We start from the raw sequence: 72,089 nt of genomic DNA, 5'->3' as shown, positions 1-72,089 counted from the left end.
TGCTGAGATGAATGTTTGGTCCGTACAGCTGTTAAAAGGACTTAAGAGTGAATTTTTGTATTATTTCGGGTTTTTGTCACAGTACAACACTGAAACAGGCTCTTTCGGCCATCTGGTTTGTGCTGAACTATTTAATCTGCCCACTCCCATACCGCTACCATCCAGGCACCTACACAAACCTCTTAAATATTGAAATTGAGCTTGCATGCACCACTCGTAATGGCTGCTCATTCCACAGCCAGATGACTGTCTGTGTGAAGAAGTTTCCCCTCATGTTCCCCTTAATTTTTCACCTTTCACCCTTAATCCATGGCTTCTGCTTGCAGTCACGCACCATCTCAGTGGAGAAATCCAGCTTGCAGTTACATCCATCACAATCAAGTCTCCCCTAAATCTCTAATTTTCCAAGGAATAAAGTCCTGACCTGTTCAATCTCTACTTATAACCCAAGTCCTCTAGACCTGGCAACATCTTTGTGAATTTTCTCTGAACTCTTTCAACCTCTTTTACATTTTTCCTGCAGCTTGGTGACCGAAACTGCACACAATACTCCAAATTTGGCCTCACCAATGTCTGCTGCAAGTCAACATAACATCCACTTATTGTTGTCAGTACTTTCGTTCCTGAAGCCCATTGGGCTGAAATCTTGCTTTCCATCACAATTTAACTGTGACACCACTTTCAGTGAAATAACGACTTGTATTCCCAGGTCCCTTTCTTTTACAACACTCCTCCATGCCCGACCAGTCACTCTGAAAGACCTCCCTTGGTAGGTCATACCAAAGTGCAACACCTCATACTTGTCTGCATTAAATTCCATTTTCCATTTCTCAAACCATTTTCCCAGCTGGTCCTGATCACACCGCAAGCCATGATAGTCTTCCTCACTGTCCACTACACCACCGGTCTTGTTGTCATCCACAAATTTGCTGATCCAGTTAACCACACTATCATCCAGATTACTGATATAGATGACAAACAACAACAGATCCAGCACTGATCCCTGTGGCAACCACTAGACACAGGCCTCCGGTCAGAGAGGCAATCATCTGCTACCACACTGTGGCTTCTCACAGACACCGTGTCTCATCCACTTTACTGTCTCATCTTGAATGTTGAATGACTGAACCTTCTTGACCAGCCTCCCAATGAGACTTTGTCAAGTGCATTCCTCGTCGATGTAAACAACATCCACTGCCTTGTCTTCGTCCACTTTCCTGATAACTTCCTCAAGTAGCTCCATGAGATTGGTTAGACATGACCAACCATGCATAAAGCCATGCTGTCTATCCTTAATCAGTCCACATCTATCCAAATACTTATATATCCGGTTCCTGCACACATGTCCCAATGACTTTCTCACTACTGTTGTGAAATTCAACAACATATCACTTCCTAGCTTAATTTTAGAGCTTTTCTTGAACAGTGGAACAACATTGTCTGTCCTCCACTCCTCCAGCACCTCACCTGTCACTAAGGATGATTTAAATATCTGTGCTTGGACCCCGACAATTTCTGCACTTGTCTTCCACAGGGTGCTAGGGATCTACATTTCAAGCCCTGGGAATTTATCCACACTAATTTGCCTTGAGACAGCAAAAACCTCCACCTCTGTAATCTGTCCATGGTCTCTGAAGTTGATGCTGCTTTGCCTCACCTCTATCGACTCTGTGTCCATCTCCTGAGTCAATACGGATGCAAAACTACTATTTAAAACCACCCCCATCTATTTTGTCTCCCGTATAAATTACCATTCTGATCGTCCAGAGTGGGCATGTTTCTGTTCCGACCTTCTCCATGTTTCTATGACAGAGAAGCTGGCCAAACCTGACTGGAAGGGGAATCTGGTAGGAGTGACGACGGACCAGCAATGGCTGGAGTTCCTGGGAGCAACTCGGGAGCTCAGTGATAGACACATCCCAAAGAAGTGGAAGCATTGGAAAGGCAGGAGGACACAACTGTGGCTGAAATGAGAAGCCAAAGCAACATAAAAGCCAAAGAGATGGCAAACAAAAGAGCAGAAACTATTGGAAAGCTTTTAAAAACCAAGAGAAGACAACTGGAAAAACTGTCGGATGAGCTCATGGTGTGGAATTATGATATTGCAGTCATTAATGAGTCTTGGTAGCACCCAACAGTCTGAGGTATTTTGAGGAACAAAATATCTGGGGCCTCAATATCTCTTGAAAACCAAGGTTCCCTGCACCAGTTACCTTTCAACTTTTAGTTTTGCAGGCACGTACAAACTCTACACCTGCAAAATTTCACTTCTGAAGAACTCCCACTCACCAAGTACACATTTGCCAGAAAACAGCCTGTCCCAATCCACACTTGTCAGATCCTTTCTGACGCCATCAAAATTGACCTCTCTCCAATTTAGAATCTCAACCAGACCTCCCTTTTCCATATTTACAGAATCTCATGGCATTATGAACACTATTCTGTGTCACCAGCCCTAGATCATTTCCTAACAGCCTATTGCACACTTACACATTGGGAATTCTAAATCCCGATTATGGGCACATTTGACAAACTCTACCCCAACTAATCCTTTCACGGTATAGGAGTCTCAGTCAATATATGGAAAAATAAAATCACTTAATATATCAAGCTTTGTTTCTTGGCATAGTCTGCGATCACTAGAGAAAAATTTGTCGCTCTAAATTCCTCAGACTGTTGGCTGAAGCCAAGTTCCAGTAATGGCTACAATATCATTATATATGCTCCATACACACTGGTTGTCTGGTGACAAATACACAACAGTGCTCTTTCACTTCAGAGCATTGAAAAGTTTGAATTAGGGAGCTAAATCCTAAGAACTTTCAACAGGGTTACAATTGAGAGGATTGTAACTGGCTGTGTCACTGCCTGGTATGGGGACTGTACTTCCCTCAATCACAGGACTCTGCAGAGAGTGGTGCAGACATCCCAAAGCCAGGACCAGCAAGCTCTGGGACAGCTTCTTCCACTGAGCCATCAGACTGACTAATTCATCCTGATTCATCCTGTATCTCTATGTTATGTTGACTGCCTGTTGTACACACTATTTATTATGACTATAAATTGCACATTGCACATTTAGTCAGAGACGTATTGTAAATGTTTCTTCTCCTCATGTATATGAAGGATATAAGTAATAAAGCCAATTCAATTCAATTAACCCCCTCCATTATCTGTTCTGTCATTCTGGCTCCCTCCCTGCCTGCAACTTTAGTTTAACTCCCCCACTAGCACTTGCAAGCCTTACCACTAGGACGTTAATCCTCTTCTAGTTATGTTCCCCTAACTATCGAATCCCCTATCACACGTTTGACTTAGCTCTGCCAGATAATTCCTCCTACAACAGTTTCTAAAGTGTCCCACCTGTTATTGTGGAAAAGCCAGGTGTTACAAATTTCAAAGCCTTATAAATACCGACTCCACAAACCTTGGCCCAACAATCAGCAGCCATGGGCTCCGCTATGTCCCTGCCTAGCACTCTCAAAATTAAAATACATAATGCCCACAAAGCAAGAGAAGACAGCAAAGAGTTTTCAGCTAGCCATTTCCTTAGTTCGTAATGTACTTAAGAAACGTCAGTTAACAGGAATGGTGGAGGTCATTTTGAGGTCTAGAAGACCAAGAAATCCTTCCGAGAAAACTGCTTGTAGGATTGCTAGAAAGGAAAATCAAAACACCCGTTTGACTGCAAAAGACCTTCAGGAATATTTAGCAGACTCTGGAGTGGTGGTGCACTGTTCTACCGTGCAGCGATACCTGCATAAATATGACCTTCATGGAAGAGTCATCCGAAGAAAAATTTCCTGCATCCTCACCACAAAACTCAGCATCAAAAGTTTGCAAAGGAACATCTAAACAAGCCTTATGCATTTTGGAAACAAATCCTGTGGACTGATGAAGTTACAAAAGAACTTATTGGCCACGATGAGCAATGGTATGTTTGGAGAAAAAAAGGGTGCAGAATTTCATGAACAGAACACCTCTTCAACTGTTAAGCAAGGGGGTGGATTGATCATGCTTTGGGCTTGTGTTACAGCCAGTTGCATGGGAATATTTCACTGGTATAGGGAAATTGAATTCAATTAAATACCAGCATATTCTGGAAGCAAACATCACACCGTCTGTAAAAAAAGCTGAAGATGAAAAGAGGATGGCTTCTACAACAGGATAATGATCCTAAACACACCTCAAAATCCACAATGGACTACCTCAGGAGGTTTTGCCATGGCCCTCACAGGCCCCTGACCTAAACATCATCGAAAATCTGTGGACAGACCTCAAAAGAGCAGTGCAGGCAAGACGGCCCAAGAATCTCACAGAACTAGAAGCCTTTTGCAAGGAAGAATGGGCAAAAATCCCCAAACAAGAATTGAAAGACTCTTGGCTGGCGACAGAAAGTATTTAGAAGCTGTGATACTTGCCAATGGGGTTGTTACTAAGCACTGACTATGGAGGGTGTCCAAACTCAGGCCCTTTTCCTTTTTTATTATTTTGAAACTGTAAATGATGGATGCAAAAGAGTAATCTTACTTAAAATATTAAACAATGTGTCATCTTTAACTTTATGCCTTTTGGAAATCAGGTCATTGTTTTACTCGCTTAGCTGTTCTCAGGAACAGAAATTTTGAGCAGGGGTGCCCAGACTTTTGTATGTCACTGTGTGCAATTTTCTTGCTAAATGATGCTTTAAAAAGTCAACTTCCAAATATCACTCCCCTTCTTCCCACTTGCAAATTCTCCAGCAAATTTTGCATCACCAAAATGCAAACAGGTACAACCAGTTTCTGTGTTTTACATAAATATTTCCGCTGAACCCTCCCTCAAGTGACGGACGGTGATGAACTCGGTTATGGCAATGCCAATGAATATGAAGGGAAGGGCAGTAGTTTGACTCACTAGAGTCTGGCATATTTGTGATTTGAAGGCTACTTGTTGTCCAGGACAAAGGTGTTTGATATCATTATGTACCAAGACAGAACGGGTCAAAACATGTCCTCACGTGTAGAAAAGTCCAGAACAAGAGGAGGTAGAACAAGCAACACACACAACATGCTGGAGGAACTCAGCAGGCCGGGCAGCATCTATGGAAAAGAGTACTAATGCTGTTCCAGCTTCTGCAGATTTTCACTTGCTGCAGTTGGAGATAGAACAAAAGTGATTTTCTCAACAGCTGATAGAAAGATTTTGTTCTCTTTTTCCGAGTTCCTAATCCTTGCATTCAGATAGCTGGAGCTCAGCTCCGTCTGTGAGATCTATCTGCTCCCGTTCCCTGATTAGCCGGAAGCTCCCCGGGGCCCGTGTACGGATCGTGGGGCTGAGAGAGAAGAAAAAATCTGGCCTGTGCTGAGTTTGCGGGCCACAGTCTCCGGTTCTCACAGCAATTGTCACCCAATTAGAGTCAGAAAAACCCTTACCTTTCCGATCCTCCCGACATTTTGTATACTGCGCGCATGCGTATTTATCGGAGACGGCTGCGATCCTGACGGCTGCGCATTTGATCGGTGCTTCAAACGACAGCGAAATTTTAAACGCGGTGATTTATGGGTAATTATGGTGCCATTAAACGATTCTGCAGGGACCGGTTCCACGTCCATACCTCAGTTTTTTATTCTGTGTAGAAAACTCAGCAGCTTTCTTAACGCAGAAAGCGGCTCCCATAAACGATACAACAGGTATCATTTATTTTGTGTGTGTGCATCTTTGTATTTCCAGCAAATGCAGAATCTCTTTTGTTTCAGATCTGTTTCAGAACACGAAATGCTGAAGAGGCTCTGCAGTTCAGGCAGAAACTAAGCAGAGGAGTACACAGTCTAGACATGCTGAAGGGGATCGGCTTAAATGCTGCCCATTTATTCCTCTCCACATTTGCTGCCTGATCTGCTGATAATCTGCAATGTTTTGTAGAAATTAACCATTTTGTTTTTCGATTAACCAGTTTCCAAATGTTTCTCATCTTTCCTTCATAGCCACAACCCGCTGGTCTGGTTCCTTTTCCTCCTCCTGCTCGGAACCTCCAGCCCCCATCTCTTTCCAGAGCCCCAAAGCCCTGATTGGTGCTGGTAATTCTTTGTTTTCTGACTCTGCTCCACCGAAGATTCACTCGCCAGTCCGCTGTCAGGGTTTAGAGGTGCATTGCAACAACCCAGCTGTCTGAGGCACAGTCTTTTGAAATTGGTGAAAATGATACAAAATTTGAAAAGAGCAGGGAAAAAAGGAATTTACCCACCTTAGTCCAGCGCCCTGAGGAAGGTCAAATACTCAGCGAGCTCATCGTGTTAATTAGTCTGGGGAAAATCATGCAGGAAATTCATGCAGGTGTGTAAGATGATGAGAGGCATTGATCGTGTGAAAAGTCAGAGGATTTTTCCCCAGGGCCGAGATGGCGAACACGTCGGGGGGCATAGTTTAAGGTGCTTGGAAGTAGTTCAAGGGAGGTGTCAGAGTTATATATTTTTATACAGATAGTGGTGGGTGTGTGGACTGCACTGCCAGCGACGGTGGTATAGACGGGTACAATAGAGTCTTTTAAGATAATCTTAGACAGGTACATGGAGCTTAGGAAAATAGAGGGTTCTGTGGTAGGGTAATTCTAGGCAGTTTCTAGAGTAGGGTACACAGTCGGAACAACATTGTGGGCCGAAGGGCCTGTAATTTGCTGCAGATTTCTCTGATTCTAAGAAATCCAAGGGAAATCACTTCTCCCACAGAGTGGTGACACCTTGCAACAGCGAGAGTGAGAGGTAAATTTGAAAATACTGATATGGAACAGAAACCTGGGCAGGGACCAGATGGATCGAGTGGACGCGCTAGTGTAAATTGTGAGTTTGGCAGTGACAGTAGGTACCTGCGACATGGGATTTGATACAGAATTGATTTATCTTTCACAGATCCACAATATTAAACACCAGTCTAGTTTAAGGCTAACATCAGCAGAACAGACTCCTCCAATGCTCAGTGACCAGGGTTCAGTCCTGGGTGCGATGAGCAGCCGCAAGAACTGCAGAATCTGACAGTAACAGTCCCTCATGGACCTGCAGCTGCCTTCAGTCGCCATGATGGTTAAACATTTAACACGGAGCTGATTTGAACTTCCTCCCTGATGTGAAGTTGCTGGTGTTGCAGCAGCTGGGATGATTGAGTAAAGCTCTTGGCTCACTCCGGACAGAAATGTGGCCTCTATTTATTGTAAACACACCGGAGCGTCACAAGGTGGGTTAACTGAATGAGTCTCTTCACACACACGGAGCAGGTGAACGGCCGCTTCCCAGAGCGAAGCTGTTGGTGTATCTGCGATGGCCGACAGAATCCCTTCCAAAATGAGAGCCAGTGCTGCTATAACGTCATGGCGATGTATCCAATCAGACACGGGCATGGACACATGTTTGGGCTCTCCTTGCAGCAAGAGGGAGCGTTGTCTTCTCCAGCATCTCCGCCTCCACATTCAAGGATCGGCGGCATTCAAGCGCTGGTGAACTGACAGATACAGCGGAACTATCGTGCTGTTGTGTTTGTGATTCCCATTCACAAATCCTTTGTCTTTTCTAAACTGTTAAAAGTGTACAAACCACGTCAGTGGGTGAGGGACAACATTTCCACTCAGATTATTTAGTTTCCATGGTGCCTTCTGAGAAAAACACTGTCACAACTGAAAACAATTTGGGGGGACAAGACTTCATCTTCTAACTGGCCACAGTTCCGGAATCAGCCACAACATCAAACTCTCTGCTTCCCTGTCTGTATCAAAATGGATCATTCCTCCCCTTCATCAGTCTGTGACTTGGCTCAGTTTATCTGTCTCCTTCGCATTCTGAGCATGCGCCACACACCTACTGAGATCACATTTTATTTACACGGCTGTGACTAGAGACTTTCTGATTATTATGTCCCTCCCGGCATTTGACGGTGGTAAACTCAGAGTCAGCAATGGCATTGAACATCGGGAGTAGGTGATTAGGCTTTTTCGTTGGAGGTCGATAAACTGCCGGTAGTGTGTGGCTGGATGAGTGGGTCGTTTTCAGACTGGAAGGAGGTAGCGTTTGGAGTACCCCAGAGATCAGTCCCTGACCACAGTTGTTCACAGTTTAATGTCCTGGAGGAGGCAGCGAGATGTGAGATGTCCCAGTCTGCTGGTGACGCAGAAAGAGTGGAGTTAGGGGAGGGGAGGCTATTCACATGCAATTTCGTAGCTTTGCAATCAGTACATAGAGCACTGTGGGGCTGCAGTGGCGGGTCCCAATCTGCTAATTAAATTTGCTGACGGCACTACATTGATCGGCCGAATCCCAAATAATAACGAGGCAGCCGACAAAGAAGAAGTCATCACCCCGACACGGTGGGGTCAAGAAAACAACCTCTCCCTCATTGTAACGTTCTCCTTCGCGTGTCACGAACGCCGAATTTAACGTCGAGATAAACCAGTTAATAAGAACCAGATCGCAGTAAGATTAACCATTTACTGTTTACTCTTCACATTAACATATGGTGAAAACTGTTGATAAAACAATACAAGATTGATACAGTATTTGTTCCTTCCTTAATATCACATTTCAAGTGTAAATACTTGCAAAGGTGACTATAACTACATTACACTAAGGTGCAGTATACAGGGAGAGTTTACCTGCTCCATTGACTACTTTAAATACACTTCCATGCAAACTATCCGCGACTCTTTAACTAACGAAAGCATAAACATTATCTACCGTCGTTACTTCTAACAGGATCGGCATTAACATCTTAGTTCAATATATCGATTATCTATTAACTTACAGCGTTGCTCTCACTGTGATTTCTCATGCCTGCAAAACAACTTCTACTCAGGTGAGCCTCGTGGTGAGCCCCCACCCTCGCGTTAATTTCAAACCGGTATTTTCCCACAAGACGCGGCGAAACCGGATGTGACGTCATCGCATGCCGATATATTTTACATGCAATGAATATACTTTAAACACTTCTAATTCTAACTAGAAAATACTATTGAATGAATTACTAAGCGAAAATATTATAAACTAAATAACTGTCGTAAAGACAGCACACTCATTGTGACAAAAACAAAGGAGCTGGTTGTGCTTTACAGGAGGAATGCAGACAGGGAGCACATTCAACATTTCCAAGTCTGTTATTGACACAAAATGCACATTTTAATAGTGATCATGACACAATGTATTTTATATATTGTTGATGACATAAAACATATTTATAGATTGTTACTGACAGAGCATCGTATAACTTGTGCTCCGTGTGTTATCTGAATGTACTTGCCTGTGATGCTGCCACAAGTCAGTGTTTCTCAGTCCCTGTACCTTCCCCTACTTGTGCACTTGGCAATAAATTCAACAGGACCTGAGAAATCTCAGTGAGATTTGATTAGTGATGATCATCTTGGCAGCTCGGTAGGTCGAATGTATGCGACAGTACCCTGTTAAATGCAAAACCCTGAACAGTATTGATGATCAGGGGGATCTTAGACTCCAAGTTCATTGCTCCCTGAGGGAGACTGCACAGATTGATCGTGTGGTTAAGAAGGCAAATGACATGGTTGTCTTTATTAGTTGAAGCTTGAGTTCAAAAGTCGGGAAGTTGTGTTGCTGCTGTTACGAGCCTGCGGTCGTACTGTGACTGTTTCTTTAAGAGCGCCGGCGTGAGGAGGCGGGACTATGACGTCAGTCACAGGCTGACAGCGCTGACTGTGGACTGAACCATCAGAGAGAGAGAGAGAGCGATCTGCAGACAGGCAGTCGGCCAGTCTAGAGAGAGAGAGAGAGAGAGAGAGAGAGAGAGAGAGAGAGAGAGAGAGAGAGAGAGAGAGAGAGAGAGAGAGAGAGAGAGAGAGAGAGAGAGACTGGAAAAGCTGATAGCTTCAGTTAGTCGCAGCTGAGGCTTGGAACTTTCCTATGCCCACAAGAGTGGGTTGATCATCGGTACACGGAACCACAACGAATGTGTGTGGTTGTCACTTCGTATAATCCATAGGAGTGGGTTTTGGAATATCTTGTGTTAATCCTTGCCTGGGTATGTTGTATGGTAACCCCTGGAAGACGGTATTCCTGTGACAGGTCACTTTCGCTGATAACTCGTCTGTGGACGGATTCAACGGATAAGAACTTCGTCGGCGGTTATTTTGAAGTAACCGCCTTTTCTCTACATTTCACTCTGGATCACAAATGTCTCTCTCCCATCATTTATTCCGTGGATTTCTGAACTTTCCTTCTTTACCATCTCAAGAGTCTGAGCTTTGTTTCCTCAGGCTCGATAGTCTGGGGAATTATATTTACACATATATCCAATTAACACTGTTAACTTTCGTTAAGTTACTATGTTATAAGTAGAGACCAATAAAGAGAGTGCTTTTAACATCAAAACCAGACTCCAGTGTGAACTCTATTGCTGCTGGTTCGTTTCTAAAACGTTACAGTTCGTAACACAGTTTTATAAAACTAGTTAGACCACATCTGGAGTGTTTCATACAGTTCTGGTCGCCCCCATTCTCGGAAGGATGTCGGGGCTTTGGAGAGGGCGGGGAAGAGGTTTACCAGGATCTTGCCTGGATGAGAGAGCGAGAGCTATAATGAGAGGTTGGACGAACACAAAGTACGCTGCTGATGCTGTGGTCAAATCAACACGTACACACACGCTGGAGGAACTCAGGATTGACGAAAGGTCTCGGCCCGAAACGTTGACGGCTCGTTTCGACGGATGTTGCCCGACCTGGTTGGACAAACTTGTGTTGATTTCTCCGGAGTGGCGCAGGCTGGGGTGCGACTGGATGGACGTTTATAAGATTACGAGAGGAATAGATAGAGTGGATGTCAGAAACACACTGAGTCTCAGCAATTTGCAGAACGGTAAACTTTATTTTTCGAGTCTGCAGAGTCGGACCCAACCAGCTCCTGCTAGATTGAGTGCCGAATTACACTTTGCACAGTTTTTTATACCCTACTTGTTTACGACTTTGTGAGTTGCACCCATGTGAGGTGCAGACATTCTTCCTTAATCTCATTACAAAATTACAAATGTGATTACCCTTTGGCCCACTTATCAGCCTCAGCGCATTAACACCGTTATTGTTCAACCATTAAGCATGTCTTCCCGTTACCCGTATCGCTTCTTTAATCAGCAAGCTATTGTTTCATCCTGATTTTGCAAATTGGTTTATACGTTGCCCTGCAAGTTGCTTTGCACGTTCTTTCTGTGTCAGCACATTCTAAATGGACTCCTTAAGAACCGTCTTTAATTTAATCATTTCTCTCAATCCACCCTTTTTCTTTTTAGAATGTGCTATCAGTTGGGCTTTTGCCACGGGTTTACATAGGCTTCTTCCTCTAGCTCTATTTCCCTTTGTAGGAGTACCTGAACAGGATCAGCTGGGGCCCCTGGTTGCATGACTTGTCTTGCCACCCGAGCTACTAGCTCCCGCAAGCAGGGGATTAGACATGGTAGCAGAAGGAGGACCATCAATCCCCCTCCTATAACCCCTAAAGCGGTTCGCCACCAGCCTCCTTTTTGTTGTAGTCATAACATTTCTCGTTTACATGCGAGTGTGATACAAAGGACCCTGGAAAAACCGTCATGCCCACCCTTACCGTCGTCCTGCACTTATCACATCCCCCTTCAGCGCTTCTCAACAATAGCAGTATATACATTACAGTCCCAAAGTTCATTCTGTCCGTCTTTTGAGCTTTAGCACCATCGGGTCTTCTCCCTGGACGCAAGTCCATTCTGCACCTTCTTCGGGCTTTACGGGTCCCTTGCTTCTCGCGGCGTGGGTCCACCCTTTTTCTTTTGTCCTTACTGCGGCTTCGGTGGTCAGTAGCACCTGGAATGGGCCTTCCCACTGCGGCTGTAACTTCTCTGGCTTCCAAGTCTTAATCAGGACCCAGTCACCGGGCTGAGTTCGGTGGAGTGCGAAGTCCAGAGGTGGGGTTTGTGCGAGTAACCCCTTCCTGCGCAATTCTGCAAAAGAACGAGACAGTGCCTGTAAATAGTCCCTTACAAAGACATCTCCCCCTTGCAGGGAAGGATAGCCCTCCACCTTGTTCCAATATGGAAGGCCAAACAACATTTCATAAGGGGATACTCCTATATCTTTTCGAGGAGCCGTGCGGATTCTTAGTAGGGCCAGGGGTAGACACATGGTCCAGGGTAGCTTGGTTTCCATCATCAGTTTTGTCAATTGCGTTCTCAAAGTGCTGTTCATCCTCTCGACTCTTCCTGAGCTCTGAGGGTGCCAGGGGGTGTGCAGCTTCCACTGGATTCCTAAGGCGTCACAGATTAGCTGGTGTGTTTTTGAGGCAAAGTGTGTTCCCCTATCTGAATCAATAGACCCCATTATTCCATATCTCTGGACTATATTTTCTAATAGGATCCGTGCCACTGTAGGGGCGTCTGCTTTAGTGGTTGGGAATGCTTCCACCCACCGAGTGAAGTGATCCACAATTACTAACTGGTACTTCCATCTCTGAACTTGTGGTAGTTCCGTAAAGTCTATTTGGATCCGATGGAGCGGTCGGACGGCTAGTGTTTGTCCCCCCTTATGGGTGGCACACATCATTTTCTTTTGGCAGGTGTAACAACCCCACACCTCCTGTTGAGCTAGTGTGAATATCCCTTTACAAACATAGTCCCTTAGGATAGTGTCGCACATAGCTTGCACTCCCCAATGGCTTTGTTGGTGTAGTTGTTGCAGTATATGACGAGTTACTTCCTTATTCAGTACTTGCCGTCCGTCGGGGGTCTTCCACTCGCCTTCTGATGTTTGTCGGGCTCCCAGCTGGCTCATAGCGTCTATTTCTACTTGGGTGAAGACTGGTAGTTTGTTAAGCCCTTCCCTTATTGGTATCAGGGTTAGAAGTCGGACCGTTTTTTCCATTGCTGCCCGTTTGGCTTCTTCATCTGCGAGCCGGTTTCCTATTGCTTCCGGGGGTGTTCCTCGTTGATGTCCTGGAACGTGAACCACTGCAATTTCTTGAGGTAATGTTAGAGCTTCCAGAGTCATGCTTATCATTTGTTCGTGAGCTAATTCCCTTCCCCTGGCTGTTATCAACCCCCGTTCTTTCCAAATCTTTCCGAAGGTGTGTACCACTCCATAGGCATACTTAGAATCGGTGTATATAGTGCCTATTTTGTTTCTTAACAGTTGCAGTCCCCTCTGCAAGGCATATAGTTCACAAGACTGGGCTGACCAATTACCCGGGAGCCGGCCGGACTCCACCGTCTCCCTAGTCCTCCCGTTTATAATAGCATATCCACTGTGTCGTACCCCATTGATGCATCTGGAGGAGTCGTCGATATATAGTTCCTCGCCTTCAATTAGGGGAACTTCTTGTAGATCTTCCCTACTTTTTGTCTGAAGGTCTGTTAGCTCCACGCAGTTATGCTCGGTTTCCTTCCCTGTTGATTCCCCGTATAAGAACTGTGCCGGGTTACAACTATTGTTCTTTTCAAAGCTTAAATCATCCCCGACCATCAGAATGGTTTCATATTTCAGTATGCGAGAGTCCGTCAACCACCGCTGAGCTTTTTGGGCTAAGAGGGTGCTAACGGAGTGTGGGGTATACACCGTCATTCTTCCCCCAAAGGTTAATTTCCGTGCTTCTTCTACTAGTACGGCTGCTGCCGCTACGGCTTGTATGCACGTCGGCCATCCCCGGGATACCGGGTCTAACATTTTTGATAAAAAGGCCACAGGTTGCCGCTTTCCTCCTTTTTCTTGGGTTAGTACTCCTAACGCAGTTCCTTCATTGTTTGTTGCATACAGCTGAAAGGGCTTTTCCAGTGCTGGCAGTGTTAATACCGGGGCCCGAATTAGTTGCCCTTTTATTTTCCTGAACTTCTGTTGTTCTTCTTCGGTCCAGCTGATTATTCCCCGGTCTTCCTTTGCCAATTTGTCGTACATAAACTTCACCAGGGAGGTATAATTCTCTATCCAAATCCGGCAATAGCCCACTAAGCCCAGAAATTGTCTTATTTCCTTCTTTGTCCTGGGAAGCGGTATTTTAGTTATTCCCGCTATTCTTTCTGGGGTTATTTGGCGGTGCCCTTTACTGACTCTGTGTCCGAGATATGTTATTTCCTTCTCGACAAATTGCAGTTTCTTCTTGGACACCCGCAATCCTTTTTCTCCTAGGTAATTCAGGAGTCTTATAGTATCGTCTCGCACTACCTCCTCTGCTGGTCCCGATAGTAGTAGGTCATCGACATACTGTAATAGTTGGTTCTTTTCGGTACAATGGAATCCAGCCAATACTTGCTCCAGTACCTGTTCGAATAGGTTTGGGGACTCCGTGAACCCTTAGGGCAAGATGGTCCACCGGAGTTGCTTCTTCCGCCCAGTGAAGGGATTTTCCCATTCAAATGCGAACATATCTCGGCTACCTTCCTCCAACGGGCAACTCCAAAAGGCATCTTTTAGATCTATCACACTGAACCATTCATGTTCAGGAGGTATTTTGCTCATTAATGTATAGGGGTTAGGCACTACCGGGTATCGTGTTTGGACTACCGCATTTAAGCCTCTCAGATCTTGAACCATTCGATACGTGCCGTCGGGCTTTCGGACCGGTAGGATGGGGGTATTAAAGGGTGACATACATTCTTCCAGGAGTCCATCTGATACTAATGTCTCAATTACAGGTTGTAATCCCCTCCTCCCTTCCATGGCAATGGGATATTGCCGTCTTCTCTCTTCTGCTTGTTTGTCCCACTGTGGGTCGTTTACTGGAAATTTCCGGTCCCCCGGTAACTCATTCGGCTGTTCCCTTCCCCAAATTGATATTGCAGCTTGTCGTATCATTTGCCTCTCTTGTGCAGAAAATAGCGTTCCCATAATCGCATGCATTTCTTCCCAAGTTTTCATATCTTTCTTAAATACTCGTACTTCGGTACTTGTCAGAGGGACGTTTACAAATCCTGTTCCTGCCCGTTCTCCTCCCATTGGAACCTCTCGAAGGGGACACAGCTGTACCTCTTCCTTTTTTAATTCGTCTTTCTTTTTCTTATCTGCTCCTGTCACACTCCTTGTTTCGATCCTTGCCTTTGCTTTTTCCCTAACATCCCTCTCTTCCCTCTCCGGGTCTATTTCTTCTGTTTTTTCACTTTCTTCACGTCCTCCCTCTGTTCCCGCAAGGGGCGCAGAAGGCTGGACATAGGGAGGGGGTAAATGATCGAGTGGGTCCCACTTCCGCTCCCCTTTAATGCCCAATTTAAAACTCTTTGTTGTTACTCCTGGCCAGGGCGCCCAACAAAAAGCATAAGCAATTTCTTCCGGTTTTACATTTGGTTTTGAATTAACGTAAATGTTTAAGGCTTGTCGTACCCAATCCTCCTCAGACCCAAGCCGCCGCCACCAGACCGCAGGTTTTTCTATCGGCTGTTTCGACCAAATTAAACAGTACTGTATCATTTTTTTCTTTTGTTTCCCTTTTAGTCTTCCACATCCCCAATTCTCAAACATTCTACCGAGGGGGCTATCAGGAGGAACCCCCGGGTATGGTCCCGGTCTTTCCGTTTCCTCTTTCTTTTTAGAGCCACCCCCTCCCATCTTATTCCGCTCTTACTTAATCCCGCACCCTTCTACTGCAACAGTAGGCACTTTACCCGGTGCGTCCCAAGGACTTTTATCAGGAGGACCCCCGGGTAGCGATCCCGGTCTTCTCCGTCCTTACTTATTCCCGCACCCTTCTACTATAATAGTAGGCACTTACCCGGTGCGTCCTGGGGACTTCCAGTACCAGGTACTGTCCCCTTCTCCCCGTTTACCGCTCTGCGCTGTCCGGATATCACTCGCTCAAGCCGCGCTGGAGCGACGAGCAAGGAGTCAGGGACCGCCAAACTCGGCGGGGTGCACCGTCTCCGATGTCCTTCCTCGTGTCCACCGCGGCCGGAGTGTGGATCCCGGACGAGCCCCCACGTTGTCAGAAACACACTGAGTCTCAGCAATTTGCAGAACGGTAAACTTTATTTTTCGAGTCTGCAGAGTCGGACCCAACCAGCTCCTGCTAGATTGAGTGCCGAATTACACTTTGCACAGTTTTTTATACCCTACTTGTTTACGACTTTGTGAGTTGCACCCATGTGAGGTGCAGACATTCTTCCTTAATCTCATTACAAAATTACAAATGTGATTACCCTTTGGCCCACTTATCAGCCTCAGCGCATTAACACCGTTATTGTTCAACCGTTAAGCATGTCTTCCCGTTACCCGTATCGCTTCTTTAATCAGCAAGCTATTGTTTCATCCTGATTTTGCAAATTGGTTTATACGTTGCCCTGCAAGTTGCTTTGCACGTTCTTTCTGTGTCAGCACATTCTAAATGGACTCCTTAAGAACCGTCTTTAATTTAATCATTTCTCTCAGTGGACAGACGATATATTTTTCCTGGGGGTTGAAATGTCTAACACATTTAAGGTGAGAGTAGATGTGAGCGGCAAGTTTGCTTCTTTCCACAGAGTAGTGGGTAACTAGATCTCTGTCTGGGGTGGGAGACCAAAACCGGTCACGTGATGCAGTTTACCCCCCCCCCATTAAACCGTAGGAGGGCAACATCGCGCAGCCGTTTCTGAGGCCCCATCCTCCTGATGACGTACCACACCGCGCATGCTCACTGTCTCCGGGTGTTTTCCTTAACGCTCGGTGCTGAAGTCTGTGGGATCGAGAAAGGCTTCTCATCTCGTATATCGGAGAGCCGGGGATCTGGATTACTGTGTCCGGGCTGAAGATATCACTTTCCTATTGGTGAGTATTGAGACCGATCCCGAGCACGGAGGTCCGATGTTGGCCGTGAGCCCCGAACTGACGGCCAATTACTCATTTATTTTCCAGTTATCTGGGCTCGGCAAAAATATGTCGACTTCACTTAATCTGCTTTGAACGATTCAAACCAGGAGCCCAGGCTGTCTATTTCCGCAGAATTGAAATGGAAGTCCCGCCGACAGGTCACGTGAGGCTGCGTGCCGCAGATCCGCCCCGCCCCGCCCTCCGCTTTGTGACGGAGGATCAAGTGGAGTGTTGATAACAAGGTTGACATGAATAATATCAGGAACGATCGGCTTCATGTATGAGGAGCATTTGATGGTTCCGGACCTGTGCTCGATGGAGTTCAGAGGGACGGTGGGGGTGGTGGAGGCGATGTATGATTAAGTAAGCATTCCGAATGCTAAAAAGCCTGGATACAGTGTACATGGAGAGGATGTTTCCATTAGACGGAGAGTCTGTAATCTGACAGCACCGTCTCAGAATAAAAATGCCTCCTGTTAAAATTCAGCTGAGAAAAATCTTTTGGCCAAAAGGTGTCTGAAGTGTGGAATTTGTTGCCGCAGAGTTTGGTAGAGGCTGCCGTTTGGGTAAATTTATGAGGGAGATTAATACATTAAAGATTGTTAAGTAGCTACAGGGTTACAGGAGGAAGGCAGGAATATGGTGTTGGAATAAAAATCAACCATGGTTGAATGATGGGTCAGATCAGATGGATTGAATCATCTGAATCTGTTCCTTCTACCTGACCATGACTGAATGATGGCTCTTTCTGATCCCATATCGTTTTGTGACGTGTGTAGGACAATAAAAGATTGCTCACTGAGATCATTACTGTACACTTGCCTTCAATATTTAAATTTCAGTGAGTTTTGTTCTTAATAACATGAATCGGAAATTTTTGGTTCTCTTTTTTGTTGTTAATATGCTTCATTATCTTTCAATTTAAAGTTAGACCTGCAGTGAGTGATTTATTGGAAGAAAAACCCCAACTGGAGGAAAACCACGACTGATGACGAGGGAGCAGCAACAAGTGAACCAACCCGAGGACTGAGAGCATCAACTGGAGAGAACCCAACTGACTCGGAGATTCCAGTGATTCAGTCAGGAGAAATTTTGGTGAGTCTTACTTCCTGTTCTTTAGACATTTCATACCTGTACAGTGGAAGGTAGCAAATAGCTGGAGTGAGACTGAACATGTCCAGAAGTAACAGTTATGCCTCCGTCAGACCCAGTTGCAATCACTCCAGGTCTGGTAATGTGCATCCAGCAACCCTTTGAAACCACTCCCATTATGTGGAAGTCGAATCTGGATAAAGTCACTGAGAGACTGTATAAGTACAAACTCTTTATTCCAAGCATCGGGCTTACTCAGTTAGTCGCTCAAACAGGAACAGTTGATGACTGTTCCCGCCCAATCCACTAACTGACTAACAATTCCCCTTACACCACTGATATATCCGTCCAGATACCCTCCACACAGGACATGCTGGAGCCAAAGTTATTTACTACATGACAAGCTGGAGCCCCTAAAGACAGAGTACAAAACAGTCATAATGGCTTACACACACACAGAACAGACTGAAGTTGTACTATCTCTAGATGTGAATGTGCAAGGAGATAAGCATCCTGAAACCCTAGCTAGCTACCCTCAAGAAGAAATATGGCTCAGCATGGCTTAGCACATCTGTTGATTATCAGCAGTTTCTTTCAGAAAAACAGGCTGCTATTTTTTAACAAAGTGTTAACCCTTTTATGGATTTTATCATTCCCTCCTTTTGATCATTACATGATCAACAAAGCAGTAATTTTTTGCAGGGAAAGCAAATGAGTACAACATTGACTTATCAGTGGGGAAAAAAAACAGTGTACAACAGTATTTATAACAATGATATGGACAACTATTAGGTCATAATGCAATATCCTGTTACATGTATTACTGAACATACCTTCAAAGACCACCACTTCGATCCTTCAGTGAACCGATGTAAATCATGCCCTGCTTTCTATCTAGTAGCTATCAATCACCTTGGCAGTGTGCTTGGAGAGGGATGTAATGTTAGTAGATTCATCAGGGATATAGGTGCAGCATTCTGTGTCAATAATAGCACAGGTGCCCCCTTTCTCAGCTGGGATAAAGTCTACAATTTTGTAGGACTGTTTGCCAGATTGCAATCATTTCGGTGGATATTTCTGTTACTTGGGCCTGTGTTTCTGTCAGGGTCCCTGCAGTGTTGTGGCCAGCTCCTCAAGTGCTGTAGGTAAATTGATTGTCTCTCGTGAATTCCTGGCTACTCCATAGGCGAGAAAAGCGATCATCCAAAAGCACTCAATCTGTTATTCCTCTCTGCTGCTGGGCACCTGCAACTAAGACCAGGATTCATGTTTCCCAGTGTAGGAAATTCCATTTGATGGGAACTTGAAATACCATCCCTCAAAACACTGACAGCCACTGTCATCTCTGACTGGACCGCAGTTCCTCACCTCACTTCCCCACCTCACTTCCCCGGGTGTTATTTGAGAAATCCCAGGCTTAGAGTTCCTCACTCTGGTTGAGCGGAATTACTGACATTGGAAACATAGTTTTACCATGCTGTGAAATTGCAGCACAAACGCAGCAGGCCCCTAGTTCTGCCTGTATGGCATAGGGGTGACAGAGAGACAGAAAGGTGTTAACATGGGGGCCCACGGATATTGTTTGAGCAATAAGGCAAAACACAAAGACCACTATCAACGAATACATTTTCCTTAAGTCCGAGAGAGCCCTTCTCCTCAGTTCCTTCTGTAACACATTTTCAGTATGTTCAATGTATCCATCGAGATTGCCCCTTCGGTTTCACAGCCGTGGGAGTGGTCAGTAACACCTGATATGGTCCTGTCCACTGAGGTCAGAGTTTTCCACAATCACAGTTCTTGATTAGGACAAAATTCCCAGGTTCTATGGTGGGATAGTCACTCCTCTCTGTGGGGTAGTTCTCTTCCTTGTAAGCCTGTCATACCTGTGAATGTAATGCTTGGAAAATTTTGGTTAGTTGGCATACATATTTCCCAATCTCTTCCCTTCAGATATGCATATCCAATTTTGCTGGTAGACTTTCTGGGAGCAATGGTACACAAGGCCTTAGTTCCCAGGGTGTCTTCATGGGCCATCTGGAAATGATTTCAGCTGGTGACAACCCTGTTTTCCCCTGTGGGGTAACCCTCATGTGGAATCAGGCTAATGGTAGGACCTTCAACCAAGTGAGTCCAGTCTCCGCTGTTAGTCTGGCCAGTTTACTCTTCAGAGTGCCATTGGCTCTTTCCACTCTGCCAGCGGCCCGTGGGTGGTGTACACCGTGGAATTGTTGCTTGATAGCTAGTTCGTTTGGTACCCCTTCGTATACTTTCACCACAAAGTGTGGGCCATTGTGAGAGCTCAGCATCTCTGGCAGGCCATACTTGGGAATTATTTCCCATAATAATAACTTCACAACAGACATAGTAGTATTATTGGTAGTTGGAATAGCTTCAATGCATCTACTAAACACATCTATAATATCTAAGCAGTATCTATAGCAATGTACTCTAGGCAATTCAATAAAATCAACTTGCAGACACCTGGCAAGGGACTCGTACCCAGTGTGCAGGGTACAGGTTACCAACCATTCCCCCCTTTCCCGGGTGTGTCAAATCATGTATATGATCGACCAATATTGGTAAAAACTGTGTAGGAACACAAACCTGTCCCGCTGGAGTAATACAAATAGCTAGGTTGGGTTCTTTCTAGCACCCCATCTGGGACCACAATTTGCGCTGCTGCTCAGAGATGTCCCCATGAAAAGTATGTACCTCCCACATGTCTGGCAAACCTGTTCTGCTTATGACACAGAGAGTTGCCTGATGGGAACCCGAGGAGAGTACAACTACTAGGATTGTGCCACACTTTTCGCTGTCTCATCCGCTAAAGCATTGCATTTAGTGACTCAGTCAACATGTGGGTGTGGGCCGCTCATTAAATAACAGCCAAAGCTCGAGGTAGCTGTAGAGCGGTGAGTAAGTTGTTTACAAAGGTGACATTACTAATGGGGTGGCCAGAGGAAGACAGGAATCCCCATGTTCCCAGAGAGCCCCGTAGTCATGTACAATTCCAAATGCATAACGGGAGTCTGTGTAAACGTTCCCACTTTAGTCTGTTGCTGGGATACAGGCACGAGTCAGAGCAAACAGCTCAGCGTTCTGGGCGGAGACAGCTGCTTCAAAAGAGGCCTTCTCAATTACTTCACTGTCCGTCACTATTGTATAGTCAGAATATCGTTTTCCTGCTGGATCCACAAAAGAGCTTCCATCCTCAAGGAACGTTACCTCGGGCTAGAGGGGGTTTTGAGGAAGGGATGGGAGAGTCTGTCCTTCTTTCACGGTGATCCAGACAGGGGGCAGTTGGTGCAGTCAAATTCATTGCCTGAAATTGAGCAGAGATTGTGTGCAATGTCTTGGGTTCAGTCAATTTTAAAAGAGAGTCTTACCAGATGTCCCGTCTTCACCTCAATGTCCTTCCAGTATCGGAGTTGGCCCACGGCCAAGTCTTGCCAGTCTCCCTTGGTGCTGGAGGCTTGTTTCCTCAGGGTGAAGGCAATGAACTCTAGGCTCTTTGACTTGAACCCAGGGCAAACCCTAACGATGATATGGGGAGCCACCAGTCCTGTCTGTCACCAAAGGAAATCCGGAACTTCGGCCAGTAATGTGCTGCCCTCTTTTCCTTAATCCTGTCCAATCACCATGACTGGGAACTTCCCTCGCTCGAGGGGTGCATAATATTGGCTTTCCTCAATGAGCACCCCATAGTGTCATAGCACAGAATCACATGAGGGCCGGCCGCTGACGGAAGGGGTTCAAACGCGGTGGAGTCCAGATTAAGTGCCCACTACTGGGGATTCGGAAACTGGAGAAGCTGTCGGTTGTTCACTAGTCCCAGGGTGATGCCCTTATCTGTGTCTCCACTCCTCCTGTCCTCCACAATCAGCTCCTTTGTTTTTGTGATAATGAGGGAGAGTTTGTTTTCTTGATACCAGTCAGATATTGTTCAGACCTCAGACAGAGTCAGCAATCAAATGGTTGAGTATGGTGCGATGAATGTGCTGAGCTGTGTATATCACAATGCAAGAAGCATTGTAGGAAAGCCAGATGAGCTCAGGACAGGGAATTATGATATTGTGGCTATTATTGGGGCTTGGTTGCACCCAACAGTCTGAGGGATTTAGAGGAACAAATTTGCAGAGCGGTCACAGACCATGCCAAGAAACAAAGGTTGAGATTGTAAGCGATTTTAACTTTCCATATATTGACTGGGACTCCCATACTGTAAAAGGACTAGATGGGGTAAAGTTTGTCAAATGTGCCCTTAATTGGTACGTAAAATGCCCGATGTAGAAGTGTGCAATAAGCTGTTAGGCAATGACCAGGGCTGGTGACAGAAATTAGTGTTCATAATGCCATGAAATTCAAAATAAAGATGAAAAAAGAGAGGTCTGGACCATGGGTTGAGATTCTAAATTGGGGAAAGGTCAATTTTGATGGTATCAGAAAGGATCTGACAAGTGTGGATTGGGACATGCTGTTTTCTGACAAAGGAGTACTTTGTAAGTGGGAGGCCTTCAGGAGTGAAATTTTGAGGGTGTAGAGACTTTATGTGCCTAACAATGTAACAGTTGAAACGTAACTGGTGCAGGGAATCTTGGCTTTCTGGCTATATTGAAGCCCCGGATATTTCGTTCCTTTAAATGCCTCAGACTTTTGGGTGCTACCAAGACTCATTAATCATCATCCATGCCCTGAGCTCATCTGAACATTTTCGTTGTCTTCTGTTGGTTTCTCGCTTCCCAATAGATTTTGCTCTTTTGTTTGCCCGCTCTTTGGCTTTTATGTTGGCTTTAGCTTCTCAATTCAACTATGGTTATGTCCTCCTGGTTTCCAATGTTTTCACTTCCTTGGGATATGTCGATCACTCAGCTCCTGAATTGCTCCCAGAAATTCCAGCCATTGCTGCTCCGTTGTCACTCCAACCTTTTCCCTTCCAAACAAGTTTGTCCAGCTTCTCTGTCATAGAATAATGGAGACGTTCAAAATAGAAACAGGCCATTTGGCCCATCTAGTCAATGCCAAAAAAACATTTAAGCTGTCTATTGCAACTAACTGCACCGAGACCATCGCCCTCCATACACCTACCATCCAGGCTTCCATCAAAACCTCTTTGAAATGGTGAAACCAAGCTCGTATTCACCACTTGTGCTGACATGTCATTGCACACTCTCACGACCATTTCAGTAAAGAGCTTTTCCATATGTTCCCATTAAGTTTTCACCTTCCCCACTTACCCATGACCTCTGGTTGCCATCCCACCCAACCTCAGTGGAAAAAGCTGCTTGCATTTACCCTATAACCTCATAATCTTATATACTTCTGACAATTTCCCAAAGCTATGTATCATGTCCTTGTTTATGTTTAGAGCCTTTTTTACGTGTATAGGATGATGAGGGGCATTGATCATGTGGATAGGCAGAGGTTTATTCCCAGGGCTGAAATGGCTAACACGAAGGGGCATAGTTTTATGGTGCTTAGAAATAGATACCGAGAGGATGTCAGGGGTAAGATTTTTACCCAGAGAGTGGTGGGTGCGTGGAATGCACTGCAGGCTATTTGTGTGAGAGTATTTCAGTTACAGTGGGGCCAGGAGCCCGTGCTGCTCAGTGGGAAGAGGGAGCAATACCAATGGCGAGAGTCAAACTGAGCCAGGTCACAGATTGGAGATGGGAGAGATGCCCCATTCTTAAAGAGACAGGAAGAGCATCAGAGAGTTTGATGGTCATTCCAGGTACCAGCACTGTGCCCAGTTAGAAGATGATTTCTCTCTCCAACTTGGGTTGAACTTCACTGTAAGAGTGTGTTGCCCGATCACACCGTGACAACTCAAGTGATCTCATATGAAAAGTTGCCCCACACACATTGATGGATTTTGTAAATCTTTTTACAGGCTAAAAACAAGGAATTTATCTACGGGAATTTCGAACACAACATGCCAATTTTGCTGTCTCTGTCCAGATATTTAAGAAGTGGAGCAAGGGATTCACTCGATCATCCTTCCTGCTCAGGCTGTGGGGAGGGATTCACTTGGTCATCTGACCGACTGGCAAAGCGGAAATTTTACACGGGGAGAGGCCGTTCATTTGCTCAGACTGTGAGAATAGATTCAGTGGGTGTGCTGTCTTTACGACAGTTATTTAGTTTATAATATTTTCGCTTAGTAATTCATTCGATAGTATTTTCTAGTTAGAATTAGAAGTGTTTAAAGTATATTCATTGCATGTAAAATATATCGGCATGCGATAACGTCACATCCGGTTTCGCCGCGTCTTGTGGGAAAATACCGGTTTGGAATTAGCGCGAGGGTGGGGGCTTACCACGAGGCTCACCTGAGCAGAAGTAGTTTTGCAGGCATGAGAAATCACAGTGAGAGCAACGCTGTAAGTTAATAGATAATCGATATATTGAACTAAGATGTTAATGCCGATCCTGTTAGAAGTAACGACGGTAGATAATGTTTATGCTTTCGTTAGTTAAAGAGTCGTGGATAGTTTGCATGGAAGTGTATTTAAAGTAGTCAATGGAGCAGGTAAACTCTGCCTGTATACTGCAGCTTAGTGTAATGTAGTTATAGTCACCTTTGCAAGTATTTACACTTGAAATGTGATATTAAGGAAGGAACAAATACTGTATCAATCTTGTATTGTTTTATCAACAGTTTTCACCATATGTTAATGTGAAGAGTGAACAGTAAATGGTTAATCTTACTGCGATCTGGTCCTTATTAACTGGTTTATCTCGACGTTAAATTCGGCGTTCGTTACACGCGAAGGAGAACGTTACAGTGAAAAAGCGGCATTATCAGGTGTTTCAACTGCTGCAATGTCAGCTCAATCCAGCATCAAGTTGACGCCGCCCAGCGACAAGGGCAGTAAACCGACATCAAGTAAGCCCACCCAGGCGTTATCAGGTGTTCCAAGTGCTGCAATGTCAGCTCGATCCGGGATCAAGTCGATGGCGCCCAGCGACAAGGGCAGTAGAACGACATCAAGTAAGTCCACACAGGCAAGAGCCAAGGCAGAAGCCGCCAAGGTGCGACTGCGTTACGCCAAACAAAAAGCAGTTTTGAAAATGAAACTGGCCATCAGAGAAGCCGAAATCCAGAAAGAAAAGGCCACCAGAGAAGCCGATATCCAGAAAGAAAGGGCCGCCAGACAAAGAGAAGAGGCTGCCAGAGAAGCCGAAATCCAGAAAGAAAGGGCCGCCAGACAAAGAGAAGAGGCTGCCAGAGAAGCCGAAATCCAGAAAGAAAGGGCAGCCAGACAAAGAGAAGAGGCTGCCAGAGAAGCCGAAATCCAGAAAGAAAGGGCCGCCAGACAAAGAGAAGAGGCTGCCAGAGAAGCCGAAATCCAGGAAGAAAGGGCCGCCAGGGAAGCCGAAAAGGCTGCCAGACAAAGAGAAGAGGCCGCCAGAGAAGCCGAAACCCAGTTGGAAATGGCAAAAATATCGACAGAGTTGCAAGTGCTGCAGCTAGAAAGAGAAGAAGAAGCTGCCATGGCGGAAGCAAAGTACATAGAAAAGCTGAAGGGTCGCGTGATCTGACCGCAGCAAGATCTACTTTAGAAAGGACCAGACTGGAACGCACAAGCGACTATGTACAATCTCAAATAGACAGGCAGGCTCGTCTCCCCTCTCCATACGTATTCGATAACTTCCCCAGCTACGAGGAACCTCAGAGAGTCACGATTGCATCACATCCATACGAGGAAGGAAATTTACCCTCACGGATCCGTGATGAAGTCAAGAATGAAAGAACCGACAACGCTCCTTCACCCCCACAACAGGACGGCGGGGAGGGAGAGTGTAACGTTCTCCTTCGCGTGTAACGATAACGTCGAATTTAACGTCGAGATAAACCACAGTCAATGAAACCAGATCGCAGTAAGATTAACCATTTACTGTTCACTCTTCACATTAACATATGGTGAAAACTGTTGATAAAACAATACAAGATTGATACAGTATTTGTTCCTTCCTTAATATCACATTTCAAGTGTAAATACTTGCAAAGGTGACTATAACTACATTACACTAAGGTGCAGTATACAGGGAGAGTTTACCTGCTCCATTGACTACTTTAAATACACTTCCATGCAAACTATCCGCGACTCTTTAACTAACGAAAGCATAAACATTATCTACTGTCGTTACTTCTAACAGGATCGGCATTAACATCTTAGTTCAATATATCGATTATCTATTAACTTACAGCGTTGCTCTCACTGTGATTTCTCATGTCTGCAAAACTACTTGTGCTCAGGTGAGCCTCGTGGAAAGCCCCCACCCTCGCGCTAATTTCAAACCGGTGTTTTCCCACAAGACGCGGCGAAACCGGATGTGACGTCATCGCATGCCGATATATTTTACATGCAATGAATAAACTTTAAACACTCCTAATTCTAACTAGAAAATACTATTGAATGAATTACTAAGCGAAAATATTATAAACTAAATAACTGTCGTAAAGACAGCACAGAGAGGTTCACTCCAGGACAACAATTGTCAGCTCGAACTGTACAGAAGTTTGCGGTCAAACTCAGTCAAGCCGTTCTTGTTCCAAGATCTGCCTCACTGAGGTGTACCCTTAAGAAGCACAACAAGACATTACCAAGCGTAAAGTAACCGACGAGACGCTAGGTCAGTCAGTTTTCGTTCAAACCGAGCACGGAAACAAACTTGCACAATCAGCTCAAGATACCATTTCTTTAAAACTCAAAGACACCAAGGTCTTCAGAGATGAAGCAAATAATGGGGTTGCCCCATTGCCTTTCAGAGAACCACGCCAGCGCTCACCAGATAACAAAGAGCAAGCAGTCAAACGGTTCACGTCCTTACGGAAAACCCAAAAAAGGAAACCTGAGATGCAGCAACGCACCCGATTGGCCCACGAGTTACTGTGCACCCTAATGGCAGAGGTCACAGCCATTATAAACGCACAATCACTCCTACCTGTGTCTTCTGACCCAGAAAACCCCTTCATACCTTCGCCATCAATGCTCCTTATGCAGAAGGCAGGAGCACCTCCTCCACCAGGAGACTTCTCAGACAAGGATTTGTACACAAAGCAATGGAGACGTCCAGGCTCTGGCAAATCAGTTCTGGCCTCGCTGGAGACAAAAATATCTACCTTTGTTGCAACAGAGACAAAAGTGGACAGAACCCCACAGGAATCTTCAAGTTGGAGACTTAGTCCTGCTCAGGGACAAGCAGATCACCCGCAACAGCTGGCCAATGGCCAGAATCACTGCTACATTCCCTAGCGAGGATGGACATGTCAGGAAGATCGAATTGAAGACTACCGACCAAGGCGATGTGAAAATTTACCAAAGGCCAGTTACAGAAGTTATTCTACTTCTACCCAATGACTGATTAAGAGACTAAGTTTGTACTCTGCTCATTGTGACCTTACGAAGGTCAAGCGGGGAGTGTGCTGTCTTTACGACAGTTATTTAGTTTATAATATTTTCGCTTAGTAATTCATTCGATAGTATTTTCTAGTTAGAATTAGAAGTGTTTAAAGTATATTCATTGCATGTAAAATATATCGGCATGCGATGACGTCACATCCTGTTTCGCCGCGTCTTGTGGGAAAATACCGGTTTGAAATTAGCGCGAGGGTGGGGGCTTACCTCGAGGCTCACCTGAGCAGAAGTAGTTTTGCAGGCATGAGAAATCACAGTGAGAGCAACGCTGTAAGTTAATAGATAATCGATATATTGAACTAAGATGTTAATGCCGATCCTGTTAGAAGTAACGACGGTAGATAATGTTTATGCTTTCGTTAGTTAAAGAGTCGCGGATAGTTTGTATGGAAGTGTATTTAAAGTAGTCAATGGAGCAGGTAAACTCTCCCTGTATACTGCACCTTAGTGTAATGTAGTTATAGTCACCTTTGCAAGTATTTACACTTGAAATGTGATATTAAGGAAGGAACAAATACTGTATCAATCTTGTATTGTTTTATCAACAGTTTTCACCATATGTTAATGTGAAGCGTGAACAGTAAATGGTTAATCTTACTGCGATCTGGTCCTTATTAACTGGTTTATCTCGACGTTAAATTCGGCGTTCGTTACACGCGAAGGAGAACGTTATAGTGGGTCTTCTCAACTGACTGTACATCAGCAAGTTCACACTGGACAAGGCCATTCACCTGTTCTGTGAGTGAGAAGGGATTCAGTCGTCTTCCCACCTGTGGACACACCAGTCAGTTCACACTGGGCAGAGGCTGGTCATCTGCTGAATTTGTGGGGAAGGATTCACTCGGTCATCTGACATCATGGCTCACCAGCGAATTCACACTGAGGAGAGGCCGTTCACCTGCTCGGAATGTGGGAAGGGATTCACCTACTCATCCCAACTGAAGATACATCAGCGAATTCACACTGGAGAGAGGCCATTCACCTGCTCAGACTGTGGGAAGGGATTCACACAATTTGCTGGCCTACAAGCACACCAGTCTGTTCACACTGGGGATAGGCCGTTCACCTGCTCAGACTGTGGGAAGGGATTCACTTCGTCATCTCAACTGAAGGTACATCAGCGAGTTCACACTGGGGAGAGGCCGTTCAACTGCTCAGACTGTGGAAAGGGATTCACACAGTTAGCTAACCTACAAGCACACCAGTCATTTCACACTGGAGAGTGGCCGTTCAACTGCTTAGAATGTGGGAAGGGATTCACTTTGTCATCTCAACTGAAGGTACATCAGCGAGTTCACACTGGGGAGAGGCCGTTCACCTGCTCAGACTGTGGGAAGGGATTCACACAGTTAACTGGCCTGCGAGCACACCATTCAGTTCACACTGGCGAGAGGCCGTTCACCTGCTCAGACTGTGGTAAGGGATTCACACAGTTAACTGGCCTGCGAGCACACCATTCAGTTCACACTGGCGAGAGGCCATTCACCTGCTCAGTCTGTGGGAAGGGATTCACTCTATCATCTTGCCTACTGACACACCAGTCAGTTCACACTGGAGAGTGGCCATTCACCTGCTCAGACTGTGGGAAGGGATTCACTCGGTCATCTCAACTGAAGGTACATGAGCGAATTCACACAGGTGAGAGGCCATTCACCTGCTCAGACTGTGGGAAGGGATTCACTCGGTCATCTCGCCTACTGACACACCAGTCAGTTCACACTGGAGAGTGGCCATTCACCTGCTCAGACTGTGGGAAGGGATTCACTCGGTCATCTCAACTGAAGGTACATCAGCGAGTTCACACTGGGGAGAGGCCATTCACCTGCTTGGACTGTGGGAAGGGATTCACTTCGTCATCTCAACTGAAAGTCCATCAGCGAGTTCACACTGGGGAGAGGCCGTTCATTTGCTCAGACTGTGGGAAGGGATTCACACAGTTAGCTGGCCTACAAGCACACCATTTAGTTCACACTGGGGAGAGGCCATTCAGCTGCTCAGACTGTGGGAAGGGATTCACTCGGTCATCTCAATTGAAGGTACATCAGCGAGTACACACTGGGGAGAGGCCATTCACCTGCTCAGACTGTGGGAAGGGATTCACACAGTTAGCTGGCCTACAAGCACACCAGTCAGTTCACACTGGGGAGAGGCCGTTCACCTGCATATTCTGTGGGAAGGGATTCACTCAATCATCTCAATTGAAGGTACATGAGCGAATTCACACAGGTGAGAGGCCATTCACCTGCTCAGACTGTGGGAAGGGATTCACTCGGTCATCTCGCCTACTGACACACCAGTCAGTTCACACTGGAGAGAGGCCGTTACCTCCTGTTAATGTGGGAATGTATTCACTCAGTCATCTAACCTTATGTAACTCTCACTCCGGCTAGCAGCTTAATATAGGGGGTGATAGCCCCCTAGCTCGGCCAAATGTGTGTGGTTGCTGCGCCGCGTCCCCTGTTACAAATCAATACCCCAAAATAACAAACAGTACACAAGATGTGATTCATAATTCTTACTTTGACTATAGGGTTAGTAAAGTTAAAAAAAGGGCCCACTCTCCCCATTTGTGGCTTCTCATCTCTCCACAGCAAAAGCCCATGAAATTCTCTCATTCAGACTCACAAGAAAGAACATTTCTGTCATTGGATAGCCCAGCACTCCAAAACCCTGTTATCTCTAGTTGTATCCTAAACATTGCAGCTGCAGAGAGGTCATTACATTAGCAGTGAAACCTTACAGTGTGTTACACTTACAACACACTACCGGGTTCACACAGGGGAGAAAGTTTCAATAAGCTTCATGCTGGATATTTGTCCATCACCATTGCTGAATGCTATTTTGAGAGTGATTGTAAGTGTTGAACTCTGCAATTATTGCTGCTGCTCACCACACCCAGTTCTGCACCCTGGTCACTGGGCATGGGAGGAGTTTCTTCTGCTGCATATTCACCTTTAATGGGACTAGATCTGTGACAAATGAATCAGTTCTATCTTAAGCACTGTCTCTGTTACTTAGTGAATTTATAACACACCTAGTGTACAGTAGAGAGTCAACTCAGGCCGGCTGAACCCTGCCAGTGATTCTGTTCCACAACAGATCTTTCAAATCATCGCCTGTTGTTCACCTCTCACTCTCCCTGGGATGAGGTCCAAATAGTCATCACTCTGTGGGTGAATATGTTTCCCTTGAATTTCTTGCAGACTGAAGAAGTCGAGCTGACTGCGCATCTGTCTGAGATGTTCTTTGCCCCTCTAATCTCTGGGCTGAGGAAGAATGACATTGGGAGTTAACCTCCTTAATCACGACTCATGTCCACATTATGGGTCACTTTCCCCACTTCTAAAATGTTGTTAGCGAACACCACTGTCCTCTAAAGACTGAAAGCAGAGTGGGAAGTCATCAATTGGATTTTCAATGAAGCTGGGTCAGAAACCAGAGGCAGGTCTGCACAGAGCAGAATTTGGGGCCCTGGACGATGTTCCGGGTGAGAACGTATGATGAGGAGAGAGGATTCAGCAACAGGGCATGTCAACGAATGACATTTGGAAGCAGATTGACAGAGAAAGTAATTAGGTTATCTGACTGACGACACAAACACTACCTGTGGTGAGGTGCTCCACTGGTTGAGGAACATGTGTGTTAGGAATGGTTTTATCTATTGGGGGAGTTGTTCCTGCTTGTTTATCCTGTAATATTATAACCAGATGGATTGACCTATCTGAAATAATGTATGGATGATCATATAATTTGCAAGATTTTGGCTCTAAAACTGGATCAGGCTTGAATTTATGGTGTTTTCATGAGGTGATGGAGGGCATTCATGAGTTTGTATTTTAAAGCAAGATTTTGGTGAATGATATTTGCCACTTGATTGTACCTGTGTAAGTAATCAGATTGAGTTAAACTGCTGCAGGATCCTAGAATGTGTTGGACTGTGTCTGGTTTCTCTTGGCCTTTTCTGCACTTACTGCTTTGTTTGTTTGTATTTCATGAAGTTTCGATTTGTTTTACTTTTGTTACCCACCTCGTCCTGTATTTCCGCAAGGAACTCCTCTGTTTCTGGGAAGAAGTCTCCAACTCTCAGTCAGGTGCTCGATGCTTCCTTGTCACCATCTCGTCTGCTCAGATCATTGGGATGTCTCCCATGGAGGGTCATACACATTTCACTGGTTAATGTTTTCATCCAGAGTGATGATTTATTTTTCTGAGCCAGCTTGTCATTTAAGTTTTATGGTCTGTATTTCTTATCATAATTGCATATACACACATGGAGTCAGTTCAGTTCCTCCGCCATATCCTTATCTCCATTTACAATTTCTCCAACATCATTTTCTTTCGGTCCTATATCTACCTCAGCTGTTTTTTACTCCTTATATACTTGAAAAAGATTTTAGTATCCTTTTTGATATTATTTGCTATCTTTCTTTCATAGTTCTTCTTTTCTCTATTAATGACCATACTTTTCTTTCGTGAGTTTTTAAAAAAACTTCCCAATCCTCTGTCTTCACACTAAGTTTTAGTTCCTTGTATGCCCTCTGCTTTGCTTTTACTTTGGCTTTGACTTCTCTTGTCAGCCACGGTTACATCCTTTATCCATTCGAAAACTTAGTTTTCTTTGGAATATATCTGTCTTGCACTTTACTCACTTCTCGCATAAACTCCAGCCGCTGCTGCTCTGCCGTCCTCCCTGCTAGTGTCCCTTTCCAGTCAACCTTGGCCAGTTCCTCTCTCATGCTACTGTAATTTCCTTTACTCCACTGAAATACTGACACATCTGATTTTGGCTTCTCTTTCTCAAATTTCACAGTGTACTCAATCATGTTGTCATCACTAAGGGTTCCTTCACTTCCATCTCTCTAATTACCTCTGTTTCATCACACAATACCCAATCCAGTACAACCGATCCCCTAGTGGGCACAACAACAAGCTGTTCTAAAAAGCCATCTTGTAGACATTCTAGAAATTCTCTCTCTTGAGATCCAGTGCAGAACTGATTTTCCCAATCCACTCTTCCAGTAGCGATCTGATTTTCCCAATGATTTTCCTTGCTTTTGACCCCCTGTCAAAAGTTCTGCTAATGTGAATAGATCAGCGAGTAAAAGACAACCTGATTTCCAAAAGGCATAAAGTTAGAGATGACACATTTCTTTAATAGTTAAGCAAGATTACATTTTTATTTCAATCTATTACAGTTTCAAAATAACAAAAAAAGGAAAAGGGCCAGAAGCAAATGTTTGGGCGCCCTACATTTTCAGTAGCACCCCCTTTGGCAAGTATCACAGCTTGCAGACACTTTTTTTAGCCAGCCAAGAGTCTTTCAATTCTTGTTTGGGCAAATTTCTGGGTTCAGACATTAGTAGCAATGTACTACCTGTGGAAATTACAAACCACAATATTATTAGAATCACAGAGCCAAGCAGCAATGAAACAGGCCTATCAGCCCTTCTAGTCAATGCTGACCTGTTTTTGTTGTTACTGCCCATTTCCAGCTACCTGCATCAGAGCCTCCATACACCTCCCACCCACGTCCTCACCCAAATCCCTCTTTAGTGTCTAAATCAAACCCACATCCTCCACTTCCACTGGCAGCTCATTCCACACTCTCACCAACCTCTTCACCAAAGTGAAGAATTCCCCTTCAGATTCCCTGAAAATAATTCACTTTCACACGGAACTTATGTGAAATGTCAGGATGAGAGGGTGGACGGGGCAGAGAGGGAAGACAGTAAAGGGAGGGGTGGTTGAGTGCGGAGAGGGAAACAGAGCGGAGTGTTTATACAATATTTTTTGAGAAAAATTAATTGTTTTAACTTGCTGCAAACCTACTCTCCATATCCTGTATATTCTTAACCAGATTACTGATCCAGATGACAAGTAGCAATGGTTGATGTTCAAAGTAAATTTTATTATCAGAGTACATAACTTTTATATAGTCAGATACCACATAAAACCCTGAGATAGTTTTTCCTACAAGAATACTTAGCAAATCTTTAGAATAGTAACATGATCGATGAAAGATCAAGTAGAGCGCAGAATTCAACCAACTATGCAAATCCAAATATAATTAAATATCAATGAATAATGAGAGCAATGGGGTGTAACCCTGGGGAACCTCACTGGGCTCGGGCCTCGAGTCCAATAAACAGCCTCCCACCATCACTCTCTGCTTCCTACCATCAAGACATCTGTGCATCCAGTTAACCAGCTCTCTCTGGACCCCGTGTGATCTAACTTTCGACAGCAACTTACCATGCTGAACCGTATGAAAGAACTCACTGATGCCCATATCGGCCACGATCCTGGGACAGAGATGTCACAGATCAGAGGGCATGGATTTAAGCAGAGGATGAAGAGGTTTAGAGGGATCGGAGGAGGAGATTTCTCACACAGAGGGCAGCTGAAATCTGGAACTCACTGCCCGAGGTGGTGGTGGAGGCAGGTCCCTTCACAACATTTACGAAGAGGATGAGCATTGAAACTGCCGAGATACAGTCGGCTGTGAACCAAGTGCTGATAAATGGGACCAGTGTGGACAGTGAGTGGATGGTCAGAACAGGTATGGCCGGCCAAAGGCCTGTTTCCGTGCTGTGTGATCCACCACTCCGGACATGCTAAATTACCGATGGTGGCACCGCAAGGCATTGATCTCAAAACTCCACACCCCTCTCCAACCTGAAATAATCCAGACTGAACCCGTTTGTCACCATTGGAAGTATCTGTTTCTGTCAAGGTAGCATTGAGATTGGTCACTTCTGCTAAATAACTGGCAATTGATGAAGTTCCTGTGTCTTCCATTAATGTTGCTGCCTTACAGCAAAACTAACCCTCTCACAGTGTCACAATCAGTGATTAAATCCCGCACCAAACACTGTGCTTTCAACCCTGCACTTGAACCATTTCACTGAGGTTCTGTAGACACAACCCCTGCCCTCTGCACATGTGATCACATCTCCCCTGCTTCTGACATTTCAAATACCCTCAGAATGGTTTTCTGATTCAGTCTGAAGGTTATGGTACATTCAGCACGTCATCAGACCTGAAAAATCATGTCTTCCCGCAGCTGGTTCCACCTGTTGGTGTGTCCTCTTTCCTCCATCTCCAGGGGAGCTGCATCTCCACACAAACTCCTCACTTGAGACGACTGTCTATACCCGTGACATAGGAAATAACATCTCTGTCACTCTATTCCAGCTGCTACCACCATAACAGCATAAAAGCCAGGACCAACAGGCTCTGGGACAGCTTCTTTCACCAGGCCATCAGACTGATGAACTGACGCTGACTTGAATGTACTCTATATTACATTGTCTGTTTTAATTATTATAAACTCTTATAAATTACTATGATTGCACTTTGCACATTTAGATGGAGACATACTCCTCATGAATGTATGAAATAAAGTCAATTCAATTCAATTCCTGATTCTGTGCCTGACCTGCTCGCCTCTGGGTATCCTCCGTCAACAAGTTTCTTCCTCAGTCACCTTCTGTGAGTTCACACAAACAAAAAATAAATAAATAAAAGGATCTATTAGACAGCTCCTGTACCCCTTTACCCCTGAACATGTTCTTCTGTTAAAACTCTGTCCTGAGCCCCTTCCTGATTCCCTTTCCCTTTCAGACTCCCGATATGCCAGCATATCCGAATTCACTGTAAGGACATTTATACCTCACAGGAGGATGTAGAAACCCGTGTCCTCTGATGCACAGGTCACTGACACACCCTCCCCCTTCCCAATCTGCACTCGCAGCCCATGACGGAGACAGCTGTCCTAGACTCTGGGGCTCTGTAACACACAATCTTGTAACTCATATTCTTGAGAACAGCAATCTTAGACGGTCATTAATATGAAGAGAGAATTATTGTTTCCTGAAAGGACATGCGAGCTAAGCTGTCTGATCCAGTTCACCTTGTTTACAACTTAGTTTGTCTCGGTACCCTCCTCCCTGTATCACGGAATGTCCAATCATCCCACTTTCTCGCAACAGAACCCAACCCGCTTACAACCCCACGCCCACACTCCACTGATAACCTCTACCCACACACACGGACAGATCCCCTTCACCCCTTGGAGAACCACAAGGAATTGGTCCCACAGCCCGGGCTCGGTCGCAAAGTTAAAACCGGGGCTGAGGAGTGCCTGGAGCCCACAGCCACCCGGCAGAGCTTGGGCCAGGCCCCTTCTCACTGCTACCGGCCCCCGATTTACACAAACCCGATATCGGCCCGGGCTCACGGCCGCTCGGAGTTGCGAGGCTTAGTGTCGGCAGCGCGCCTGCGCGTCTCCCTATGCTCAAGACACTGGCCGGGGGTCCCTACAGCGCCACCACTGGCCGGAGCCGGAGGGACAGTGCAGAGAGCTCGGCCGTTCGGCTGTTTCACGGGGACACGCCGAACTCCCCATCAACTCCATCCAGCTGGAATGTAATGACCAACAAATATAATTCCTGTCAGCGATTAGCCGTCTGAGTGATTCGATGACTTTTAGAGGAAGGGGTATCCATGGTCCACATTGTCAGGCTGTTAGTTTACCAGGATACAAAGACGCTGCCTGAGGAACTCAATGCATCATCTGCAGCATCTGTGGAGGGAAATGGACCGTCAACATTTCGGGCCAGGACCCTCCCTCTGGACTGAGAGTAGACGGGAAATAGTCAGAGAAAAGAGGAGAGGGTTGGGGATGGGGCAAGAGCTGGAGAGTGAGAGGTGGATCCAGGTGAGGGGGGAGGTGGAAGGTGGAAGGTGGAAATAGTGACAAGGGTGGGAAGTAAGTGGTTGGACCAACACGGTGCTGCAGAAGATGGAAATTAATTCCACAGAGGATTAACAAAGAGGTTAGAGAGTATTTGTTATAAAGCGTGCAATGAAGATTCACCAGACTAATCCCTGGAGTGGTGGGGTCATCATATGAAGAAAGATCAAATGCGATAACCCTTTCATTTAGAGAAGCGAGGACTGAAAGGTGAACACATTGAAATGCACAACATCATTACCGGTTGAACCAGGGATCCCAGTCTCTGAAACATGGATGGACTTTCCGGGACTGAGATGAGGGGAAATGTCTCCACTCTGAGGATGGTGAATGTTTGTAAATCCCCACCACAGAGGGTGGTGAAGACTCAGTGATCGTCCTCACATAAAACAGAGAAAAGCAGATGTGTGGAGACCGAGGGGAATCGAGGAAAAGAGGATCGGGCAGAAGTTTGTGGCTAAGAAGGGAGAGCAGCCGCCATTTTGTTGATGGTTAGAAGGGCTGAATGGCCTCCTGCTGCTGTTTCTCACTTAATGATTCAGAGTTCCTGATCAGTGTGGCCGGAGGAATGTGAATAGAAATTAGTGTTTACTGACATAGACTGATTTAAATGAAACCTGCACATTTCCGGTTTGGGTCTGAGTTCAGTTTCTGACCGGGATGGGAATCGAAACTCTAACTCTGAGCGCTCTGTGACTTGGGGCCGGAGGGAACGGGACCGGGGAAGATATGGTGGGAAAAACTAAATACGTATCTGGTTTAAATTTGGAAATAATATAGGGAAATAATAAAATAATGTGGGAAATGCGGCGGTGGGAACGGCAGGGTGTGAAGGGCGAGGAACAGTCAACGGGTGACGTGAGAGACCCTCCACTCGTCACGTGATCCAGTTTTACCGCAGATCGGAAGCATCTTCGGGTTTGTTTCCGAGGCCCCGCCCACCGCCGGATGACGGAATTAGCACAGTGCGCATGCTCACATTCCCGGGCTTGGCAGTGCTGTTTTTTCGTTCTTTGTGAAACCGGGTCGGCGGTGAGATCGGGATGGGGAGTGGGTTCTCGCCCCCTTGGACGGGGAGCCGGAGACGGATTATTCTCTGCGGGGCAACACCAAAAATTTTCCTTCGGTGAGTATTGAAGCCGGTTCCGATGGGGGAGTTCTGACGTTGGGTAGTGAGTTAACTTTCCTGAACTCAAACAAAGAAAATCTGCATTTGCTGGAAATGCGAGCAACGCGCACAAAATGCTGGAGGAACTCAGCAGGCCGGGCAGCATCTAAGAAAAGAGTACAGTCGACATAACCGGCCGAAACCCTTCGGCAGGACTGGAGAATAAAAGGTGGGGGTGGGGAAGGGAGAGAGAAACAGAAGGTGATCGATGAAACCTGAAGGGGGAGGGGATGAACTTTCCCGGACTGGCGGCCTCGCCTCGCTTCCTTCACAGAATCTGCCGGGGTCGGTTCGGTGTGAAGGTCTCACAAGGTCTCTGAGATGAGCCGCCGCTCAGCCCCTGTTGTTCTGGTCCTATTAGCAGGATGACGTAAACATATTTCTATACTGTTACTGACAGAGAATCGTATAATTTGTGTTCCGTGTGTTATCTGAATATACTTGCCTGTGATGCTGCTACAAGTCAGTGTTTCTCTGTACCTGTACCTTCCCGTACTTGTGCACTTGGCAATAAATTCAACAGGACCTGAGAAATCTCAGTGAGATTTGATTAGTGATGATCATCTTCGCAGCTCGGTCGGTGGAATGTAAAGAGACAGTACACTGTTAAATGCAAGACCCTGAACAGTGTTGATGATCAGAGGGATCTTGGAGTCCCTGAAAGCGACCGTACAGATTGATCTGCACAGATTAAGAAGGCAAATGGTGTGGTTCTCTTTATCATTGTGTTCAAAAGTCTGGAAGTTGTGTTGCAGCTTTATAAGATTAATTAGGCCACATCCGGAGTGTTTCATACATTTGTGGTCGCTCTCGTTCTCTGAAGCATGTCGGGGCTTTGGAGAGGGCGCAGAAGAGGTTTACCAGGACACTGCCTGGAATAGAGGGCATGAGCTATAACGAGAGGTTGGACAAACTTGAGTTGTTTTCTCTGGAGACGTGCCGGCTGGGATGAGACAGAATAGACGTTTATAAGATTACCAGAGGATTAGAAGCAGTGTCTCAGAAAGGCAGCGTCCATTATTAACGAACTCCAGCACCCAGGGCTGCCCTTTTCTCAAAGTTACCATCAGAGAGAGAGAGAGGTACAGAAGCCTGAAGGCACACACTCAGTGATACAGGAACAGTTTCTTCCCCTCTGCCATCTGATAGCCAAATGGACATTGAACCCTTGAACACGACCTCAATATAAATATATAATATTTCTGCTTTTTGCATGATTTTTAATTTATTCATAGAATAATAGAAACCTACAGAACAGTACAGGCCCTTTGGCCCACAAAGTCGTGCTGACATGTCCCTACCTTAGAAATTACTATAGTTACCCATTGCCCTCTATTTTTCTAAGTTAGTTTTTCTCCAGTGCCGCCAGGTACCAATCCAAAAATCTCCGAAAAGACCCTATTATGCCCACCTCCATAAACATTGCCGGCAGCCCATTACACCACTCTCCACCAATCTCTGACCAAAAAAAAAACTCACCCCTGATATCTCCTCTGTACGTACTCCCCAGCACCTTAAACCTGTGCCCTCTTGTGGTAACCAGTTCAGCGCTGGGAAAAGGCCTCTGACTATCCACATGATCAATGCCTCTCATAAACTTATAAACTTCTATCAGGTCACCTCTCATCCTCTGTCGCTCCAAGGAGAAAAGGCCGAGTTCACTCAACCTATTCTCATAAGGTATGCTCCCCAATCCAGGCAACATCCTTGTAACGTGCCTCTGCACCCTTTCTAAGGTTTCCACATTCTTCCTGTAGTGAGGTGACCAGAATTGAGCACAGTGGAGTGTGACCAGGGTCCTATATAGCTGCAACAAAACCTCTCGGCTCCTAAACTCAATCCCACGATTAATAAAGGTCAATGCACCGTATGTCGTCTTAACCACAGAGTTAACCTGCATCGTAGGTTTGAGTGTCCTCTGGACTCAGACTCCAAGATCCCGCTGATCCTCCACACTGTGAAGAGGCTTACCATTAATGCTATATTCTGCCATCATGTTTGACCTGATAAATTGAACAACATCAAACTTATCCAGATTGAAATCCATTTGCAACTTCTCAGCCCAGTTTTGCATCCTTTCGGTATCCTACTGTGACCTCTGACAGCCCTCCACACTATCCACAACACCCCCAACATTTGTGTCATCAGCAAATTTACTAACACATCGCTTCACTTCCTCATCCAAGTCATTTATAACAATCACGATGAGCAATGGTCCCAGATATACATATACTGTAATTCTTTTTATTTTATTTTGTGTTTTCTTTTTCTTCTATATTATGTCTTGCATTGAAATGCTGCTGCAAAGTTAACAAAGTTTACACCACACGCCAGTGATAATAAACCTGATTATGAATCTGTGTGGACAGATAATATATTTTTCCTGGGGGTTGAAATGTCTAATACATTTAAGGTGAGAGGAAATCTGAGCGGCAAGTTTGTCTCTTTCCACAGAAGTGGTGGGTAGCTGGACTCTCTGCCTGGGGGGGGGGGGGGACCCCACCAGTCACGTGATCCTGTTTGCCCCTCCCATTTATCCACAGATGTAACTAACTCTTCGCGCATGCTCACTGTCTCCGGTTGGGTGGTGTTTTCCTTTCTGCTCAGTACTGAAGCGGATTGTCTGCGGGATTGGGAAAGGGTCCTCCCCTCCTAGGTCAGGAAGCCCGGGATCAGATCACAGTCTGCGGGCCGAAGATATCGTTTTCCCATCAGTGAGTATTGAGACCGATCCCGAGTGGGGAGATCCAATGTTAGCCATGAGTGCTGAACTGAGGGCCAATTACTCATTTATTTTCCAATTATCTGGGCTCTTCAAAAATAAGTAGATGTCACTCAATCTGCATTGAACGATCCAAACCAGGAGCCCAGGCAGTTTATTTCCACAGAGTTGAAATGGGAGACCCACCAACAGGTCACATGAGGCTGTTTAACACAGATCTACCCCGCCCTCTGGTTTGTGACTCAAGATCATGTGGTGTGCGGTCAGAGTCCCCGGATGTGAGGTGATGCTTCCTCCATGTTGTGTTGGGGAATCTGATGTTGGCCACTGAGTCCCGTTAACTTCCCCCAACTTGTCTCACTTCCTGAGCCTCCTCGCATTTGTCTTTGAGCTTTTTGGCTGGTGTCTTCTCCCGGACTGGGGTGGGTGAGGAAGGAGAATGTACCAGGTTGTGGGGATCTTTGATTTCACTACCTGCTTTCCTGAGGGACTGGAAAGTCCAGTGTGAGAATGGTTTCTGTGATGTGCTGATCTGGGTCCAAAGGTCTCTGCTGTTCCTCACAGTCACGGGCAGAGCAGTTACCATGAAAAGCATGAAGTGTCTGAATGGGAAACTTTCTATGGTGTGTTGATAAAAATTTGGTGAGGGTTCAAAGTATATATGGCAAAGTTCTTGTTGTTTTGTTCTAACTTTGTCATTTTAAGATCCTTTATACAGTAGTGAGTACTATTAATTCAGTATCTGTGTATTGCTGGAGAACCATAATTGATCGTCCTTGATTTCTTCTCCACCTCATTCCTTCTGCTCATTCCCTGCCCATCTTGTTCAACCTCTGTCCAGTCTCTCTCCCACCAACTTCAGTGACATGCATCAACTATCTGGGTCAACCTTGGTCCACCCTGTGTCACACCTCTTTAGTGATATATATCGGCAATCATTCTTGGCTTCATTGTGAAGTATTCTTTTACACCTTCGGCCTTGCTGAGTTGTTTCCAGAATCAGTTTTTGTCAGCTGGAAATCCAGATGCTCATCAGGTGCCAGTTCTGTTGTGCATTGGTGTGGAGTCCTATTTTGTGAACTGTGACTGCCTGACACACTTCATCATATTACAGTCAGCAAAGAGTTCTGGGAGAGTTGGTGCTTGGGCTCTAGTCCTGTGATCAGCATTCCAGGGAAATGGAACTGCTGGTGTTTTGGCTTTGACTTTGCTTAGTGCTTCTACAGAAGGGGCTGGATGGGTGTCCTTCTTCGAGCAGCTGGACATTGGTTGTGGGGAAATCCTGGATTGCACTACCCAGTGTGAGATGTGGGGACAATGTGTGAGACTCTCAGGGTCGGTGAGTGGCAGATTAAGCTGTGTGACTCTGTGAGGTTGGGTCCTGGGATATCATAGTTTTTGATCCAGGGAAAGTGGACCCGGGGATCGAGCTGCTTGGGCTTGTGAGGTGTTGATCGAGTATTTCTCGTCTGGGATCAGATGTTTGTTTCTGGAGTTCCTTTGGAAGCAATGACTGCCAGTCTGAGGAGAGGATGAGTTCCCATTCCATCCTCACAGGGAGAGGCTGTGAGTAAATGGGCTGTTCCGTGTTTACAACAGTAGAGATAGACCCTGAGTTTGGTGTTCAAACTATGCTTCGAAATCCCCCTTTCACTGTCATCTGTCTGTCACTCGGTGGAAATCAGGCAGAATCTCAAGTTGCTGGAGATCTGCAATAAAAACTGAAAATGCTTGGTCATTCTGACAAAACATTATTACCCTGAATTGTAAAGTTTGTTCCTCTCCCAAAGCTGTTCCTTACCTGCTGAGAATTTCTGATAATTCTAGTTTCTTTTTATTACATTTACCTTGGAATGGTTTCTATTTCCTGAAATTAACCTGGAAATGGAAATGGCTCATTCTGTGCTCGTAGAACAATAGAGAAATCTCAACTTACTCTGTAAATTATCGCAGTATCAATTTATCTCTTATTCCTGGAAATGTGTTCAGTACAATTGCTGCTTGTAAACATGGTTTCCAAAAATAATCTCAGGAATAATCATTGTTATGTATGAGGAGCATTTGTTGGTTCTGGACCTGTGCTCAATGGAGTTCAGAGGGACATTGGGGAGTTGTGGGAGGGATGTATGGATAAGTAAACGCACAGAATGCTGAAAAGCCTGGATACAGTGGACTTGGAGAGGATGTTTCCATCAGAAGTAGAGTCTGTGATCTGACAGCACGGTCTCAGAAAAAAGATGCTTCCCTTTAAAACTGAGATGAGAAGAATTTTTTGGCTAAAAGATGTCTGATCTGTGGAATTTGTTGCTGCAGAGGTTGGTTGAGGCTGCCATTTTGTATATTTATGACACAAAGTAATATATTCATGATTGGTGAGTAGCTCAGGGTTACAGGAGGAAGGCAGGAATATGGTGTTGGAATAAAAATCAGCCATGGTAAATGGTGGGGCAGACCAGATGGATCAAATCACATAATTCTGTTCCTGACTGTATGATGGCTCCTCCTTGTCCCATATCGTTTTGTGATGTGTGAGGGACAATAAATTGTTCACTGCGATCATTATATCTGCCTTCAATGTTTAAATTTCAGTGAGTTTTGTTCTTAGTAACATTGAGCAGAAATGTTTGGTTCTCCTTTTTAATGTTAACATACTTCATTATCTCTCTGGTTAAAGTTAGACCTGAGGTGAGAAGTTTATTTGAAGAAAAACCCCAACTGGAAGCAAACCACAGCTGAAGACGAGAGAACAGCAACAAGTGAATTGGCCCGAGGACTGAGAACAGCAACTGGAGAGAACAACTCTGCATCAAGAGACTCGGATTTCCCAGTGATTCAGTCAGGAGAAAGTTTGGTGAGTCTCATTTACTCATAAACCTGTCCTTTGGACATTACATACCTGTACAAGGGAAGGTAGGAAATAGCTGGAGTGAGACTGAATGTCCCCAGAAGAACCAGTTATGCTTCTGTCAGACCCAGTTGCAATCAGTCCCGGTCTGGTGATGTGCTTCCAGCAGCCCAGCCCTTTAAAACCACTCCCATTCTGTGGAAGTTGAATCCAGATAAAGTCACTCAGAGACCGTACGGTACAAACTCTTTGTTCCAAGCACCCGGGGCGTACTCAGTTAGTCACTCAGACAGGAACAGACTGTGAATGCTACCACCCTATCCACCAATTCCCCTTACACAATAGATTTATCTGTCCAGATACTCCCCCACACAAGACTGGATGGAGCCAAAGTTATTTACTATGACAGCCCCTAAAGACAAATTACAAAATAGTCATAATGGCTCACACACACAGAACAGACTGACGCTGTCCAATCTCTACACATGAACACACAAGGAGATAAGCATCCTGAAACCCTAGCCAGCCACCCTCAAGAAGAAATATGGCTCAGCATGGCTTAGTACATCTGTTGATCATCAGCAGTTTCTTTCAGAAAAACAGGCTGTTATAGTTTAACGAAGTGTTAACCCTTTTACATACTTTATCATTCCCTTCTTTAGATCATTACATGATCAACAAAGCAGTAACTTTTTTACAGAGAGAGCAACTGAGTACAGCTTTGACTTCTCAGTGGGGAAAAACAACATACATCAGTAATTATAACAATGATATGTACAACTTTTAGGACATAGGATTAGGACTTTGCCCCACATATTACCTTACAGGCCTTTGAAGATCACCATTTCAACCCTTCGGTGAACCCGTGTAAATCCTGCCCTACTTTCTTGATGCTGTCAATCTCCTTTGCAGTGTGCTCGGAGAGGGATGTAACGTTAGTAGACTCATCAGGGATGCAGGTGCAGCATTCTGTGTCAATAATAGCACAGGTTCCCCCTTTCTCAGCTGGGATAAAATCTAAAGTCGTACGATTCTGTACGACTGTTTGCCAGATTGCAATCATTTCAATGGATGTTTCTGTTACTTGGGCCTGTGTTTCTGTCACAGGGCCCCTGCAGCCTTGTGGCCAGCTCCTGAAGTTCTTATAGCCAAATTGATTATCTCTCATGAATTTCTGGCTACGCTATAGGAGAGAAAAACTATCATCAAAAATCGCTCAGTCTCAGTTATTCCTCTCGGCTGCTGGGCTCCTGCAGATATGGCCAGGATGCATGTTTCCCAGTGTAGGAAGTTCCGCTTGGTGGGGCCCTGAGACACCATCCCTCAAAACACTGACAGCCACGGTCATCACAGACTGGAGCACAGTTCCTCACTCTCTTCCCCGGGTGTTATTTGAAAAAGCCCAGGCAGATAGTTCCTCACTCTAGTTGAGCAGGATTACTGACATTTGAATCATACTTTTACCATACCGAGGAATTTCAGCACAAATCCAGCAGGCCCCTGGTTCTACCTGCTTGGCATAGGTGTGACAGAGAGACAGAAAGGTGTTAACATGGGGGCCCCCGGGTGCTGGGGTGAGCCCTCTTAAAGACATAAACACGAGCAGCACCGTATCATATCAGTTTAAATACCATATCAGTACCATATCAGTTTAAATGAACCAGCAGCTATAGACCACACCTGGAGTCTGTTTTTGATGTTAAAACCACTCTCTTTATTCGTATCTACTTATAATATAACAAATTAAGCAAAATAATCAAAAGTTAAAAAGTGTTATGAGTACACATACGTGTAAATATAACTCCCAAACCTTTGAGCTCAGGGAATATCAAGCTTAAAGTATTGAGATGGTGAACTATGAAAGTTCAGTTCAGCCATGGAATAAATGACAGGTTAACAGTCGCTGTAGGTTCTATCCGTCGTCGTTCTAAATCTACATACAAATTATCGCCAGAAGCAGCTTATCACAGGCGTACTGTCTTCAGAAGGAACTACCACACAAGCAAGGGTTGACTCTCAGGTAGATTCCACAAGGTACTCCCAATCCAGATCCAACACACAAAGTATTACTGACAGTGATTTCCACAGAATATCCCTTCTCACAAGTGTTTACCACATAACACACCCGAATACGGCTAAGGGTTAACAAAAGTGGTAGCTGCGAGATACTCCAACAACATCCCCAGATGGATTATACGAATTATCACCAGCAGTGATTGGTCACAAGGGTACCTCTTCAAGTGAATTACCACACCCAGGCAAGGGTTAGCACAAGTGGTCCTCACAGGATACTCCCAAACCAACAGATCCACTCCTATGGATCAAACAAAGTGACAATCACACATTCAGTACACGCTGGATCAGTAATCAACCCACCTTGTGGGCACAGGAGAGTCCAAACAGTGGCCTTTGGCCACTATGCCCTTTGTTTCGAACTTTCCATCTTCTTTCTTTCTCTCCGGCTGACTGTGTTCGTGACTATCCTTGCTTAAATAAAACAAACTGTGAGCTATATAAACACAATCTGCGAACAAGTGTAAACATGCTGCATAGTCAAATAGTTCTGCCCCCCTCTCTCTCTTAGTAAGAATCAAACAGGAGAATATTAGTTCCCTTCGGGATTGATCGGGATTCGAAAGTCGGGTCCCAAAAATATGTCGATGCTCGTCACATTCGATTTCGGACATTGTCAGGCCAATCCATATTATTTGTATTAATAATGTTGGCTAACTTAGTTGGTAAGCATTGGAGCAGTAAGTCATTAATAATGGGTATTTGTCCCTCCAGTTTAAAGGCTTGGTCTCCTGTGAAACTGCCGTAGCAGGCCACAAATCACATCCACCCATTCACGCTCCGCTTTTAGCGGCTCCCAACCTTTGGCATTCCTTCTGCAGTACATACCTCTATCCCATTCCATTATTCCTCCAGCTTGCTGATAATATACTGTTCCACTTTAAACGTATGTCACATCCGGAACTTTTTCCAGTTAGCCGAGGATTTCCTTCCACGCCGCTGTGCGGTGTTGGGAAATCATGTACAAGGCAAGTTACAGCAGTAGTTTGCCATTGCCTTCTGCTGGGTGAGTTGTTTTGTTTAAGAGATCACCAGCTGTAACCCAGCGCGGATGAAAGTGTGCAAGGGAGTCGGCTGGATTCGAACTCAAGACCTCTCGCCTCAAAGTCCAATTCTGAAGCCAGTAGGCCATCAGTGGCATAGCTGGCAAAGTTCCATTTTACATCTGCCTTTTCCTTCCATTCCCTTTTCAATGATTTCCACTTCTTTCCTCAGTTCTTTTTCCATATCAGATTTACTGCTTGTTCTCATGAGGTAATAACCCAGGCTCCCCCACCCCCCTCCGTCCGAGGCCACATTTTGTTCCCCAATTTCTTACTCAGTGCTGCACTAAACATTTGAAAATCTTTTTCCTTGTCTGGAAAACTCTCACACAAAATTGTGTCGGGCTGCTCCTGGCACACTCGTATCAATTGACTGCAATTAACCGATTATCTCTAAGTAATTTATCAGGCACAAAGCCTCCTGCTCAATTAACAATCAGATAAATTTACCCGGCAGGCACCTCCTGCTCAATTGATGAATTTACCTGACATGTCTGCTTCCTGCCCACTTAGTAAAGTTCACCCAGTACCGTCTCCTGGCCACTTAATAAACTTTATCCAATACTGCCTCCTGCCCACTTAGTAAAAATTTTGCCTACCTTATACTAGTCTCCCGACAGATTTTTTTCCCGATCCTGTCAAGGTATGTGATCAGCCTTGGGCAAGGCACCATATATCCAAAGGAACTAACAGTGAGCGACAAATGTAAAATACCTATTGGGCTCCCGGTCAGTCCCCACAGTCCCCAGAGTGGTTCAGCTGCTTACTCAGCCCGTCTGCTCAGTGCTCTGTAGATAGAGATCCTGTTTGTGATGCCAAATGTTAAAGCTGAATCTGAATAAAACTCGAGAGACAAGCTTCTTATTGACACCACAGTTTATTGCACATTCTCCTGCAGGACTTTGAGCCCCAGTTGTCAAAGGGAAGGCACGTAAGCACTGCCACTATCTGACAAGTCGACTGACTTAGGTTACAGCCGTATATTTATACATAGTACACGCCATGCATCACTATTTCAAGATGTTATTTGAACTGGTATGCCCACCAAGTGTGTTGGTGCAAATCTTAATTACTTAGATAACAGAGTTTGTTATATTGAGGTTTTAATTATGGATGGATGTACTGTCCAGTCCTTATTCCCTTTGCAAAGCCCTGACTTAATTACAAACAGATGTTCATTCCTGTCCTTATCAGTGAGTCCTCTGCCCCTTACTCAAATGAGGGTAGAATGTATAATGGTATCAACTAACAACGGTACAGTATACAATGTTATCAGCTCTCAGTGTGTCTCTCTGCAAGCCACAGAGAACTGGCAATGAGCCTGGCTGAGCTAACCACTGAAGACAGTGTTTACTTCGGTTCAAATATTCCTATTCAGTCCCAATTATTCTTTTAGCCAGAGGTTACATAGGTTACATAGGTTTTGTTTTATATATCCTCAATTCCTCAGGAGGGTTCAGGGGAAATATTTATGTCCAATATAGAAACTGGTGTTACCTGTGTGTATTGAAGAATGAATTGGGAGAAATTGTTATGGGAAACAGGGAAATAGCAACAGAATTTAATGCATACTTTAGATCTATCTTCACCAGGGAGGACACAGGCAATCTCCCAGATGTATGCATGGGCCAGGGTCATAAGATATCAGAGGAATTGAGACAGATTGACATTAGGAAAGAAACTGTGATGAGTAGACTGGTAGGACTGAAGGCTAATAAATCCCCAGGTCCAGATGGTCTGCATCTGCGGGTTCTAAAAGAGGTGGCTCAGGAAATTGCGGATGCATTGGTAATCATTTTCCAATGTTCCTTAGATTCAGGATCAGTTCCTGAAGATTGGAGAGTGGCTAATGTTATCCCACTTTTCAAGAAGGGAGGGAAGGAGAAAACGGAGAACTATCGCCCTGTTAGCCTAACGTCAGTCGTGGGGAAGATGCTTGACTCCATTATTAAGGACGAAATAGTGGCACATCTTGATGGCAGTGATAGGATTAGGCTGAGCCAGCATGGATTTACCAAGGGCAAATCATGCTTGACTAATCTGTTGGAGTTTTTTGAGGGTGTAACAAGGATGTTAGACGAGGGTAAGCCAGTGGATGTTGTGTACCTAGATTTTCAGAAGGCATTCGATAAGGTGCCACATAGGAGATTGGTGAGTAAAATCAGAGCTCATGGCATTGGGGGCAGGGTTTCAACATGGATAGAAAACTGGTTGGCAGATAGAAAGCAAAGAGTAGCAGTGAATGTGTGTTTCTCGGACTGGCTGGTGGTGTCTAGTGGGGTACCACAGGGCTCTCTATTGGGACCACAGCTCTTTACGATTTATGTCAACGATTTAGATGAGGGCATTGAAAACTATATCAGCAAGTTTGCTGATGATACTAAACTGGGTGGCAGTGTGACATGCGAAGAGGACGTTAGGAGAATACAGGGAGACTTGGTTTGACTGTGTGAGTGGGCAGATACTTGGCAGATGTCATTCAATGTGAATAAATGTGAAGTTATCCAGTTTGGAAGCAGGAACAAGAGGGCAGAGTATTGTCTGAACGGTGTAGAGTTAGGTAAGGGAGAAATGCAAAGAGACCTAGGAGTCCTAGTTTGTCAGTCAATGAAGGTGAATGAGCAAGTGCAACAGGCAGTGAAGAGGGCAAATGGAATGTTGGCCTTTATTACAAGGGGAATTGAGTACATGAGCAAGGATGTCCTTTTGCATTTGTACAGGGAAGTGGAATAAAGTTAAATAGAGAACTCTTGTTGTTATCCCACACAACAACAGATGGAACACTTTAGAAACTGTTGGGGTGGGGAGGGTAGATTACCTGACAGAGAAAAGTCAAAGGGGTGATAGTGAATTCATTAGTTAGGGGAACAGAACAGGAGGGGACTGAAATCCTAGTGGTAAGGCTTGCTAGTGCTAGTGTGGGTGAAGGGTGTGATGTGGTTAAAATAAGTTGCTGGGGAAATTGGAGCCAGAATGACAGAACAGATAGTTGAGAGGGTGAATTGAATTGAATTGACTTTATTCGATACATCCTTGCTGCACACGAGGAGTAGAAATCTTTACATTACATCTTCACCAAAATGTGCAATGTGTAATTAATAGTAACTTAAAATAGATAGTTTGTACATAGGACAGTCAGTATAACATTGAAATGCAATTGTATCAGCATGAATTAATCAGTTTGATGGCCTAGTAGAAGATGATGACCCAGAACCTGTTGGTCCTTTTGCTGTGGTACCGTTTCCTGGATGGTAGCAGCAGGAACAGTTTGTGGTTGTGGTGAATTTGGTCCCCAATATCCTTTGGGCCTTTTGACACACTTGTCCCTGTAAATGTCCTGAATAGTGGAAAGTTCACATCTACAGATGCGCTGGGGTGTCTGCACCACTCTCTGCAGTTTCCTGCGATTAATGGAAGCACAGTTCCCATACCAGGCAGAGATGCAGCCAGTCAGCATGCTCTCAATTGTGTCCCTGTAGAACGTCCTTAGGATTTTGGGTCCCCGTCCCCAACTTCTTCAACCATCTGAGGTGAAAGAGGTGCTGCTGTGCTCTTTTCACAACACAGCCAGTATGTACAGACGATGTGAGATCCTTGGTGATGTTTATGCTGACAAATTTAAAGCTGTTCACCTTCTTAAACCCAGATCGATTGATGTCAACAGGGGTTAGCCTGTCTCCATTCCTCCTGTAATCCACAATCAGCTCCTTTGTTTTTGTGACAGTGAGGGCGAGTTTGTTATCTTGACACCAGTCAGATGTTGTTCAGACCTCAGATAGAGTCAGCAATCAAATGGTTGAGCATGGTGTGATGAATGTGCTGAGCTGTGTATATCACAATGCAAGAAGCATCGTAGGAAAGCCAGATGAGCTCAGGACAGGGAATTATGATACTGGAGCCATTATTGGAATTTGGTTGCTCCCAACAATCTGAGGGATTTAGAGGAACAACATTGTAGAGAGATTGCAGACCATGCCAATAAACAAAGGTTGATTCAGTAAGTGATTCTAACTTTACATATATAGACTGGACTCCCATACTGTAAAAGGACTAGATGGGGTAAAGTTTGTCAAATGTGCCCTTAATCAGTATGTGGAATTTCTGATATAGAAGTGTACAATAAGCTGTTAGGAAATGATCCAGGGCTGGTGACAGAATTTGTGATCATAATGCCATGAAATTCAAAGTAAATATGGAAAAAGAGGGGTCTGGACCACGGGTTGAGATTCTAAATTGGAGAGAGGTCAATTTTGATGGTATCAGAAGCATCTGACAAGTGTGGTTTGGAACAGGCTCATTCCTGGCAACACAGTTCTTGTAAGTGGAAGGCCTTCAGAAGTAAAATTTTGAGGGTGTAGGGTTTGTATGTGCCTGCCAAAATAAAAGTTGAAAAGTTACAGGTGCAGGGAACCTTGCTTTTCAAGAGATATTGAGGCCCCGGATATTTTGTTCCTCCAAATGCCTCAGACTGTTGGGTGCTACCCGGACCCATTAATGATGACAATATCAGGACTCCACACCCTGAGCTCATGTGGCTTTTTTTTAAAGTTGTCTGCTGTTGGTTTCTAAAAGCTTCCCAATAGTCTTTGCTCTTTTGTTTGCCCACTCTTTGGCTTTTATGTTGGCTTTGGCTTCTCATTTCAGTCACGGATATGTCCTCCTGCCTTTCCAATGCTTCCACTTCTTTGGGATGTATCGATCACTCAGCTCCCGAATTGCTCCAGAATCTCCAGCCATTGCTGCTCCGTTGTCACTCCTTCCTTTTCCCTTCCAAACAAGTTTGGCCAGCATCTCTGTCACAGAAACATGGAGAAGTTCAGTCCAGAACCAGGATATTTGGCCCATCTAGACAATGCCAAAAAACATTTAAGCGGTCTAATGCAAATACCTGCACCGGGACCATCACCCTCCATACTCCTACCACCCAGGGTCCCATCCAAACTTCCTTTAACTGGTGAAACTGAGCTGATTTTCACTACTTATATTCATCTCATTCCACACTGTCATGACCAGTGAAGAGCTTTTCCACATGTTCCCATTAAATTTTCACCTTCCCCACTTACCCATGACCTCTGGTTGTCATCCCACACAACCTCAGTGGAAAAAGCTGCTTGCATTTATCCTATCTATACCCTCATACTGTTGTGTACTTCTAAGAAATCCTCAAACCAGTGTACTCTTTCCTTGTTTATGTTTCGAGCCATTTTCAGGTGTATAAGATGATGAGGGGCATTGATCGTGTGGATAGCCAGAGTATTTTTTTTCCCCAGGTCTGAAATGGCTAACACGAGAGGACATAGTTTTAAGGTGCTTGGAAATAGATACCGAGGGGATGTCAGAGGTAAGTTTTTTACACAGAGAGTGGTGGGTGTGTGGAATGCACTGCCGGCTATTTGTGTGAGAGTGTTTCAGTTACTGTGGGGCCAGGCACCCATGCAGCACAGTGGGAACAGGGAATAATACCAATGGAGAGAGTCAAACTGAGCCAGGTCACAGATTGGAGATGGCAAAAATGCCCCATTCTTATAGAGACAGGAAGAAAATCAGAGCGTTCAATGCTCATTCCAGATACCAGCACTGTGCCCAGTTAGAAGATGAATTCTCCATCCAACTTGGGTTGAACCTCACTGTAACAGTGTGATGTCAGATCACACCTTCACAACTCAAGTGATCTCATCAGAAATGTTGTTCTACACCAGGGGTGGGCAAACTTTTTGACTTGTGGGCCACAAAGGGTTCTAAAATTTGACAGGGAGGCCGGACCAGGAGCAGATGGATGGAGTGTTTTGGTAATACACCTCATAAGAGAAAATAAAATATCATGGAATATGTAGAAAACATGTGCTTTAATTTCAATTGAAAATGAACAAATGCATTACAACAAAATATCTGTCTTTGAAGTCCCATGGTATTTAGCTATTTATTGAAATGACTTTTAAAACACTGAAAATTAAATGAATAAAATACAGCCTTTTTTAATAGTAAATTATTATTTTAAAGCACTGAAAATTCTGTTATCCTTCAAGATATTATCATCATCACTCTCCTCCTGACTGTCTTTATTTCAAAAACGGTAGGAGATGCAGGTCTACTTGTCCTGCTCCTTCTTATTCAACTGTCCCCTGTGCCAAAACTCAACAACGACCAGCACAAAGACAGAACAGTGACAGCGCGCCAGTATGCGGAGCGCGTTATTTGATCTGGAGCGCATTTTTTATTTTGAGAACGTACGTGCACCTGCGCACTACTCATGTCCATCACTTAACAGAAATGACATGTAACATGTAAGGATTATTGAAAAAAATATTTTCAAATGCATTTTTTACATAACACAATGAAGAAACTTATTTTTAATTTCAGTGGGAACAGTGTTGTTGGTCTCCCTTTTCAGCCAGCGCATCAAAGTCTGGATTTAGTTTTGTTGTGGCGATTCTCAGGATGGATCTGAGGTGTTGGTCAGTTAACTTGGATCTGTGGCTGGCTTTGTTGATGTTCATGACGCTGAACGCCTGTTCACACAAATAGGTCAAGCCGAACAAAGAGTAAAGTGCAAATGTGGAGTAATACGCTGCACCTCAACAAAGGTCAATGTGTAGCGGTGTGCTACATGCAGCGCTAAAATTACGACACGGAGTCGGTAACTGCAGTCGAAGAAAAAAAACTTCATTCGAAATCCCCAACCTCACTTTTAAGCCTCCCTCAACCTGCTCCCCGTGGCGCAGAGGCTCCAAAGCTCTGTGCTCGCAAATCTCCGCAGGCTATCTCCCTTAGCCGGAACGCTGGCTAATTGTGAGCCGGTTCGGATGTGCCAGGAAATGGGTCACCACAAATGTATATAGAGTGCGTCATCTATTGGGAAAACGCCAGAATTGTGGGGAAAAAAACGTTAACAAGGTTATTAATATAATTTCATCAAGTTCTGCAGGCCGGATTAAAAAGCTTAACGGTCCGCAGTTTGCCCATGCCTGTTCTACACCCACTGATGGATTTTTAAAATCTTTTTACAGGTTACAAATGACAAGAAATTTGTCTACTGAAATCTGGAATACAGTTTTGCTGTCTCAGTCCAGATATTTAAGAAATGGATCAAGGGATTCACTCGATCATCCTTCCTGCTCAGACAGTGGGGAGGGATTCACTCGATCATCCTTTCTGCTCAGACTGTGGGGAGGGATTCACTCGATCATCTGAACGACTGGCATGTCCATCATTCTAATCAGGGGGGAAACCATTCACCTGCTCAGACAGTGGGAATGGATTCAGTCGGTCATTTCAATTGAATGTATATCAGCAAGTTTACACTGGCAAGGCCATTCACCTGTGCTGTGTGTGGACACTCCGGTCAGTTCACACTGGGCAGAGGCTGGTCCTCTGCTGAATTTGTGGTGTAAGGATTCACTCGGTCATCTGTCCTAATGGCTCACAAGCGAGGTCTCCCCGGGGAGCGGCCGTTTACCTGTTCGGACTGTGGGAAGGGATTCACTCAGTCATCTGAACTGAAGGTACATCAGAGAGTTCACACTGGGGAGAGGCCATTCACCTGCTCATACTGTGGGAAGGGATTCACCACATCATCTCACCTACTGATTCACCAGTCAGTTCACACTGCAGTGAGAGATTTCACCTGCTCAGTCTGTGGGAAGACATTCACTCGGTCATCTAACCTACAGAGACACCAGCAAGTTCACACTGGGGAGAAGCTGTTCACCTGCTCAGACTGTGGGAAAGGATTCACTCGATCATTCAACCTACAGAGTCACCAGCGAGTTCACACTGGGGAGTGGCTGTTCACTTGCTCAGACTGTGGGAAGGGATTCAGTCAGGCATCTCACCTACAGAGACACCAGTCAGTTCACACTGGGGAGAAGCCATTCACCTGCTCATTTTGTGGGAAGACATTTACTCAGTCATCCAACCTACAGACACACCAGCGAGTTCACACTGGGGAGAAGCCGTTCATTTGCTCAGACTGTGGAAAGGGATTCACACAGTTAGGTAGCCTACAAGCACACCAGTTAGTTCACACTGGGGAGCGGCCATTCACCTGCTCAGACTGTGGGAAGAGATTCACCACATCATCTCACCTGGTGACTCACCAGTCAGTTCACACTGCAGTGAGGGATTTCATCTGTTCAGTCTGTGGGAAGACATTCACTCAGTCATCTAACCTACAGAGACACCAGCAAGTTCACACTGGGGAGAAGCTGTTCACCTGCCCAGACTGTGGGAAAGGATTCACTCGATCATTCAACCTACAGAGTCACCAGCGAGTTCACACTGGGGAGAGGCTGTTCACCTGCTCAGACTGTGGGAAGGGATTCACTCAGGCATCTCACCTACGGAGACACCAGTCAGTTCACACTGGGGAGAAGCTATTCACCTGCTCAGTCTGTGGAAAGTCATTCACTCAGTCATCCAACCTACAGACACACCAGCGAGTTCACACTGGGAAGAGGCCATTCACCTGCTCAGACTGTGGGAAGGGATTCACCACATCATCTCACCTAGTGACACACCAGTCAGTTCACACTGCAGAGAGGGATTTCACCCTCTCAGATAGTGAGAAGGGATTCACTCAGTCATCTGATCTGCTGGCACACCAGTGAGATCCACTGGGGAAAGGCCGTCGACCTGTGAATGTGGGAAGGCATTCACATGATCATCTCATCTATTAGAACACCAGTGAGTTCACACCACGTCTGCTCAGACTTTGGGGAGAGATTCTCTCAACCGTCTCCACCAAAGCTGCATCATTATGTTCCACTGGGGAGGGGCCATTCACCTGTTGTGAATATGGGAAGGGATTCATTCAATAATCTAACCTTGTAACACACGACCGGGTTCACATTGGGGAGAAAGTTTCAATAAGCTGCAGGATGAATGCATCCCCATTGCTGAATGCAATTTCGAGAGTGACAGGCGGAGTCTAGTACAAGAGGGCATGACTTGTGGTTTGCAGGACACCCATTCAGAACAGAGAATCAGAGAATTTTTTTTTGTCAGAGGGTGATGGATCTGTGGAATTTGTTGCCACGGGCAGCAGTGGAGGCCAAGTCATTGGGTGTGTCTAATGCAGAGATTGATAGGTATCTGAGTAGTCAGGGCATCCAAGGTGATAGTGAGAAGGTGGGGGAATGGGACTGAAGGGCAGATTGGATCCACTCATGATGAAATTGTGTAGCAGACTCGATGGGCTGAATGGCCGACTCTGCTCCTTTGTCTTATGGTCTAATGTGATTATTTTTTCTCATGTGCGTTATTCCTCTTCCTCCTTCTGTCCAAGGAAGTGTTAATCTAGGTGGGTTTGAGTGTAAGTAGTCTTTTCTAAACTTGTCATTTCTGTTCTTACTTATCTTTGTAAATTTTACTGAGTGAAATGGGACTAAGATATTTTCATTAAAAAAAAGTCAATGTCGGTATTGATGGAAGTGTTTATTGCCTTTGTTGTATTTGTTGAGCATAGAGCTCTGTTCCACAGTTTTTTAAAGCCTTGAAATAAATTTTGTCAAAGGTTTTCCCAATATTGCACTACTTTCTGTTGTTTTTGCTTGTTGATTTTCCAGATACGTGGTTATCACGAGTCCCAAAGAAGGGTCATGGCCGGAAATGTTGATTCCCATCCATTAATGCTGCCTGACCTGCTGAACTTCTCCAGCACTTTGTGTGAATTTCTCTTGATTTCTTGCATCTGCAGGTTATCCTGTTTCCCAGATATTTATATGTTTAGTGAAATAACAAGCCAATAGTGGGGTTGTGTGGCTCTGTTGGTAAAATATTAAATAAAATCATTAGATAAGAGGAGGCCATAGGGTTGGGCAGTGTAAAATCTGTGGGTAGAAATAAGGAACAGCAAATGTACAAAAAAATCCTTGAATGGAATTGTATAGTGACACCAAAACAGCATGTGGTCCACAATTTACAATGAGAGATAGAAAATGAGTGCCAAAAGGGCAATGTTACAATGTTCATGGGGGATTGTCATGCAGGTGATTAGGAAAATCAGGATGGTGTTGGTCTCAAGAGGAGGAATTCCTGGATTGCCTACAAGATGCTTTTTAGAGCAGCTCGTCATTGAGCCCACTTGGGGATCAGCTATTCTGGATTGAGTAATGTAAAGAACCAGAAATAATTAGGTCACTTGAGTTCAAGGAACCCTTTGGGACAAGTGATCTTAATATGATCAAATTCACCCCGACATTAGAGAAGGAGAAACTAATGTCATATGAATAAAAAGATAATTAGAGAGGCCTGAGAGAAAATTTGGTCAAAATTGATTTGGAAAGAACACGGGCAGGGATGAAAACAGAGCAGCAATGGCTGGAATTTCTGGAAGTGACGGGATATTCACATCACAAAGAGGAAGTAGTATTCTAAAGGTAAGGTGACAAAACCGTAGCTGCTAAGAGAAACCAAAGACAACATAAAGACGAAAGAGGGCACAGAACAAAAATCACCAGGCAGTTAGAGAATTGGGAAGTTTTAAAAATGAACAGAATGCATCTAAAATCATTAAGAAGGAAAAGATGGAATACTTAGGTGAGCTAGCCAGTAATATTAAAGAGGATACCATTTTTAATTTCAGGTACATATAATGTAAAAGAGAAACTGAAATGGATATCAAGCCACTGGAGAATGATGCTGGAGAGGGAATAATGGGGTGGGGGTGAAAGGTGATGGCTGATGAACTGAATAAGTATCGTACTCTTTGGAAGACACTGGCATGAGTATGGAAGTCCCAGATGTCAGTGGTCAGAATGTGTAAAGTTATGTTACTCGGGAGTAAGTAGAAGGAAAGGCAATGGGCTGTGATTTTTTTTTTACTGGAAGGAGAAATCGATATTCATGCCTTCAGGTTGGAGCTATGCAGTTGGAATATGATGTGTTTCTCTTCAACCCTGAGGGTGTCAAGTGGATCAACTCCAGCCATTGCTATTCTGCCATCATCGCTGCCAGTGTACCCTTCCAATCAACTTTGGTAAGCTCTTCTCCAGTGCCTCTGTAGTTCCCCTCACTCCACTAATAATGATGCATCTTGTTTTACCTTTCCCCTCTCAAAGTGAAGGGTGAATTCAGTCATGTTATTATCATTGTATTCACCTGCTCCCTTTACCAAAAGCTCCCCAATCAAATTTGGTTCATTCCAAAATTAACTTTTCCCCAGTGGGCACAATTGCAAAGGTAGGTCACATCCGGAATTTTCAATTTAGCGGGCGATTTCCTCTGACGTATTGGGAAATCGTGTGCGAGGCTAGTTACAGCAATGGCTTCCCATTGTTGTATTTGCCTTCTGCCGGGTGAGATATTTTTTAAGAGATCACCAGCTCTTAAACCAGCACGGATGGAGAGCATGCAAGGGTGCCGGCTGGATTCGAACTCAGGACCTCCCGCCACTGATGCCACTACGCCACCAGCCAGCTGCACAATCCCAAGCTGTTCTGAAAGGCATCTCATTGGTATTTTCCACATTCCCTCTCTTGAGATCAAGCACCAATCCAATTTTCACAATCTACCTTCACCCATCCCACTCATGGACTATTTGTCTCACTCCCATCGGGGGTAGATACGCAGCGACCTCACCAGGACTACCAGCCTCCGGGACAGCTACTTTTCCCAAGCAGTAAAGCTGATAAATATCACTACCCACTAACCCACACTTCCGCAACACCAAACACCTCTGCTTTATCATTTCCTATCTGTCATCTTATATGCAGGCATCCTATGCCGAGCGTCACTTTATGAACATACAATCAATCCGTGCACAGTATATAAGCCGTGGATATATGTTGTTACTGTTGTGTTTCTGTGTTGCATCTGAACGGGAGGAATAATTATTTCGACCTCATTTACATGTGTCTGCTGGAAATAGAATTAAACAACCCTGAATCTTGAAGAAGCATTTCAGCAGGCTGAAGCTTCACATTTCTGTCTCTCAGCGTTATTACGACAGAGCGCCACCTGGTGACAATGGAGTCCACTGTTACGAATGTGCCACAACTCTGAGGGGCCGAAGGGTACAAAGTAGCCCCCTCATTTTTGAGAATCGCAAGATCGCTATTAATTCGGGTCTGGGACCCAGGAAATGAGAGAGAGATGTCCAGAATACACACGGTTTGGAATGTGTCCTGGCCTCAGCAAGACAAAGCCACGGATGATGGCCATTGTCTCTTGGAGACGGAATTGTGTATTGAGTACTGTACTATTCATTGAAGCCCTCAGGGAATGACCAGAGTGGTCTGGTTGAGGGATTGCATCATCCCAACCCGATCGACATCTGAGACCCCGTGAGTAAGGATAAAAGAGGGTCTGGGGAACAACCCCTTCAGACGCACCAGGAGAAACGCTAGAAATCCCGTGACAGCGTTTAATAGCGACAGCCGGTGGGGGGTTCGTGTGCGTCCTTTCCCTTGCCTGGTATTGGGACCTTACCACGGAAGAACGGCTTAGCTAAACGACTGGCTACACCAAGGGAACTCTCGAAGGATCGAATTTATGAAAAGGAAAAGCTGGCAAGTTTCTAAAAATCTCTCTCTTGACTCCAACCAAAGGCTGCAGCCTGAATGAACTGAGTGACTTTTATATTTCTATCGGACAATACATTATCCCCGAGACAACGATAGAGCTTATTTCTTATTGATTATTATTATACCCGCACTTTTAGATTCAGTATTGACGACGTATATTATCTGTATGTTTGTATTGATGTTATTTTTGTGTTTTTTTTTCTAATAAATACTGTTAAAAATAGTACCATCAGACTTCAACGGAGCTCTCTATCTTTGCTGGTAAGCGACCCAGTTACGGGGTTCGTAACACCACAAATCAGGGGGTCCTGTTATTGTGGTAAATCACCACGATAAGAAGGGTTGTAGGGGCTGGAAGCCAACTGCAAGTAGATGAAGTGCCAGAGATGCCCCTAACCACTCTCCTCACCACTGGTCAGGGTCCCAAACAGTCCTTCCATTTGAGGCAACTTTTCAACATCGTGCTTGTTTGGGTCAGCTACTGTTTCCAGTTTTGCGGGTGTGCCCTCCTCGACATTAGAGAGACCAGATGTCGTCTCTGCTTTCTGCACTTTGTCCCAATGAGATTCTGCAGATGTTGGAGATGCAGAGTCACAGACACAAAATGTTGGAGGAAGTCAGGAGGTCCGGTAGCTTCGATAGAGGGGATAAAGCAAAACAGAGATTCCCCATTTCTACACTCATAGTTTGGAACACCTGCATAAGGTCACCTCAATCTCCTGCACTTCAAGGTGTGAAATCCCAACCTGTCCGGCCTCTCTCCAGAACTCAGTGCCTCAAGTATCAGCAGCATTCTCGTAAATCTTTTCTGCACTCATTCTAGCTTAGCGTCCTCTTTCCTAATATTGAATACAATAATCCAGGCGTGGATACCCTAACAATATCCGATCCCTAATGCAACCTCACTGGCCTCTTCTTCAGACCATGAGCCATGAGATATCAGACAGGGCCTGCTCAGCCAATCGAGTCTGCTCCGCCATTCCTTCGTGTCCAATTGATTATCTCTCAACCCCATTCTCCTGCCTTCTCCCCATAATCTTTCAAAATCCATTTAAAATACACTCAATGACTTGGCCTCTACTCCGTCCGTGGCAATAAATTCTAAAGATTTACCACTCCTGGATTAAAGAAAATCCTCCTCATCTCTGCTGTCAGTGGATGCCCGATGCATTGAGGTTGTGACCTGTGGTCCCAGACTCACACAGTACAGGGTGCATCTTCTTCATTGCCACGCTGTCGAGGCCTTTCAATATTTAATAGGTTTTAATGAGATCCCCTCTCTGTCTTCTAGACCAGCGAGTACAGGGTCAAAGCTATCTATCGCTCCTCATTCGTTACTGGAATCATTCCCGTGAACGTTCTCTGGACCCGCTCCAATACGAGCACATCTGTTTTCGCAGGTTGTAAACTGTTCACAATACACGAAGTGCAATCTGTCCAATGCGTTTTAAAGCCGCAGTGTCACATCCTTGTTCTTATATGCTAACATTACAGTTGTCATCCTTCATCGATTCAATCTGCAAGCAAACCTTTAAGGACTCCTGCTCAAGGATTCCCAAGTACTTATGCACTTCTGATTTTTGAATTTTCTCCCATTTATTTATTTATTCCTTCCACAATTGTACATGCCCGTACATTTGCATACACTGTACATTTCCGTACATTTCATCCACGAATTCGTTGTCCGTTCTCCAAACCTATCGAAGACCTTTTACAGACTGCAGCTTTGCTCTAAACTATCTGTCTGTTATCAGTATCAACTGCAACGTTCTGTGGATGCTGGGAATCCAAGCAACACATACACAAAATGCTGGAGGAACCTAGGAGGCCAGGCAGCACATACGGGAAATAGCAAACAGTCGACGTTTCGGGCCGAGACCCTTCATCAGGACTGGGAACAAAAAAGATGAGACGTCAGAGGAAAAAGTGTGGGGGTGAAAAGGGTAGAAGAAGTGGTAGGTGATAGGTGAAACTACGAGAGGGGGAGTAGTGAAGGCAAAAAATAAATTCTTAGGATTTTATTTCCTTAACGACCCTCGAAAAATCATTGCTAATGCCTCCACATCTCTTCAGCCACCTCTTTCCGATCTCTGGGGTGTATACTATACTGTATAGGTGACCTGTTTACCTTCAGCCCATCTCTGTTTCCAAGAACCTTCTCCCGAGTAGCGTAACTTCACACATTCTGACCACTAACATCTGGAACTTCTGTATTCCTGTCGGTGTCTTCGAGAGATAAGAGTGATGTACAATACTTATTCAGTTCATCTGCCATCACCGTGCACCCCGAGTCCATTAATACCTCTCCATCATCATTTTTCAGCGGTTCGATATCCATTTCCGCCTTTCTTTTGCACTAGAATTACCTGAAGAAACATTTGGTATCCTCTTTAATATTACCGGCTAGCTCACTTAAGTGTTCCATCTTTTCCTTCATAATTAATTTAGTTGCATTCTGTTGGCTTTTAAAATCTTCCCAATCCTCCAACATACTAGTGATTTTTGGTCTATGGCCTCTCTTTGGTTTTTATGTTTTCTTTGCTTTCTCGTATAAGCCACGGTTTTGTCACCTTAGCTTTAGAATACTAGAGATTTGAGGGGCGAAGAAAATCTCAAACAGAACTGTAGTCAGCTCGACTTCTTCGGTCTGCAGGGAATTCAAGGGAAACCTCTTCACCCACAGACTGGTGACTGTTTGGACCTCATTCACAGGGACAGTGAGAGGTGAACAACAGGGGAGGATTTGAAAGACCTGCTGTGGAACTGACAAGTTCAAGCCGGCCTGAGTTGACTCTCTGCTGTACACTAGGTGTGTTATAAATTCACTAAGTACCGGAGACAGTGTTTAATATAGAGTTGATTTATTTGTCACAGGTCTTGTCCCATTAAAGGTGACTATGCAGCAGAATAAACTCCTCCCATGCCCAGCGACCCGGGTGCAGAACTGGGTGTGGTGAGCAGCAGCAATACTTGCAGAGTTCAGCGCCAAGTCACTCTCAAAATTGCATTCAGCAATGGTGATGGACAAATATCCAGCATGCAGCTCATTGAAACTTTCTCCCCATTGTGAACCGGCAGTATGTGGGAAGTGTAACGTGCTGGAAGGTTTCACTACTAAAGTAACGGCCTCTCTGCAATGTTTCGCTGCTGAGGTAATGGTTTCCCTGTAGAAGCAATGTTAAGGGTACGACTAGAGGAAATAGGGTTCTCGAGTGTGGGGCTATGCAATGACAGAAATATTCTTTCTTGTGAGTCTGGAAGAGAGATTTTCACGGTTTTTTGCTGGGGAGAGATGAGAAGACGTGAACGGAGAGAGTGGGCACTTTCTTTATTTTTCATTTTCTTTACTAACCCTATAGTCAAAGTAACTATTATAGAGCTGAATCGTTTAATTGCATATTGTGTATCGTTTGTAACTTCAGGATACTGATCTGTAACATGGGACACATCACACAGCATTCACCCAAATGAGATTTCTTAAGTTTGGCCGGGCTGGGGGTGGGGAGGGCTATCACCCCTTATATTAAATTGCCAGCTGAAGCGAAAGTTGAGTAAGGTTAGATGAATGAGTGAATAGCTTCCCTTATTCACAGCAGATGAACAACCTCTCCACAGTGTGAACTCAATGATGCACTTTTGGTTGATTTGGCTGTGGAACTCTCCTTCTAAAGTCTGCACAGGTGATCAGTCTCTACCCTATGTGAACTGGTGTCTCTGTAGTTGAGATGACCGAGTGAATCCCTTCCCACACATTGAAGCCTGAATTATTCTTCTCCGTCGAGGTAGCCGCGTACCCGACGCTGCACCCTCGGCTTTATCGTATCCCGTAGCCTAATGCGCACATTCCTAAAAATGCAACTACGCAGACAAAAACTGTGATTGGTCCACTTGGTAGCAGCCAGTTTCCTTTTCTTTTTCAATCGTTTTATTAAGTTTCAAATTTAATAAGCATAGCAATAATCTAATAATACAGAGATCGGAATTACATTAATAATGGTTATCATGTAAAAGCACAGATTCCAAATGACAAATATAGTTTAGCCTCCCAATCTCATAGCAACTAACCATGAAAGAGATATTATATAAGGAAAAAAAACGTAAACTAGAAAGAACACTAAACTAAAAAAAAGACAAAATTGGGCTGTCATATTACAACGGCTGAAATTATTTGGCGTTAACTCCGCTCGTCTATACAAGTACAAAAACTTATTACACAGGATTCAGAAAGGGTCAACTTGCATCATATGAAATTATTGAATAAATGGCCTCAAAGTCTCTTCAGATTCAACCGAAGGATCCACAGTACCACTCCTAATTTTTTCCAAGTTTAGACATACTCTGGTTTGGGAAAACCATTCAAATGTAGTAGGGAGATTGGAATCTTTCCATTTAAGTAAAGTAGATCTGATGGCCATTAATGTAACAAACACAATTAGATGACAAGCAGACGAGGATAAATGACTGGAGTCTACCCCCACCGGACCGGTCCTCCAAAAATTGTGGTAATAGGATGTGGCTGTAAATCAATACGCAGAACTACTGAGATAATATCTCAAAATATCCTTCCAATTTTTTTTAAGAAGAGGACAAGACCAGAACATATGTGTCAAGGAAGCTACCCCGGAATTACATCTATCACAGACAGGATTTATATGTCAGTAAAAATGAGCAAACTTATCCTTGGACATATGAGCCCGATGAACGACCTTAAATTGCATGAAGGCATGTCTGACACACACTGAAGAGGTATTTTCTAGTTCAAGAATTTTCTCCCATTTTTGTATAGGTAAAGGTATCCCAAGTTCTCTTTCCCACTCATTCTTAATTTTATCAGAAGTACCTAAGCGTATTTTCACAATTAAATCAAATAAATGATATTAAACTCTTCTGATATGGATTTAAACTTATTTTTTTCCATAACTTCAATTTGATGTGATATCGCAACGGAAGGTTCAAAGGTTTCTAATCTGCAAATATCTGAAAAAGTGTGATCCAGGCAAATTATATTTATTAGAAAACTGTTCAAAAGCCACAAAAGATCATCCATAAATAAATCATGAAAACAAAGAAAAGCTTGATCAATTCTAAATGGTTGAAAGAAAAAAATGGATGTCATAGAACTTGACAGTATATATTTATTTGGTCCAAAAAATTACCAACATTGAAACCATATTCCTATTGTATGCTTAATTATTGGAATTACCATTTGCTTATTAAATTTGGTAAGTGCAAAGGGAAGCACAGCCCCTAAAATAGAAGCCAATGAAAACTCCTGTCGAGACTCCCGCTCAATGTTCATCCAACTCTTGTGTCCAAAACATTAAATATCGAATATTAATTGCCCAATAATAAAATCTAGGAAACGGCAAAACCAAGCCACATACCTTTTTTGATTTCTTTAAATATTTCTAATATAACCTGGGATCTCTATTCTGCCATATATATGCAGAAATTTTAGAATCAATAATATATAAAAAAGTTAGAGATAAAAATTGATACCACCTGAAATAGGTACTGATATTTAGGTAAAATAATCATCTTAATAGCATGAATGGAACCAATCAAGGATAAGGATAATGTGGACCATTTAGTAAACAATTGTTTAGCATGATCAATTAAGAGTAAACATTAACTTTAAATAGATCATTGTGCTTCTTAGTAATTTTAACACCCAAATAAATAAAATAATCAGCAAGCAATCTAAATGGTGACTTGTCTATAAATTGAGATTTGCATTTTTAATGGAGACAGCATACTTTTATTAAGATTCAGTTTATAAGCAGAACTACTACTAAACTGAGCAAGTTGTGTTATTACTGCAGGAATGGATGTCTCTGGATTAGAAATATATAGCGAAAGGTTATCTGCATACAGTGATACTTTACGCGTCCCATTCCCATGAGTAACACCAAATACATTGGATGAATCACGAATAGCAATTGCCAAGGTCTCCAGGCTAATATCAGATAGTAAGGATTTCAAAGGACAGCCTTGTCTAGTACCTTGGAAAAGCCTAAAGAAAGGGGGTATCTGATCATTAGTGAAACAGAAGCCAAAGGTATATGTTATATCAATTGGATCCAAGATATAAATTTTGGACTAAAATTAAATCTCTCAAGAATTTTAAAATATTCCCATTCAAATTTATCAAACGCCTTCTCGGCATCGAGGGAGATAACACATTCTGGAGTCTTAGATAAAGTAGTGTATACAATGTTCATTAACCTCCAAACATTAAAATGTGTATAATGATTTTTAATAAATCCTGTCTGATGCTCGGCGACAATTTGTGGCAATATCTTCACCAATCTAATTGCTAATATTTGAGAAAGGATTTTAGATTCAACATTCAAAAAGATATAGGTCTGTCTGATGCACATTCAGTGAAATTTTTGTCATTTTTAGGAAATAAATAAAAAATAAAAAAACAAACCACCCATTGTCAAAACATTACGAGAGGAATGTCAAGCAGATGTTAGAGAAAAACAGCCAATTGCAGACCAGAAAAGGTCTTAAAAAATGACACAAAATACAATCTTAATAATATTTCAAGAAAAAGGAAATAATCAGCAAATCAGAGTCTTAATGATTTTCAAAAGCAAACAATTAAAAATAAAAAAGTAAAACAATGAAGGAAAAATAAAGTAACTTTAACATGGAAACATAATAAATATCCGAATGTCAAAACACAGTACGAATGTAATCAACCCAAGGGCAAATTTCTTAAGTGTCCAAATCTAGAAGCTGGTTGTTAACTAATAAACCAGATACACACATACAAAAAGGAATGGTAAATTTCAGAGACATCCAAGCTCAAATGTTGATCTTCAAAACATTAGACATCTACGTTCAAGCTCAGATCTTCGAGAAATTGTTTTGCTTCATTCACGGATTTAAAGCATTTGAATGATTTATCAGGCAGAGCAACCCTTAGGTGAAAGGGATATAACAAAGCTGAACAAAGATTCCTCTGATATAATTCTGACATCACCATTTTAAAATGCAATATTTCTTGCATACCTCAGGACAAAAATCTTCAACAAAATGAAACTTAAGATTCTCATGCTCAGTAACTCCTTTCTGACGAGCAATCCAAATGAAGAGCTCCTTATTATTCACATTGTGACATCGAAGAATTACATGACGTGGTTTTAACCCGTTCGACAGTTTTGGTTTCAGCACCCGATGTGCACGGTCGAGTGCAGGAAGGGAAGGAAATACCTCCGAGCCAAAGACCTCCATTAAGAATTTTTAAGATAGTACACAGGGCCCATATGTTCAAAGATAAATTGGCGCATATTTTTCCTAATATAAACCCTATTTGTGACAGGTGTAATGCAGAAGTGGCTACTCTAACTCATATGTTTTGTTCATGAGTTAAGTTTAAATAATTTTTGGAGGGATGTGTTTGGAATATTATCTAAAGTTATAGATGCAGATGTTCAACCTAATCCACACAGCAATTTTTGGGATTATTCCAAGGAAGCATTTTATCCATTTGATTTTGACATGATATACTTTCTGTTTTTACTACTGCTGTTTATATATTTTTTTATATTATCTACTTGTTAAACTCCTCTTCCGATTTGTATATTCTTTATTTGGAAACCAATAAAAAAGATTGAAAAATGAGATGAAGAATTGAGAAAAAAACTGAGTAAGATCCCGGCTCTCAACGTCCTCACTGAGTCTATCATTCGCAAATTCAGTCTGTGGCTTCGACTCTCCAAATCAGTAAACCTGACTTTATTCTGCTCCAATGTATGAGTGGTCAAAGTTCACTTCTTTTCCAAAGAATTCAATTTATGATCCCGGTTTAATAAGCTCTGAAAATTGCCGCTGCTGTTTTTCATTCTTCTTTTCAAGTGTTGCCAACCTACCTTCGCTCTCCTTTAACCATACTTCCAAGGTAGTAAATCTTTCAACAAGTTTTTCATCCAAAAGATTCGAGATAGCCTGTAAAGTAAGTTGAAACTTTTTAGGCTGTTCAAAGACATCTTCTTTCTTCCCATTTCCATCACCGGTTTCCTTGCCTTCGGCTAATGCCTTTCTTCCTCTGTTAGCCATTTCAGTCAAATCAAATTCAAATTCAAACAGATAAAAGTGTTATAAACACTTTGATAAAGATGTCAAAGGGGTGGTAAGTAAATTTAAAATGAACAGTGCAAAGCCAGAATGCAACCTACTCCATGTAGCGCCTCCATGAGAGTCCTTCGCCTAATGTAGCCTAACGCGCACCTTCTCAAAAATGCAGCTACACGTCGCGGTAACACAGATGGCAAGAACTATGATTGGTCCACTTGGCAGCTGCCAGTTTCCTCCTGCGCATTTCCTCATGCTTCGAAGTTGGACAGTGGACCACATCAAGGAGAGGTTAGGTGAGGTAGTCAGAAAATATGTACATGTGCACGACTCTTCATTGGCAGACAATAAAGACTTGAAAATGGCATCAAAATCGTGCAAAGAAATTTCCAACATTGCTTTGGACATCATGGACTGCAAAAGGTAATGGAAAAACTTCTCATTTTTCTGCGTTGCAGTAATTTCAAAAAAAGTAACACTTCTGCAACATTGATTAGCTCCAACTCCAACAAGACGTAGTCAGCAGTCGCCATTGTTCGCAACTCAACACAAGTCAATTCAACACAGTAGCACAGAACCCCAACACCAACTAGCGTTTTGGCAGTGATGCAGACACACAAAATCACAAGTAGAAATGCTCACAACGGCATAGCGTCTATGCAGAGGTATAATTCAGGCTTCAGCAGGTGAACAGCTTCTCCCCAGTATGAACTGACCGGTGTGCTTGTAGGCTGGATGACTGAGTGAACCCCTTCCCACAGTCTGAGCAGGTGAACGGCCTCTCCCCAGTGTGAACTCGCTGGTGTGCTTGTAGGCTACCGAACTGAGTGAATCCCTTCCCACACTCTGAGCAGGTGAATGGCCTCTCTCCAGTGTGAACTCGCTGATGCACCTTCAGAGTGGATGATTGAATGAATCCCTTCCCACAGTCTGAGCAGATGAACGGCCGCTCCCCAGTGTGAACTCTCCGATGTACCTTCAGTTCAGATGAGCAAATGAATCCCTTCCCACAGTCTGAGCAGGTGAACGGCCGCTCCCCAGTGTGAACTCGCTGATGTACCTTCAGAGTGCATGATTGAATGAATCCCTTCCCACATTCTGAGCAGATGAATGGCCGCTCCCCAGTGTGAACTCTCCTATGTACCTTCAGTTCAGATGATGTGATGAATCCCTTCCCACAGTCTGAGCAGGTGAATGGCCTCTCACCAGTGTGAACTCTCTGATGTAGCTTCAGTTTAGCTGAGCAAGTGAATCCCTTCCCACAGTCCGAACAGGTGAATGGCCGCTCCCCGGTGTGAAGCCGCTGGTGAACCAGTAGGCTGTACGACTGAGTGAATCCCTTCCCACAGACTGAGCAGGTGAACGGTCTCTCCCCAGTGTGAACTCGCTGATGTGCCAGCAGCTGTGATGACAAAATGAATCCCTCCCCACAGTATGAACAGGTAAACGGCCTCTCCCCAGTGTGAACTGACATGTGTGCTCGTAGGTGGGCTGGCTGAGTGAATCCCTTCCCACAGTCTGAGCAGGTGAACGGCTTCTCTCCAGTGTGAACTCGCTGATGTATTTTGAGCTTAAATGACTGAGTGAATCCTTTCCCACAGTCTGAGCAGGTGAATGGCCTCTCACCAGAGTGAACTCGCTGATGTACCTTCAGTTCAGATGACTGAGTGAATCCCTTCCCACAGTCTGAGCAGGTGAACGGCCTCTCCCCAGTGTGAATTCGCTGATGTACCTTCAGATGGCATGACCAAGTGAACCCCTTCCCACAGTCCAAGCAGGTGAACGGCAGCCGACCGGTGTGAACTTGCTGGTGAGCCATTAGGTTGGATGACTGAGTGAATCTCTTCCCACAGTCTGAGGAGGTGAACGGCAGCCGACCGGTGTGAACTCGCTGGTGAGCTATCAGGTCAGAGGACCGAGTGAATGCTTCCCCACAAATTCTTCAGATGACCAGCCTCTGCCCAGTGTGAACTGACTGGTGTGTCTGCAGGTGGGAAGACTGACTGAATCCCTTCTCACACACAGAACAGGTGAATGGCCTCGTCCCAGTGTGAACTTGCTGATGTACCTTCAGTTGAGTTGACCGACTGAATCCATTCCCACTGTCTGAGCAGATGTTTGAAATTACAGGCGTGCCAGTCGGTCAGATGATCGAGTGAATCCCTCTCCGCAGTCTGAGCGGGAAGGATGATCGAGTGAATCGCTTGCTCCTCTTCTTAAGTATCTGGACAGAGACAGCAAAACGGGTGTGTTGTGTTCGGGATTCCCGTAGACAAATTCCTTGTCATTTTTAACCTGTAAAAAGATTTACAAAATCCATCAATGTGTGTAGGACAACATTTCAGATGAGATCACTTGAGTTGTCAGGGTGTGATCTGACATCACACTGTTAAAGTGAGGTTCAACCCAAGTTGGTGAGAGAAATCATCTTGTAACTGGACACAGTGCTGGTATCTGGAATGACCATCAATTCCCTGATGCTGTTCCCGTTTCTATAAGAATCAGGCATTTCTGCCATCTCCAATTTGTACCTTGGCTGAGTTTGACTCTCTCCATTGGTATTATTCCTTGTTCCCACTGAGCTGCCTGGCCCCACAGTAACTGAAACAGTGAAGTCGGCAGTGTATTCCATGCACCCACCAGGCTCTGTGTAGAAAACTTACCCCAACATCCCGTCGGTATCTATTTCCAAGCACCTGAAAACTCTGCTCCCTCGTGTTAGACACTTCAGCCCTGGGAAAAATCCTCTGGCTATCCAGACGATCAATACCCCTCATCATCTTATACACCTAAACATGAACACGGAAATTATACATTGCTTTGAGAATTTGTCAGACGTATACAATATGATGAGGGAGAAGATAGGGTAAATAAATGCAAGCAGCTTGTTCCACGGAGGTTCGGTGGGACTACAACTAGAGGTCATGGGTAAGTGGGGAAGGTGAATATTTAATGGTAACATGTGGAAAAGCTCTTTACTGAAATGGTTGTGAGAGTGTGGAATGAGATGCCAGCACAAGTGGTGAATATGATCTCAGTTTCACCGTTTAAAAGGAGTTTGGATGGGAGCCTGGATGGTAGGGGTATGGTTTTTTTTATAAAAAGGGCCCAAAGGATATTGGGAACCAAATTCACCACAACCACAAACTGTTCTTGCTGCCACCATCCAGGAAACGGTACCACAGCAACAGGCTCCGGGACATCATCTTCCACCAGGCCATCAGACTGATTAATTGCTTTCTTGACTGTCCTATATACAAACTAAACATTATAAATCAATTTCAATTACACATTGCACATTTAGACAGTAATGTAATGTAAATATTTCTACTCATCTATATGAAGGATGTACATAATAAAGTCAATTCAATTCACCATCTCCACTATCTGTTCTGTCATTCTGGCTCCCATTCCCCCTACAACTTACTTTAACCATATCAGCCCCAACCCCCACTAGCTCTAGTAAGCCTTACCACTAAGATATTAATTGCCTCTTGCTCTGTTCCCCTAACAAAGCCACTTATCAGCCCTTTGACTTTCCTCCCCCCAACAGTTTCTAAAGTGTTCCTCTTGTTATTGTGCAGGCATGGCACTGGAGTACTCTACGATGGCTATTTAATCTCATTCCCCTTCCCGATTCTCACCCAGTTTCCTGTGTCCTGCACCTTGGGTGGAACTCACCTCTCTTCATGTCATATCTTTCACCCCGTCCTACTGCTGGATGATCTGGAATTCACCCATTTCAAGATCCAACACCTTAAAGTGCAGGGTTACAAACTGCAGCTGAATACACATCTTGTAGGTGAGGGCATCAGGGACACTGGAAGTCTCCCCTCCTTCCCTCCAATATTCCCTCTAATTTGTAGTAACCAGTGTGCACATGAATCGTGTACTGTTCATTTTTTACCCAGTGACAAGATGTGCACAGTGAATTTTATACAGAGAGGTATTCATTTTCACAGTTGGTAAATCACAGTCGATAGGAACTTTGAACTCCTCTGGGTTCGATCCAGTTCATCTGCACTTTCACACAATCTATGTAGCAGGCCTGTAATGGGTAACAAAGGATTTTCTCACCAAAGCTTTTACATATTGTCCATATGTGGTTTGCTTGCTAAATTACACTTTAAAAAGTCAGATTTCCAAATATCACTCCACTTCTTCCCACTTGCAAATTCTCCAGCAACTTTAGCACCACCATATGCACACAGGTATCACCAGTTTCTGGACTCTACATAAATATTTCCCCTGAACCCTCCCCCAAATGACTGAAAGTGGTGAACTGAGGGATGGCAATGCCAATGAATATGAAGGGAAGGGCAGTAGTCTGTCTCATTGGAGTCTGGCACATTTGTGATGTGAAACCACTTGTTGCCCAGGGCAAAGGTGTTTGCGATCATAATGAATCTACAGAGAATGGTTCTCACCAGTAGAAAAGTCCAGAGCAAGAGGAGGTAGAACAAGCAACACACACAAAATGCTGGAGGAACTCAGCAGGCCAGGCAGCATCTACGGAAAAGAGTACTAATGCTGAATTCCTCCAGCATTTTGTGTGTGTTGCTTTGAATTCCAGCATCTGCAGATTTTCTCTTGTTTGTGATTGGAGGTAGAACAAAGGTGATTTTCTCAACTGCTGATGTAAAAGATTTTGTTCCCTTTCTCCGAGTTCCTAATCCTTGCATTTAGATAGCTGGAGCTCAGCTCTGTCTGAGAGATCCATCGGTTCCCATTCCCTCATCAGCCAGAAGTTCCCTGGGGCCTGTGTATGGATCGTGGGGTTGAGAGAGAGGGGAGAGAGCAGGACTGTCCGGGACTGCGGGTCACGGTGTCCGAAATTCACAGAAATTATCCCGAAGTTGGTGTTTAAGATAAAAACACGGAAAATCGCTGTTATCTATACCTGCCATTTTCAAGGCCTTCTGTGTACTGCACGCATGCGTGATACTCGGGGACGGCCTCAGCCTGACGCCTGCACATTTCATCGGCGTTTCAGCACCGGCGAAGTTTTTAACACATGGGTAATCACAGTGCTATTAAAGATTTCTGCAAGCACCGGTTCACTTTCCATAACTCAATTTTTTTCGTGTGTATAGAAAAATCTGCAGCTGTTTTAACGCAGAAAGCGGCTCCCATAAACAATATACTCAATATCAACGTGTATCTAATGCCAAAGTAAAATGCAGATATAAAACATAGGAGATTCTGCAGTTGCTGGGAATACAGAGACGCACACACACAAAATGCTGGAGGAACTCTGTAGTTCAAGCAGCAACTAAGCAGCGGAGTCCACAGCCTAGGCATGCTGAAAGGGCTCGGTGTAAATGTTGCCTTTTTATGCCTCTCCACAATTGCTGCCTGACAGTTGATTTCCCACCAGTATTTTGCAGAAATTAACCACCTTTTTTATTTGATCAACCAGTTTCCAAATGCTTCTAATCTTTCTTTTGTAGCCACATCCAGCTGGTCTGTTTCCTCCTTCTCCTTGTAAACTCTAGACCCCAACTCTCTCAGGAACCCCAAAAGCCCTGACTCAGGCTGGCAACTCTTCGGTTTCTGACTCTGCTCCATTGAAGTTTCACTCGATAGTCTGCTGTC

General features: G+C 44.4%; 2 protein-coding genes and 1 long non-coding RNA gene across 6 annotated transcripts; 2 read left to right on the top strand and 1 right to left on the bottom strand.

Moving 5' to 3' along the window:
* The first annotated feature begins 16,616 nt into the window (after positions 1-16,616).
* LOC132389469 (uncharacterized) lies at positions 16,617-23,957 on the top strand. The gene is made up of 3 exons (XR_009510534.1): positions 16,617-16,729; positions 17,699-17,866; positions 23,754-23,957. It is a non-coding gene; the product is annotated as an uncharacterized LOC132389469 (long non-coding RNA).
* A 13,063-nt stretch (positions 23,958-37,020) lies between these two features.
* LOC132389467 (zinc finger protein 235-like) lies at positions 37,021-58,754 on the top strand. Of its 4 annotated transcripts, XR_009510532.1 has the most exons (5): positions 37,021-37,166; positions 42,605-42,781; positions 51,162-51,232; positions 55,455-55,552; positions 56,792-58,752. XR_009510532.1 is itself a non-coding variant. In XM_059961991.1 (4 exons), the coding sequence occupies exon 4, from the start codon at positions 53,307-53,309 to the stop codon at positions 54,495-54,497; it is 1,191 nt and encodes a 396-aa protein (XP_059817974.1). In that variant the 5' UTR covers positions 37,021-37,166; positions 42,605-42,781; positions 51,162-51,232; positions 52,899-53,306; the 3' UTR covers positions 54,498-55,314. The 4 variants fall into 4 exon arrangements, 2 of the variants coding, with proteins under 2 accessions (XP_059817974.1, XP_059817975.1); XR_009510533.1 differs by lacking the exon at positions 51,162-51,232 and having other exon boundaries at positions 55,455-55,585; positions 56,744-58,754; XM_059961991.1 differs by lacking the exons at positions 55,455-55,552; positions 56,792-58,752 and adding an exon at positions 52,899-55,314.
* A 50-nt stretch (positions 58,755-58,804) lies between these two features.
* LOC132389468 (zinc finger protein 239-like) lies at positions 58,805-71,382 on the bottom strand. The gene is made up of 4 exons (XM_059961993.1): positions 69,158-71,382; positions 67,807-68,789; positions 66,293-66,368; positions 58,805-58,980 (listed from the first exon to the last, which is right to left on the bottom strand). Exons 2-4 carry the CDS (start codon positions 68,311-68,313, stop codon positions 58,805-58,807), a joined length of 759 nt encoding a protein of 252 aa, XP_059817976.1. The 5' UTR covers positions 68,314-68,789; positions 69,158-71,382.
* Positions 71,383-72,089: the final 707 nt, after the last annotated feature.

The sequence above is a fragment of the Hypanus sabinus genome, unplaced genomic scaffold (genome assembly GCF_030144855.1).
Source record: "Hypanus sabinus isolate sHypSab1 unplaced genomic scaffold, sHypSab1.hap1 scaffold_581, whole genome shotgun sequence".
Lineage (NCBI taxonomy): Eukaryota > Metazoa > Chordata > Chondrichthyes > Myliobatiformes > Dasyatidae > Hypanus > Hypanus sabinus.
This window is presented reverse-complemented; position numbering and strand designations above follow the sequence as displayed.

Coding starts and splice junctions, on each gene's coding strand:
- LOC132389467 (XM_059961992.1), top strand. CDS start 53,307: ATGGCTCACAAGCGAGGTCTCCCCGGGGAGCGGCCGTTTACCTGTTCG.
- LOC132389468 (XM_059961993.1), bottom strand. CDS start 68,313: ATGGCTCACCAGCAAGTTCACACCGGTCGGCTGCCGTTCACCTGCTTG. Junction 66,369..67,806: donor CTCAGTCGTACAGCCTACTG/GTTCACCAGCGG, acceptor CTTACTTTACAG/GCTATCTCGAATCTTTTGGA. Junction 58,981..66,292: donor ATGGTTAAAGGAGAGCGAAG/GTAGGTTGGCAA, acceptor CAACATCTGCAG/AATCTCATTGGGACAAAGTG.